At 42.5% G+C, this 71,943-nt stretch overlaps 2 protein-coding genes, 3 long non-coding RNA genes and 1 pseudogene across 8 annotated transcripts; 3 read left to right on the top strand and 3 right to left on the bottom strand.

Annotated features, from left to right (window-relative positions):
• Window positions 1-1,296: 1,296 nt before the first annotated feature.
• LOC133739272 (uncharacterized) lies at window positions 1,297-5,387 on the top strand. The gene is made up of 2 exons (XR_009860508.1): window positions 1,297-1,377; window positions 5,121-5,387. It is a non-coding gene; the product is annotated as an uncharacterized LOC133739272 (long non-coding RNA).
• Window positions 5,388-26,952: 21,565 nt separating this feature from the next.
• Window positions 26,953-29,545, bottom strand: LOC133737305 (uncharacterized). The gene is made up of 4 exons (XM_062164895.1): window positions 27,788-29,545; window positions 27,576-27,707; window positions 27,412-27,498; window positions 26,953-27,339 (listed from the first exon to the last, which is right to left on the bottom strand). The coding sequence occupies exons 1-4, from the start codon at window positions 29,444-29,446 to the stop codon at window positions 26,953-26,955; spliced, it is 2,265 nt and encodes a 754-aa protein (XP_062020879.1). The 5' UTR covers window positions 29,447-29,545.
• A 3,783-nt stretch (window positions 29,546-33,328) lies between these two features.
• Window positions 33,329-37,296, bottom strand: LOC133739269 (LEAF RUST 10 DISEASE-RESISTANCE LOCUS RECEPTOR-LIKE PROTEIN KINASE-like 2.1). Its single transcript, XM_062167014.1, has 3 exons — window positions 36,355-37,296; window positions 34,708-34,740; window positions 33,329-34,615 (listed from the first exon to the last, which is right to left on the bottom strand). The coding sequence occupies exons 1-3, from the start codon at window positions 37,148-37,150 to the stop codon at window positions 33,486-33,488; spliced, it is 1,959 nt and encodes a 652-aa protein (XP_062022998.1). The 5' UTR covers window positions 37,151-37,296; the 3' UTR covers window positions 33,329-33,485.
• Window positions 37,297-37,735: 439 nt separating this feature from the next.
• LOC133739271 (uncharacterized) lies at window positions 37,736-42,413 on the top strand. Its single transcript, XR_009860507.1, has 3 exons — window positions 37,736-38,080; window positions 39,756-39,866; window positions 40,727-42,413. It is a non-coding gene; the product is annotated as an uncharacterized LOC133739271 (long non-coding RNA).
• A 1,913-nt stretch (window positions 42,414-44,326) lies between these two features.
• On the bottom strand, window positions 44,327-46,789 carry LOC133737000 (uncharacterized). Of its 4 annotated transcripts, none has more exons than XR_009859785.1 (4): window positions 46,406-46,789; window positions 45,859-45,938; window positions 45,443-45,661; window positions 44,327-44,853 (listed from the first exon to the last, which is right to left on the bottom strand). It is a non-coding gene; the product is annotated as an uncharacterized LOC133737000 (long non-coding RNA). The 4 variants fall into 4 exon arrangements; XR_009859784.1 differs by having other exon boundaries at window positions 45,859-45,933; XR_009859786.1 differs by lacking the exon at window positions 45,859-45,938 and having other exon boundaries at window positions 44,332-44,853; window positions 45,443-45,666; window positions 46,406-46,773.
• A 1,211-nt stretch (window positions 46,790-48,000) lies between these two features.
• LOC133737303 (phosphoenolpyruvate carboxylase 4-like) lies at window positions 48,001-60,197 on the top strand (annotated as a pseudogene).
• Window positions 60,198-71,943: the final 11,746 nt, after the last annotated feature.

The raw sequence follows: 71,943 nt of genomic DNA, 5'->3' as shown, positions 1-71,943 counted from the left end.
GACGAGTTCGTGGAAATTTTAGGAGAATTTTCCGAGTAACCGAGTTATTTATAGCTATTTTCCGAAGTTGTGGAATTTTAGAAAATAAATTAGAGAAATAGAAAACAAGTGGAGCAATCTTAGCCATCCATTTTCCCCACCGCTCGATCATGGCCATCCATTGATTAATGGACAAATCTATATAGGCCTTTGATCCGTTGGAAGACCCAGAATGATCGAGAGAGAGTGAGAGAGAACCAGAGTTCTCTGACCCGGAATGCGACCCGCGACTGGGTCCGACGGAAAAAGGCTCCTCCGGCCGCCTCTCCGCGGCGGACCATGGGCAATAGCTTCGCCTCTCCATCGCCTACAACCCTGTAGCCTTGGATCGTCCATGCACTTGACGAGGTAGAAGAATCGACGGTGAGAAGGTCCAAGCTTTCTCCGGCGAGTTCTGTAATTTCCGGCGATTCCGGCCACCGTTTGGGCCATCTGTGGTATGAAACCTCACCTCCCCGTCATGCTCTACACCCCAGTATGATTAGTTTTCCAATTAGATCGAGTTTTGACATTTTGGTTTTTGGGTTGTTTCTGCCTCCGTCGCGGTTCCTCGCTGCCGGCGACTTCTCCTGCTTTCTGGGCTTCGTTTCTTGTTCAATTGCAGGTCTAGGCGAGGTATTGTGAAGCCATCTAGGCTGTAGCATGAGGAATCCTCGGTTCATCCCCTTTCCATTCTCGGCAGTGTGTTGAGCTCAGTATCAGTCGATTTTCGAAGGTATAATCTTGAACCTGAATCACGTTTTGCTCCTGTGTTAGTGATCAGGTGTGATGGAACCGAGCTTGGTTTGATATAGTGAAATTGAGAACTGTTTTCGAATGGGCATTGTGTTGCATGTTTGAAATTGTGGCTGTTGTAAAGAAATTGTGTATTGGTTGTGGAATAATCGAAAAGTGGTCAAGTTGTGAAGCTTGGGTGTGCATAGTAATTATATCAGAAGCTATCCAACCAAATTTGAGATAGAATTAAAGTGGAGTGTTGAAGTAATAACAAGTAAAGAAAAGAAATTAATGTGTATACATGTATTGGGTGGCCTTAGTAAATCGGGTGCACTCAATATATGTTTGGTCGATAACGTAACTTCAAGTGAATGTTTGATAATTAAGGTAATTATCGAACCTACCTCGGTTGGTCAAACGTGGTCAAACTGGTCAAAGTTGGTCAACTCTTGGTCAAACTAGGAATAGTTGGTTGTACGATTTGTTAATCGTCGAGATTTCAGTTATTAATTAAATGCGATATTAACTATCGAAATGTCGGAACTTAGGACTCCAGCTACCCGAGGAACGGAAGGTTCGTGATCTCCGAACAACATGAGATGGTAAAACTTCGAAATCCAGGTAGGGGACTCGGGACTCTCTATTGGCTAGTTATTTTCCGTGTTTGATTATATACGTGATGCATGATGAAAGTACATTGTTAGTTCAAATTTAAAATGTTTTTAAGTTAACGTGCGTATAAGATTGTTGATGGCGGTGTGTGAGAGCGGAAAGGTGGTCGATGACTTCCTTGGGGATTAGCCACCCCTAAACCTACGGAGGGTTAGCTACACCAGTCGGACGGTGCGTAATCGTAATGACGACCCGGTTCCGTGTGTGTAGCTAGTGTGTTAAGTTTGGCGCTCTGTGACTGTTTAGGTCAGATGTTGGTTCTACGGAACCAGGCCATCAGGTAAATCGCACGTAGTTTTCTAATCATGCATCGAGTTTTAAGATTAATGATATTGTGATGCCCCGGAAATTTGTATTTATTTTCCGAGGATTTTCCGGAATTTAATTAGTGGTTATTGGACGATTTCGTGGCTCGTGGATGGAGCGGAAGTGTTTCGGACGAATAAATATTCAGGAAGTGTCATTTTAGGGGGGGACGCAAGGGTTGACTTTTTATTCGTTGGGATTCTCTGAAAACTTCCTTCATGAAAGTCGTAGAGTGCGTCGATACGGGTTCGTGGATATGCGGAACGCGAAAATCGGAGTTCGTATGAAGAAGTTATGGCCATCGGAAAAAGTTTCCATTTTGGTATATATAGGATTTTTCCGGAAAAATTTCAGAAAAATCAGATTTTCCCTTTTTGGAAAGTTTTTCTCTCTCTTCTCTCCCGAGCCCAGATTTCTTCTTCTCTGGTTTTCCGGCCATATCTTCCTCATCCGGCCACCGATTGACGTGAAACAAAGTGGGCTTTTCTCGTCTCGACATCCTTTATGAGTTTGTAGAAGAAATCAAAGTGAAATACGAGCTGTAGGAGGCGCTACAAGGCCGAGAAGAAGCCTCGTCAGGGACGAAATCGCCTTCGTCGGAACTGGAGATTCCGGCCACCTTTGCCGGTGATTCTTGAGGGCTTTTGGAGCTCGGAGGACGTAGATGCTTCCCACAAGGTGGCTTGCATCGATTCAACTCGTGGAGGTTGAATTTTGGAATTGAAATTCTAGGGTTTCAATCGAGCTGTTTTGTTCTAAGAGTTATGGAAGTTTAAATTGGAGTTGAGACGAAGAACTTTGGTGTTAGGAGTTTTGTCAAATTCCGACTTTGGGCCGGCGGCAGCGCCGCCACTGTGGTGGTGTTTTCCGGCTGTTTCCGGCCACCTCAGGGATAGTTTCTGTTCCTGAGTTCGATCTACTCGTCGATACAAGCATTTCAATATATTGTTTGTAATTTTTGGAAATCGTATGAGTATGTTAGGGTTTTTACAGTTTCGGACCGTTCGATGATTCGATCCGTAAGGATCCGACTATCCGATCGACTTGTGGTTTTGGCATATCGGTCGTAGAAGTATTCCGGAGACATTGGGTGGTCTCGGATGTGGTTTCGCCTTAATTGGCGTCACTTTGGGGATTTTAGTTCAAAACAGGGGTTTCGGACTTAAATCGTTTGTGGATTGTTGCTAAGTTGAAACCGTATGTGACCAGGTACTTGACGAGGTATCCTTGGACGGTTGTTTTGTGGTGTGGCTGCCTTGTTATGTATTGAAGACGCAGCGGGAATTTCGAGATGAGTAAATCTCGCGATATGTGTTATGAGCCTAGTTACCATATTGTCTTGGAGTTATGAGATTAACTGTGACTATAGATGGTATTAGTGGCATTTCTGAATGGATGACTATGTGTGTATATATATATATATATTATGGGGTATATATATATACATATGTATTCATGTATTAGTGGCATTCCGAGTGGATGACTATGTGTGTATATATATATATTATGGGGTATATATATATACATATGTATTCATGTATTAGTGGCTTCGTGGTGAATCTTTGTGATGATTGTCATGTAAGGCTTGTGTAGGAGTATCTGTGTGATGAGTTGGATGATTGCTACCTGGATGATGACTGATGAAATTGTGTATTGAGTTGTGATTGTAGGATATCATGTGTTGAGATACCATGGGTCTAGTATGACCGTCTTAAGTGAGACTTAGGATATGGTAGCTTGTGTAGGAATATCTCTGTGATGAATCGATGACATCAATATGATGAATCTTTGTGATGATTGTAATGTAAAGCTTGTGTAGAAATATCTGTGTAGCTTGTGTAGGAATATTTGTGTGATGATTGCTATCTGTGTGATGACTAGCAATAAATCTAGGTGATGATCGCTATCTATGTGATGACCGGCAATATCTGTGTGATGAATATGTGTGAGGATCGCTATCTGTGTGATGACCGGCGATATCTGTGTGATGAATATGTGTGAGGATCGCTATCTGTGTGATGACTGACGATATCTGCGTGATGATTAGTTGGATGATCGCTATCTGTGTGATAATTAGTTGGATGATCGCTATCTGTGTGATGACTGGCGATATCTGTGTGATGATTACTTGGATGATCGCTATCTGTGTGATGATCAGTAGGATGATAGCTATCTGTGTGATGATTAGTGGGATGACAGCTCGGTAGCGGAGCTGAATTGTTATTAAGTTAACAATAATCGAGAAGACTGCTGTGATGGTCGGGGCTACCTACAGACGTCAGAGTGTGGGATTACAATGACTACTTTGACTTGAATTGCTTGACTTAATGTGACCTCCTGAACTAAATTATATGCAGGGGTTACTATGAATTGTTTTGCTTGTTTTGAATTGTGATTGCCTTGTTTTCTTCTTGATTTGATTGATTGTTGGTTTGATTTATCTTGAAGACCATAGTGGTGATGCATTGTGCTCTGTGTGAGGTTAGAAAGGTGATTCATTGTTTTCACCTTTGATGTCATGTTGATGACAAAGGCTCATAGTGGGGAGGGAATGAGCGTGGTTTGGGGTTCGCCGTAGGGCGTTAGAATGGCATCAAACATTGCTTGAGGAAGTCTTGTTTGATTGAATTTGTGTAATGAGACGCTAGATGAGAATCTAAGCATGAGGCTGTAGTCACCAGTTGACTTATGTAGGCATGATATGGAAGATTATGGAATCGATGGCTGTAGGTGTGAGCTATTTGTATATCATGTTTAGGTTGAGGCGACTTAAGAAATGTGTGTTGCTTTGTGGTTTTGAGTTTACTCATACGAGCTTCATAAGCTTACCGGGTTTGTTGTGTGGCAACCCGGTGCACTATTCAATGGAATTGTGTAGGGGTTAATCCTGCAGGTCAGGGTAATCGTGGCTGAAGCTAAGTTGGCGTGCTGGCAGCATTACGGGTAGGAAGCAAATTTTGTTGGCTTTGCCATTGTTATGACTTCCGCTATGTAACAAAACTCTGAGGAGCATTTACGTTTTATTTTGTGATGGCAATTTAATTCGTAAGCTTATGTAATATATGACTCTACGGAGCGGGTCAATATTGACATAGTAGGTTCAGTGCATCAATATGTGTGTAGTTAAAAGGAGAAAAAGTTCCAGGTATTTTGTATTGATGACTGAACGTTCACGCATGTATAATTATGAGGTTATATATCGATTTTTATTTGTGTTAAAAATCAGGGGCGTGATAGATATTTTAAGTTTGTCGTTCTTACATATATATTCGCTTTGTTTTCACACTGGGCCCAAATCCAAATAATTACAAAGTTGAGTTGATTTTCAAACTTAGCCGGAGTAGGTCCCATAGAGCAGCGAGGACGAAAGCTCACCCCTACAACAGTGTATGTGCAGGTACTGTGCACTGGTAACGGGATTGTAGCGGACGGAGCTGGGTGCGCGGAATTTGATAACCTTTCCGGACGGTAAACGAGTTTCTGATGTACTCTTGATCTTTATTTCTTGATCCACACCATTCTGAAACTTGTTGTTGAGTGTTCATTGTGTGGTTAAGTCTATTAGTCCTCGACTATTAGAAAATGACAAGTTCTAGACGAACAAAGTGAATTTTGTAATTTCAAGAAGCTTTCACCTCAAAAGTATTTCAAAATCTCCGCTGTGCGTTTTACGAAAAGTTTATCAACAAAAATGCCTTGCGGTTCTCTAGAATGTAAATCGAGCATTCGGTTTATGTTTTAGAGTCTCGCGGCACTGTGACGTGCTCAAGCTGGCGAGGTGCAGTTTGGGGCGTTACATTGTTGATGGAGTCAATAATGAGTTTGGAGTCTCCCTCAACAATAATTTTAGAGAAGTTATTCTCCAAACACTTGTATTGTGACATGACTAATAATTTAAAATGAAATAACAAGGATATAGTTTCCCGAATACGCCAAGGGGGATCACAAGACTTGTTGATGGAGTCAATAATGAGTTTGGAGTCTCTCTCAACAATAATTTTAGAGAAGTTTAGGGGTCAGAGTGACACTTGTATAGTGACATGACTAATAATTTAAAGGATTAATTTCAGTTTACCCCCCTGAGGTTTGGGGGTGTCATCATGTCACACCCTCTATTCTCAATTTTTAATTTTTACCCCCAAACTTTCCAATTTCAATCAGTCATGTCCAATTTCTATTATTCCGTCCAAATTAGACGTTAATTCTAACGATTGGACTCACTTTGAGGGTTAAAATGGTCATTTCAAGACAAAAAAAACTATAAAAAAAAAAATTCTATTTTTTCATTTTTTTTTTCTGTTTCTTCGTTTTTTTAAATAATTTAAATTATTTTTTAAATTATTTTGGGGGTTAAAATGGTCATTTCAAGACAAAAAAACTATATAAAAAAAAAATTTCTATTTTTTCATTTTTTTTTTCTGTTTCTTCGTTTTTTTATTTTATTTTGTCTTCAACCTATACACCACAAGTTATAATAGGTTTATAAAAACAAAAAGATACTCTAGGTGGTTGAAAGTCGCTCGCTGGTCTATGATATTTGTAATATATCTCCGATAAAGTGAAGAATTTTAGGATATATCCCCAATAAAGGAGAAATTTTAAATACACACCCCAAACTACTTAATACACATCCCTATTATTTTATATTTCAAATCAGATTTTATAGGTATTTTAAATGATCAAAATAGACATTGTAGATACCTCTACTAGCATGACTAAATTGCTATGTCACCAAGCATAAGTAACACCCTCTTTGGGACACCCATAAGGCATGGTGAGGCCCAACCGCTACTTGCATCTTGTAGCCCTATGTTCAAGCTACGCCACGGTATCCGGAAGTGGCAAATAAGTCGCCGGGAAGCCACCTTCCCTGCCTTGCCAAGTTGCCCTCACAACATGGTTTTCTAGACTAGAATAGTGATTATTACATCCCACATCTAAGAAAATGTAGAGGAGATGGCTTCCTTCACCTATAAAAGGAGTGTCTCCTCCCACAACTCAATCCATCCCATTACACACTTTGTAATCCTCTTTGGGCCGCAAGGCCCAAACACACTAGTTAAAGCTTTCAAGTGGACGTAGTTTCCCGCTAATGCGAGAAACGAACCACTATACTTCGCTTGTGTCGTTTTCTCTCTCTCTCTCATTCTTTATGCTAACTAGAGATCACACGGATCACTAACGTTAACATTGGCGCCGTCTGTGGGAAGCCAACACAAAGGCTTCGTCACGTACCATGAACTTCGGTAAAAACATCAAATTAGGGCTTGGTCAACGCCCATCAGGGTTGGTCAACGCCCATTGAGGCTGGTCAACGCCGGTCAAGGCTGATTAGGAGTGGTCAATGCTCGAACAAAGCTGGTCAACGCTGATCAATGTTGGTCAATGCTGACCCACAAAAAAAAAAAAAATTGTGCTAACTTACTCTGGACACCCAGAAAACTTTTCTGGGCACCCAAGCACAAGCTTCAATCATCAGCGCCTCCGCTGAGCAAAACCCCTCCGCCGTCCAAGGCCTCCGCTAGCCATTACGAGTCTCCGCCGAACTCTTGAGTCTCCCCCGAACTTCCAATTCCCGCTCACGAGCTCCAAGTGTCGAGCCTCCGCCGGACTGCACCACCGGGCAGCCTCCGCTGAACTTCACCACCGGACAGCCTCCGCCGGACTATACACCGCTGACCCCAGGCTCCTCGGTGATGGCAGCTGCAAAATGCCAGTCCGGTCCTCCGCCGACTCCCCGCTGCACACCAAGTCCGTCGCTAGCCACAAACACCGCTAGGAGACACCAGCGGCAAAACCTCCGCCCAGAAAGACACCGCCAGGCCTTGCACCTCCGCCAAGTCCGGCAGCACCTTCCGCCAAGCAAACACCTGCTGAGCACCACTGACCTCCTTTCGGTCATTTCTCCACCAACCACCTCCGCCGGCCAAACCTCCGCCGTCCAAAGGTCCGCTCCGCTGGACAAACCTCCGCTGGACAAATCTCAGTCTGCAATCATGGTTTCGAACTCCTACGGCGTTCAAAGCTTCCAATTCATAAACACATACGCACATAGCCATCAATGATCGCTGGGTCCTCTTTTGGGAAGGCTCTTGGGATGAATTGGAGCAAGATATCTGCAGAAACAGAATTTACAGCCATGCCATAATTACTATGGACACCCACGGCTGAATAACCTCACAGCCTTTCTGGGCATCCCAGCTATCCAAGGGCTGCTCATCACCACGAGTCTTCACTCCGACCTGCAGCACTTTGATAAAAAGCCAAGTCCCTTTCGTTTTCACATACAACTGTGCCCATGTTTTCAAGTCCGGCGTTAATCAAATATATATATATATGCTTGCTGCGTTCATACTTTCGATCTGTGCTTCACTGAATAGCTGAACACCCTATCGCCTACGCACACGCATGTACTCCATATCCATGATTTGATTACACGCGTACACTAAGTCGATTATGTGTACATACGTGATGTGTCAAACTGACAGCTACATGGTCTACTACGCTATTATTTATTGATACGCATGAACAAACATCATGTACTTGCCACGTACATATATCTGTTATGGCTTTGTTTATGCTCTGTGCATACTTTGACAGTGAGATTCACAGCAAATGGTTAACTGCAAATGTATGGTTGTTTATTAACTCCACCATAAACCAAGCTTGTCCTACTTGGCTTATTTTGCTTGCTTAAAGCTCATTTGCAATTGTGATTAAGCATCAGTACTCCTACATTTTGAGTATGCACTTTGATGTCTGGTGATGGATGATATTTTGAGGTTGCAATCAACCTATTTAGTTTTTATGCTAGCAGTAGACAATCACCCATCACAAACATACATCATGTATCTGTGTTAATATGGCTACCTATCTCATGATCACAGTAAATCAGCTTCGATTTTGCCTTCACATAGTTGAAATGGAATTCAAACTGGCATGTGCCACTTGCTCACAAGCACTAAACATCCTTGCAAATGAGATAGATGCTGAACTTGTCATATTTTCATTGAATACATGATCTGCCATGCCTTTATTCAATGCCACCTATCAATAGCATAATACACTTGTCTGTTAAGCTCTTCTTACCTCTTAAATTTATCTACTCATTGACATGTATACGAGGCTATGGACACCATGTGCCCAGTATTTTCTTATCAATGGCTTGTTAGACATGCTTTCGCATATCCTCATATGTATATATGTCTTTAAATTATGTACATGGTGTCATCAAGATTGATGTGCATTTCTAGCTTTTGTAGTCTGAAAGATACTCATGCTTCTAACCATATATTTTATGGCCTTGGGCATATGTATATACATATAAGCTGCTATATTTATGTTATCAGTATGGTATACATTCCAAAACATGCGCAGACTTTGTGCAGCAATACTGAGCCTGGGCATATATTTGACATAGAAGTATGCATATACATTTTGCCTAAATAATCTACGCTACACCACGGGCACTAACCATCTAGCTACTTAGCTACACATATATATTGCTCATTGCAAACTCTCATGTACGCATTTAATTGGTGCTTAATTGACTTGCCTCCATCATTATTAAAATTGGCATGCCTCAATTAGTCTGCTGCACAAGCAACGACTTGGCTCCTTATTCATATCATAGTCATAATTCACTACCATTGCTATCCGGTAAATACATTTTACAAGCATTTTAATATTATTACAAAATTATATGCTAATCATTTACTTCATCTTATATTAAGGATACATAATCACCGATCACCTCTCCAATTAGCGAAATCATCATCCTTCTACTAAGGAAACTTCGCCAAAACAACATGGGAGCGTCATGCTTGGACAACTCCAACATGATTTGGGTACCTATACCAATTTATCCTCCAACTCGCTCCAAATCGGCATAAGATAAGTAACTATATCTTCTCTTTTACGCTCTTTCAATTTGAGCTAGTGCCATGCCAATCACATGCTTTTACTACTTTAAGCATGCCTACAAATATATCACACTTGATATGCATTTACATGTCTTCATAATCTCTAAGCATGTTTACAACAATGCAAAAATATTATTAGCAACTTTACTATGAGTACATGCTATACACATATGCCATGCTTCTGTTTAATTGCAACCCAATTAAATAAAACATGTGACAATCAAACAAACTATGCCATGCCTATTTGTTGTTCACACAATTAGCAAGATTTACATGTACACTATATGTAAATATTTTGTCTAGCCTCTTGGCCACCATATTTTGTCAAACTTTCCCCACGGGAAAAAGACCTAAATGGGTCTAAGACTCCACGAGTCCATAGTCCACGACCAACCGCCAAGCGGTAAGGCAACGCCTCATAATGACAATGACCGCTACGCGGTATTGCAATCAAGCTTTTTTCCTCCGGAAAAGAGTAAATGGACCAGTTAACGCAGCCCACGGCAGCCATTGATCTGGCGGTTAACCCCCGACGCTTGGGTATCAAAGATTAGGTTCGCTACCTAACACCCACTGCTTATACGCAGCTCCCCTCATCAAACAATTTTCCGACCATACGGAGGTCTATAGCCAGGAGATGGGGACTCCTTGGAGGGCCTAGCAGGGGCCCACCCAAAAAGGCTTAAGCGTTCGCTCCGACCAATTCTAGATGGACGACGTACTTGCACCAATTATGGTCGATATACGGCACAAAGCCATGCTTTGATATCAACCCTGCAAGAACACCCTCCTTGACTGGGGACTTCGGGGACTTATACATACAGCCTTCGCGGCACCGCCGAGCCCTCACGCTCACGCCTTCGCGGCAACCCGAGCTTCCGCTCACGCCTTCGCGGCACCCCGATCTTCCCGTTCACGCCTTCGCGGCACCCCCGAGCTTCCTGCTCACGAGCTTACCGCTCACGCCCTCGCGGCACCCCGAGCTTCCGCTCACGCCTTCGCGGCACCCCCGAGCTTCCCGCTCACACCTTCGCGGCGCCCCGAGTTTCCGCTCACGCCTTCGCGGCGCCCCGAGCTTCCGCTCACGCCTTCGCGGCGCCCCGAGCTTCCGCTCACGCCTTCGTGGCGCCCCGAGCTTCCGCTCACGCCTTCGCGGCGCCCCGAGCTTCCGCTCACGCCTTCGCGGCACCCTGAGCTTCGCGCTCATGCCTTCAAGGCATCCACGTGCTTTCCGCTCATGCCTTCCCGGCACCCCCGAGCTTCTCGCTCACGAGCTCTCCGCTCATGCCTTCAAGGCATCCACGAGCTTTCCGCTCATGCCTTCCCGGCACCCCTGAGCTTCTCGCTCACGAGCTCTCCGCTCATGCCTTCCCGGCAACCCCGAGCTTCGCGCTCATGCCTTAAAGGCAACCACGAGCTTTCCGCTCACGCCTTCCCAGCAACCCCGAGCTTCGCTCTCATGCCTTCAAGGCATCCACGAGCTTTCCGCTCATGCCTTCTCGGCACCCCCGAGCTTTCCGCTCACGAGCTCTCCGCTCATGCCTTCCCGGCAACCACGAGCTTTCCGCTCATGCCTTCCCGGCAACCACGAGCTTTCCGCTCATGCCTTTCCGGCACCCCCGACCTTTCCGCTCATGCCTTCCCGGCACCCCCGAGCTTACCGCTCACGAGCTTTCCGCTCATGCCTTCCCGACACCCACGAGCTTACCACTGACGAGCTTTCCGCTCATGCCTTCTTGGCACCCCCGAGCTTCTCGCTCACGAGCTTTCCGCTCATGCCTTCCCGGCAACCCCTGAGCTTCCGCTCACGCCTTCCGGCACTCCCGAGCTTCCCGCTCACGAGCTCTAACGCTCACACCTCCCCGGCAATCCCGAGATTTGCACTCACGTCTCCTCGACATAGTGCATATTAATGGAACATTGAATTCTTCTACCATTTGTCGTTTGCAACAAATCCAATTCTTTTCGCGTTCCATTAATACGAGCGAAAACCAAACAAACACAAACGTTCGCGTATTCATCGTTCACGAAATTACAAACGCTTGCCTACATGGCACTCATGCAACTTACATTTCACGAGCGTAACCCCGTCAAATTCGATCTCGTTCGTTTCCTTGCGCGCGTCACACATTTTGCATATGCAATCCATATGCTAACACGACCATATGCGCTATCGATTCTATACGTCATAACCGATCGTACTCGGCGCCATCCACATGTATACATCAACATGTATCACGCACCTCGCACATTTGTAGATGCCAACGCATATCAATGCAACTCACATTTGTTGCCCAATACAACAAGTATTCTACAAGTGCGTGCTTTTGTCTTTGTTGTGCAGGTTAACGAGTCCGTTCTTGCTTACGGAGTTCGGGGACTTGTAGGGGCTGGGAGCCGCCCGGACATCACTTATGCTTGATGACTTTATGTTTATAACTCCCCAACCAAGAAGCTCCTCTTGCTTGCGGACTTCGGGGACTTGTAGATACCTCTACTAGCATGACTAAATTGCTATGTCACCAAGCATAAGTAACACCCTCTTTGGGACACCCACAAGGCATGGTGAGGCCCAACCGCTACCTGCATCTTGTAGCCCTATGTTCAAGTTACGCCACGGTATCCGGAAGTGGCAAATACGTCGCCGAGAAGCCACCTTCCCGGCCTTGCCAAGTTGCCCTCATAACATGGTTTTCTAGACTAGAATAGTGATTATTACATCCCACATCTAAGAAAATGTAGAGGAGATGACTTCCTTCACCTATAAAAGGAATGCCTCCTCCCACAACTCAATCCATCCCATTACACACTTTGTAATCCCCTTTGGGCCGCAAGGCCCAAACACACTAGTTAAACCTTTCAAGTGGACGTAGTTTCCCGCTAAGGCGGGAAACGAACCACTATACTTCGCTTGTGTCGTTCTCTCTCTCTCTCTCTCATTCTGTATGCTAACTAGAGATCCCACGGATCACTAACGTTAACAGACATCTATGTATTAGAAGAAAAATAATAATAATCATATATTCCTTATATTATTCTATAATTATAAATACAATGAACTTCTGTAAATGGCATCCTCATTTAAAACAAGAATAAAGTTAGAAACTATCTAATTTAAATTTTCCTTAAATAAATTGTAATTAAATGGGGTGAGAGACCTTATAATTTAGAATTTCAAAATTAATGGCATTAAGACTTTTTATAACATATCGCTTTACTCCCACTTTTTAGTTAATTTTTTTTTCCTAAAAGTTATTATTAGTCAATTTATTATCTAATATAAAACATCACAGGTATAAAATTTTGTAATTGTTAATTTGTTTGACCATCTAATGACAACTTCGTAGTTTTGCCATCGTGGAGAAACTACTGATACAGTTTTGATTGAATGTTCGACTCAAAATTTTATACTTGATCAATAGGGTGTTTCCGTGTTTGGTGAATGAGAACTCAAATAATACAAAACCTATTTCTAAGCATCTATTTGAATGGAACAATAATGAATCCTTATGGATTCCCCAATAACTAACACAAGTAATTAATATGGTCAATTATATATACTAATCAAATTAAATAGTAGCCTTAATGTAGTTAAATAATAGTGTATTTCATGATTTTTTAGTTTAAGGATATTTTAGGTAATTTGGGTTGTGTATTTAGTAAAATATTAGAATGAGAAATTAAATGGTATGTGTATTGAGTAAGAAGTGTGTATTAAGTAATTAGGGGTGTGTATTTAAAACTTCTCTCAATAAAGTGAAGAAATATCTGTAAAAAATGAAGAATTTTAGGATATATCCCCAATAAAGTGAAGAAATATCTGTGTAAAATCATTTTTTACAGATATTTATAGATAAAGTGTAAAATCGTTTTTTTACAGATATTTCTTCACTTTATTGGGGATATATCATAAAATTCTTCATTTTATCGGAGATATATCACAAATATCGTAGACCAGCGAGCGGCTTTCAACCACCTAGAGTATTTTTTTGTTTTTATAAACCTATTATAACTTGTGATGTATAGGTTGAAGACAAAATAAAAAATAAATAATAAATAAAAAACGAAGAAACAGAAAAAAAAAAAAAAAAAAAAAAACTAAAAAATAGAAAGATGTTTTTTTTTTTTTTTTTTATAGTTTTTGTCTTGAAATGACCATTTTAACCCTCAAAGTGGGTCCAATCGTCAGAGTTAACGTCCAATTTGGACGGAATAGTAGAAATTGGACACGGCTGATTGAAATTGGAAAGTTTGGGGGGTAAAAATTCAAAATTGAGAATAGAGGGGGTGACATGATGACACCCCCAAACCTCAGGGAGGTAAACTGAAATTAATCCTAATTTAAAATGAAATAACAAGGATATAGTTTCCCGAATACGCCAAGGGGGATCACAAGACTTGTTGATGGAGTCAATAATGAGTTTGGAGTCTCTCTCAACAATAATTTTAGAGAAGTTTAGGGGTCAGAGTGACACTTGTATAGTGACATGACTAATAATTTAAAATGAAATAACAAGGATATAGTTTCCCAAATACGCCAAGGGGGGATCACAAAACTTGTTGATAGAGTCAATAATGAGTTTGGAGTCTCTCTCAACAATAATTTTAGAGAAGTTTAGGGGTCAGAGTGACACTTGTATAGTGACATGACTAATAATTTAAAATGAAATAACAAGGATATAGTTTCCCAAATACGCCAAGGGGGGATCACAAAACTTGTTGATGGAGTCAATAATGAGTTTGGAGTCTCCCTTAACAATAATTTTAGAGAAGTTATTCTCCAACTTCCGCTGGAAAAAATTAGCTCAAGTAAAGGCGCCCGCCCACCACTCCCATTCTCCTTTAACAGCAGTTGGTTGTCCGAAGGGCTATCTAACCCGATCAACTGCGTAAGCCGTAGCGCGCTAGCACACCTATTTTATTTGAGATTTTAAGCCAATTCAATTCCTTTTCCCATTGATCCTCTTGCAGAAGAAAAGATAAACCCATCTAGCTCTAGTAGTAAGCGCATCGAGTGAGTGAGCAAACCCAATTGGAGTTCTAAGCTAAATAAACAGGAACTAGCTCAATTTGTAGGAAAGAAACAAGCTACCTTTGGAAAGATGCCTTAGTACAAGCGCTAAGCAAGTGAGTGAACTGCCTTAGATTCCCGGAGAACTAAACAAATTCATGGGTAGATAGCCTGTTGGAGAATGCGATTGTCAGAGAGTGGAGGTGATAAGGCTTGAATTAAGATCCTTTACAACACTACACTCCACAATAACAACATTGGAGTTACACAAACCACCCAGATTGATTTATGAATTCTGACAAAAAAAAATTATACAAATCAAAATTATTCAAAATTTAAAGACTAGCTAAGTCATAATTTTAAAATTTGTGCTGCCTTTAGGGGTCAGAGTGACACTTGTATAGTGACATGACAAATAATTTAAAAAGAAATAACAAGGATATAGTTTCCCGAATACACCAAGGGGGATCACAAGACTTGATGATGGAGTCAATGATGAGTTTGGAGTCTCTCTCAACAATAATTTTAGAGTAGTTATTCTCCAAGGCTTGAATTTAACCATTCTTTACAACACTACACTTCGCAATAACGACATTGGAGTTACTCAAACCACCTAGTTTGGTTTCGGAATACTGACAAAAAAAATTATACAAATCAAAATTAGTCAAAATTCACTGACCAGCTGGGTCGTAATTTTGAAATTTGTGCTGCCTTTAGGGGTCAGAGTGACACCTGTGTAGTGACATGACAAATAATTTAAAAAAAAATAAATAATAAGGATATAGTTTTGGGAAAAGTAAAAGAGCAAATTGATCATATCATATATATAAAATTGCAAAGCTGCTATAACTCTTTGGTAAAACCCTACTAGTCTGGCATTTTGGATAAGCTGCTATAACTCTCTGGTTTTTGCAAATGGCTGCTTCGGTTGTCGTTGGTCTTCTTTATCAGGGAGGTTTGCTGTTGGTTCTATATATCCATTCGGGCATGACTAGGAATGAAGTCCAGGAGATAAGACCTAATTTGTATCTTGCTAGGGTTGGTGATGCAGCGTCACTCAATCACATTCAAGGTGTTGCCACTGAGTTGCTTTCATTGCAACCCAACTCTATTGTGTTTTGTCAGCTTTAGAGACTGTAAATGAGTTGCTAGGAACTTGTGACTCATTGTTTTTGTTGGGCTGCCATATGTTTGTTATCAATGGAGATGGCAAAGTAACAACTCCTAAGCCCTGTAACTACGCAGCTGTTGGTGTCGGGGAGAAAACTGCCCTGGTTGTTCTCGGCTCCCGTTTTCTGCCTGGGATGAATGTTGATGATGCAAAGAGTGTTGTGATGCAGGCCATTTTCCGTGTCCTTGTTGAATCTAACAATGACTCGTTAAATGGGTTTGTTTTCATAGTGGGTTCAGATTACTTTCAACTTATGCACCTAGACTGAACTAAGACTATGAGGAAAAATGCTTAGTCTTGGTTCCACGTTTATTCAGTCAACTTTTCTTTTACATTCTATTTATTTTAGTTATATTAGCTCATGATTCTTTTTGCAAGTCAAGTATGCAACTTCCAACTGGAACACACATATATCCATTTAGCAACTAAGCTCGTTTTTTCCATTGGTTTTTCTTATCACTTTCACTCTTGATAGACATTTAGCTTTTACTCTATTAACCATATAGGATACTATAAAAGGATTTGATGGGTTGGTCTACTTTTTTACATAATCCCCAACACAACTTGTTAATAGGTTCCAATATAGGTGTGCAACTATATATCTTGATAAATATGAAAACCTGATGTTTGAGCCCAAAAGTAATTTTGGCAAGATCCTTTAGTGGATTTAGCGCAGCGGGCCGATACCTGCGGCCCAAAAATAAGCCTACTCGGGTTTGGGTTACAGCTTCACCCATTCCGTGATCCGTAAGGAAAACGAAACCTTATTGGAGTCGGGTAGCGAGGATTGAATAGGAAACTTCAACCAATAATCCTTCTATGGCAAGGAGCAGTCAAAACCCTAGGTATATATACCAGGTTTCAAGGACCAGCGAAGGACCTCTCTCAAATCAATCAATCCTAGCGATTACAAAGCCTCCCCGGAGCAAACCTTCAACCTCGTTGAAACTCGGTGACCGTGCGCCAGTCCTAGTCAGTAATTTTGGCAAGATCCTTTAGTGGATTAGCGCAGCGGGCCGATACCTGCGGCCCAAAAATAAGCCTACTCGGGTTTGGGTTACAGCTTCACCCATTCCGTGATCCGTAAGGAAAACGAAACCTTATTGGAGTCGGGTAGCGAGGATTGAATAGGAAACTTCAACCAATAATCCTTTATGGCAAGGAGCAGTCAAAACCCTAGGTATATATACCAGGTTTCAAGGACCAGCGAAGGACCTCTCTCAAATCAATCAATCCTAGCGATTACAAAGCCTCCCCGGAGCAAACCTTCAACCTCGTTGAAACTCGGTGACCGTGCGCCAGTCCTAGTCTCTCCAAGAGTCGACTGTTAGCATCACCAACCCAACCCGGCGACCGCACTTCCTAGTCTCTCCAAGAGCCGACTGCCAGCGCTACTGCCACCGTTACTACCAGCGAAGCAAGGGTAACGCCCTCGCAACCCAGCGAAGCTAAAGTCACGCTTTAGCACAAGCTCGTGCTTTCTCCCAAACTTCCCAGTGATTGCTCTGCTTAGTCTATATTACTAAGTATCGATTCGGTGACGCAAAGAGATCACACCCAAAGTCCTTATCCGTAAGGCAATAAGTCCTTTTCCGGAAGGCTAGAGAAGAACCTTGTGGCGAGGTTGGTGCTCTCCTCGTCCACAACGCTTGAAGAAGAAGTCAGGTCAAGGGACTCCCCCCGGCGACTGCACCCCACGGTGCTGGCACGCCTGCGCACACGCTCAAAAGAGACAGTTTGCAAGCCAACTGGTTTTTGCGCCAAACATTTTGGCACGCCCAGTGGGACCAACTAGTGTCTCTTCGTGAACGTTAGCCATTGGGAAGTCAAGCGAAAACCCTCACCAGAAGGGCTACGCTAACTGCTCAATGCATAAGACCTCCAATTACAAACCGCATTCTCGTGCGGAGTGTCGTGGTCTTTCTAAAGAACAAGTTATTCAAACATTCTCTCTTCATTCCAAATCCTCCGATATGCCAACTGAACAGGGAGAGAATCACCAGACCGCTACTGAGGGTCAAACTGTCACTACTAATCAGGCCAGTGAGCCTGTCACTACCACTATCTACAATACAGTGGGGAGTGAAGAAAGAGAGGCCTTTGTTGCAAAGCCTATCCCAGAGGGAGCGACCTCCGAGGTCGCGTTCGCGATCATCCTGGAGAACATTGAAAATCATAGCAAGAAGATAGCCGCTGATTTTGAAAGGGAAAACGCAAAGACAGACCAGATCATACGCGAAATAAACCAGCGTATTTCCTGACAGGCGGAGGAGACTAAGCAACAAATCTCACAAACAGAGAGTGCATTAAGGGCTCATGCTACAGGTATCGCAGAGGACCAGAATCAGCGCGAGAAGGGAATAATAGAGGTTATTGCGAACCATACGAAGCAGACGGCGTCTGATATGGCAGGTCTTCGTAAAGACGGAGCGAATCTCGCAACCGAGGTGGCCATGCAAAGAGCCGAGTTGAACCAAGCTAGAGAAGTGTTGAATAAAACGTTAGGAGATCCTAACGTTATCCTTGGTTCCCTTGGCCAACCGTCTGGTTCAGGCAAGTACGTGCCGCCGAATCAGCGAGAGAAGGTTAGCAGCAGTACCGCTACACCTTCCACAACAGCTGCTGCTACGCCACTGAAAAATAAAGAACAAGCACTTGTTATTGGCTGTAGCAAAGAAAAGGCTACTTCGTCAGGCGGGCAGACCGCCAGACAGAAGCAGCAGGCATCAAAAGGTGGCGAAGCTTCGTCCGACTCCACCGTGTTCGTTCAATACGACAGCGACGGGGCAGAAAACATATATCAAGAACTGCCAGGAAGCTATTACGGGATTGACCAAGCTGGTAACCCGGTCAAGATAACAGCTTTGGCAAAAGAGATGCCTACGCCAGCAGTGACTCTTCAACAGCCAGCTACAACCCGCGTTGGCCATATAGGAGAAGGGGCAGCAACTGTAAACCAAGCAATACCTTTACAGGCTGCTCGCCACACTATGGCAATACCTCCTCCAGGCCCAGAATATGTTAGACGAGACGAGGTAGAGGAGATGATCAGGCTGGCTAACCCTAGGGCCCAACTGGATGGAGTCTATGAGGGACCTTTCCCGCCACACATAATGCTCGCGCCATTTCCCAGGGGATATAAAAATATCATAATTTCTACTTTTTCAGGGGAAGACACCGAGAATGCAGTCACTCACCTGGCCAGGTTCAGGGTGTAATGCGGCCTGTACCAGAATGATGACATCCTCAAGTGCAGGATCTTTGGCACTTCTCTTTCGGGAGCGGCCTTTAGGTGGTTTTCCAAACTCCGACCAGGAACAGTGGCAGATTGGCCCGCAATGGAAAAGCTCTTTCGAGAAACTTTTGGAGCCATTGAGCCTGAGGTTGATTTGGCTTCTCTCACTCAGATGGCTCAGCAGCCTACTGAGTCCGCTGTTGCATACCTTCAACGCTTCCAGATTCAGAAGACCAAACTGAACGTGATCCTGCCTGAGAAAGAGTTGATCAAGTTGGCGATCAAGGGTTTAGAACCTCGCCAGCGAAAGAAGCAGCATGGCAGCATGATCCAGTCAATGGGAGAACTCATCACAGAGGTGGGCAGCTTTGAACATCTCCTCAGAGAAACTGATGCAAGGAAGAATGCGTCCAAGGGGACATATGTACCAGGAAAACATCGCACCGTAGCGGCCCTGAGCTACCAACCGGCTACTTATGACCCTTACTACCATCATCACAGTGAAGAGGTGGTTCAGGACGACGAAGAGGAAGAGGATAATGACATCGCTGCTTATGAACTGACAGGGAGAAAGAACCCAGCCTTGAAACAATTGAAAATCTCCAAAGAACCTGTCAAGCTCAAATCAATGGCCTTCACCAAACCGGAATTCGCGGCATATACATATGATTCCAATAAGGCACATGAAATTCTAGATGAGATGATCACCGCGAAGATGGTGAAGACCGACTTTGGACCTTTTCCTCGACCAGATCAGCTGAAAGGGAAGAAGTACTGCAAATTTCACAACCTGTGGAATCATAATACAGCAGACTATGTGAAACTCAAAGACCAGATTCAGGTATGGCTTAATAATGGCAGTTTGCAGGTAGAAGCTCCAGTAACAGCGGCAACGCTCGTAGACCTGAACCCTTTTCCTGACACTGGGATCAACATGGTCGACGTGAACTGGGCTAAGCAGAGCCGAAGGAAACCAACCCTGGATTTGAATGCAAAGGGGCAAGGAGACAAATATGACAAGGATGAGGCTCCTGCAAAGAAGAAGGCTGAGCCAATAGGTCAAGCCTCATCCGTGGTCCTATGCTCGCGATGCAAAGAAGAGTGTGGCATCCAAGTGTCACACGAAGAGGCCGAGCAGACATTTCGTTTTGGCTCTCTCCCGCCCATCAAGTGGGCCTCGCCATCTCGAAACTATCAACCTTCCAGCCCAAGAGAAAAAGAGAAATTGGAGTCACCACCATCCGCAAAGGATTCCAATCTATTCCAGAAGCTGAAAGCGGCCGCGGTTGATCAGAAATCAGCGGAGAAGGCTACGATCAAGCGCAAAGATATTCTGACCAAGCCCTATATCCCTCCTGCTTCAGCCGCCACTATCAAGGAAGGTAAGTGGTACACAAGGGAAAAGGGGAAGGCAGTGGAAATAAGTCCTTCCAAGAAGAGAAAACTGCAGCGCAGGTTTGGAGAATCCAAACGCGCGCTAGAGGCTCTGGACCAGGGCCTGATCAAACCTTCGCAGTTGGTCAAATCACCTGAGCAGTATCAGAAAGAGATGGAGATACTAGCTGCTAAGCCGTTAATGACTCCCCGCAGCTTCCAGAAGCAAGCGAGCTCAGCAACAGGGGCATCTAAGCCCAGTGTTTTTTGCAGGATCACCGACGAAAGGAGACCTCCGCCAACTCGAAAGGAGAGTTCGCCGACTAGGCGACCACATGTCAGGCGCAAGTTGTTTCGCGACGACTTAGAGGCCAAATCCTCAGTTTTTGAGAGACTGGGGGGCAAGGACAGGATTACCGATACTTTACAGTGGAAACCTAAAAAGGTCCAGAGTGTAGTAGTCGCCCCTTTTGAGGTGAACGTAGCAAGGGAACCAAAATCCAGCTCGCCTAAGCGGGCTATCGGGGTACAGGAGCATGAGCAATGTGAGGTGAAAGGCCTTACGAAGGAATCATTAGTAGAGCGGCTGGCTAAGCAATTCAACACTGACACCCCTGTCCACGAACCCAAGCTGAACCTGCAAGAGGACATGGATGAAACAGTTATGACCGATACGTCCTGCAACATGGTTTATGTACTCCCCGTGAGGTATGCACTACCAGTCGCCGCGCAGGATTGTGTAGAAGCTGAGGAAAATAGTGCACAACCCTTGCAGATTACATCAGCAATCACAGCACCTGTGGAGGAGGCTGTCTTTCTTGAAACAGAAGATGCTAACAACAAAGAATTCTTCATGAGCTTCACTAGGCCAACACCTGCTATGGTCCAACACATGCGACCTTTGTACATCACAGCAGAGATTGGCGGTACCAAAGTTAGCAAGATCATGGTTGATACCGGAGCTGCTGTGAACGTCATCACTACCAGGACCATGCACTTGCTCGGGATAAAGAAAGAGAAAATCCAGTCTACATCCCTTACACTCAAGAACTTCGCAGGGACTGTGACAAAGACCCTGGGATTACTTTTCTTGCTTATCAAGGTTGGCCCTGCAGAGGGGGTTTATGCTTTCTTTGTGACAGATTGTTATGCAGCCTATAGCGCTATTCTGGGCAGGGACTGGATCCACCGGAGTTATTGTGTTCCATCAACTCTCCATCAGGAACTCATTATGTGGAACAGGGAGACAGATAAGGCTGAGGTGATCAAAGCGGACCCTCGTCCATTTCCAGTTTCCGCGAATTATGTAGATGCCAGGTACTACTTGGAGCCTATTACTCCATTGCAAGTCAGTGGCATCGATAACAAGGGCCGCCCCACAGGGGTGACGGCCTCTGATCTGGCACAGTGGGGGCTCACGCTCGCAAAGGAAAGCTTGGACAGGCCTGGTCACGCTGTGCCCAAACCCTTACACGATTAATGGATTACGACCTTCCAGAGGAAGGGATAGAGGCCCTCCACTCGCTGTATGAACGGCTATCTTCGTACTTAGTGGAAAAAGAGGCCTATGATCGAGTCGCAACCTTAGAAACCGTCAATGAAGAGCTCTCTGATCAGGAACGAGAAGAGGAGGTAGAAATTCAGCTAGCTCCGGCAGCGCTGGACGATACACCCCTTAAGGTCAGAGATCCTACCGAAAAGGTCAATCTTGGAACAACAGATGAGCCTATGGAAGTGGCTATCAGTGCTTACTTAGAGCCTAGTGAAAAACAGAGGCTTATTGAGCTGTTACTGGAATTCAAAGACTGCTTTGCAGAGAAATATGAAGATATGCCCGGCCTGTCACCGGACTTGGTTTGCCATCAGCTGCCAACACTCCCTGACAAGAGGCCTGTGAAACAAGAACCGCGAAGAATGAATTCAGAAACCCAAGTCCTTGTCAAAGAGGAAGTTGAAAAAATGTATAAATCAGGCATTATCAGGGTGGCCAAATACAATCAGTGGCTTTCCAATATAGTGCCAGTTCGCAAGAAGAATGGTAAGATGAGGGTCTGCGTGGACTACAGAGACCTCAATATCGCTACACCTAAAGATGTTTACCCCATGCCGGTAGCGGATATGTTGGTAGACGCCGTAGCAGGACATGAATTGCTGTCCTTTATGGATGGCACCACAGGGTATCACCAAATTCCGGTCGCAGAGGAGGACAGACATAAAACAGCATTCAGATGTCCTGGGTTCGCGGGTGTCTTCGAGTATGTGGTTATGCCTTTTGGACTGAAGAATGCTGGAGCTACTTATCAGAGAGCCATGAACTTGATCTTCCACGATATCCTGGGAAAGATTTTAGAGGTTTATATCGATGATGTAGTGGTTAAATCGAAGAAGAAAGGGAACCACATCATAGATCTCAGAAAAGTCTTCGAGCGCATGCGACAACATAAGCTGAAGATGAACCCCGCCAAATGCGTGTTCGGAGTTCAAGCAGGAGACTTCCTGGGCTTCATTGTACATCAAAGGGGAATTGAGGTCCCTGAAGATAAAGTAAGCGCGGTCATCAACGCGTCCCCTCCGCGAACGAAGAAGGAGCTACAACGCTTGCTGGGTAAAATCAACTTCCTGCGACGTTTTATTTCTAACTCTGCAGGTAAGATCCAGCCCTTTTCTCCATTGCTGAAGTTGCAAGGACAGAATGAGTTTGTATGGGAATCTCAGCATCAAGAGGCCTTCGACAAAATCAAGGCCTATTTAACGAGTCCACCAGTGCTTGTTCCCCCGCGAGCTGGATTTCCATTAAAGCTATATATTTCAGCGGCTGAGGCTTCCATTGGTAGCTTACTCGCCCAAGACGATGAGGGAGGGGTCGAGCATGCCATTTTCTACCTCAGTAGGACACTTACAGATTGTGAGACAAGGTATACTTCTATGGAAAAATTGTGTCTCACATTGTACTTCTCCGCTTGCAAGTTGCGACACTACATGTTATCCTTTACTACAAGCATCATTGCTCAAACCGACCTGGTTAAGTACATGTTGTCGCGACCTATTCTAAGGGGTCGCATTGGCAAGTGGGTATTGGCTCTATCCGAATTCTCGCTACAATACGTTCCACAGAAAGCAGTGAAGGGACAGGCTATCGCAGACTTTCTGGCACATCACCCTATGTTGGATATTCCCCCAGTTAAGGAATTAGAGATAGCGACCGCCACCACAACTCGACCAGATTTGGCGCGCATTCCAGAGTACGCGATATGGTATCAAGCCACCGTCTCACTGCAACCCTGGGTATTATTTTTCGATGGCTCAAGAACAGAAACATTAGCAGGAGCAGGGATTGTTCTGGAAAACCCAGCGGGCGATCGTTTCTCTTATTCTTTCCAATTGGAGTTTAAATGCACTAATAACCAAGCAGAGTATGAGGCCCTTATTATTGGCCTGGAAGTCTTACTGGAATTGGGAGTAAGGGACGTTCAGGTACGCGGTGACTCTCTGCTTGTGATAAATCAGCTCCAAGAGAAGTACAGGTGTGTAAGCTGTTTGCTCGTGCCATATCTGACTCGCGCCATTGAGCTTCTGGATCAGTTTGATGACGCAGATTTGGAATACATACCCCCCGAGCGCAATTTCGCGGCCAATGAGCTTGCTCAATTGGCTACAGGCATTACATTGAAGTATGTGGTTCGCGAGCGCATTCTGAAAGTTGAGCGCCGCACGCTGCCTTCATGGCTCGCGCGGCCAGACCCGTCTGACGATCCGATCGTCGCAGTCCTAGAACCTATTGACGTCGATTGGCGAATTCCGTTGATCGATTACCTCAAGCATCCAGATCCTACAGCAGACAGGAAGATTCGTTTTCTTGCCTTAAACTACTTCCTCAGGGGCGACGAGCTGCGACGACGTGGGGAAGATGGCATGGACTTCCGATGTGTCTATGGCAGCGAAGCAAAGAGATTAATGCGCGAAGCCCATACAGGAGTATGTGGAGCCCATCAAGCGGGCCCTAAGATGCGTTGGCTTATCAGACGACATGGTTATTATTGGCCTGGCATTTTGAAGGACTGTATCACGTTCGCGAAGGGATGCCAAGATTGCCAGGCACACGGTCCAGTGCAGCACATCCCCAACATTCCCATGCAGCCTATTATTAAGCCTTGGCCTGCACGCGGTTGGGCATTGGACTTGATTGGGATGATTCACCCTCATTCCTCCCTCCAACACAAGTTCATTATTGTGGCCACGGATTTCTTCACTAAATGGGTCGAAGCTGAACCTTTGAAAGAGGCTTCCGGTGCCACCATTCGCCAATTCATTTTTCAGCACATCATCTGCAGGTTTGGTATCCCTGAAGTGCTCGTTTCCGATAGGGGGGCAGCGTTCATGGGCGGTGAAGTAGAGAAACTTGTCAACGAATTGGGCATCCAGTTCATCCACAGCACTCCGTATTATGCTCAGTCCAACGGTCAAGCGGAGGCCAGTAACAAGATTATTATCACCCTTCTCAAGAAGATGCTTGTTGAAAACCCTCGCCAGTGGCACAGCACGTTGTATGAAACACTATGGGCTTATCGCACCTCCAAGAGGAATCCCACTGCTACAACACCCTATGCACTCATGTTTGGTCATGACGCAGTTTTACCCTTAGAACTCAACGTTCATTCCTTGCGCGTCCAAGATCAGCATCACTTGATCGGCGAAGATTATGTCCAAGCGATGTGGCAAGAGCACGAAGACCTGAGCGAGCAGCGCCTAGCGGCTTTGGATAATTTAGTAATGGAAAAGCAGCGTATCGCCCGCGCCTATGATAAGAGGACGCGTGGCCGTAGTTACAAAGAGGGTGACCTTGTTTGGAAGGCTGTTCTGCCCTTTGGTGAGAAATTGACCGGTCGCGGTAAATGGACCCCGCGATGGGAAGGACCCTTTGTTGTTCACCGCATTCTGGAGCGTGGGGCCTTTCACCTCAAAGATTTGGACGGTGACATCCATCGCAATCCCATCAACGGGCGATTCCTCAAGAAATACTACCCTAGTGTTTGGGAATTCGAGGATCCCCCAGATCCACCTTCTCAGACGGGGAGGCAACCATAGTCTTCGTCAGTTCCCAACATCCATTCTTACTCAAGCCCTTCCTGTGGCCTTAGTCTCCTGTCTTCACTTCACTTACGAACACTAGGGGGGCAACATTCTATACATCCAGGCCTTCGCAGAGGCTTTATTTTGTAGCAATTTTATTTTAAATTCCTTGACAATATGTGTTAAGAATATATGTAATGGCCTATGCATGAGGCCTTATTTTATAATAGTTTCTTTTGCAAAAATACTCAGAAACTTTCATTCATAAAGTGGCTTTGCGGCCAGAAGCAGTACAAATCGAAACAATTACATTTGCGGTTTACAAGGTCAAAAGTGGCTTAAAAATCATAAGAGTTGCGGATTTGCTTAGAAGTCTTGGATCTTGTGGCGACAAGGGGGCTTTGCTATGATCATGTGTACTCTCCCTCTCTTCACCCACATGCCTTATCTGATCTGAGTCGCAGCTGCTCTCATTTGTACTGGAGATGGAGGGAAGGAAATAATCCATCCCAACCCTTCTAGTGGATTATCCTCCGGGATGGAGATGGTCTGCAGGGAGAGCGCGACTCACAACCACATCTACCTCCAGGGGAAAAACAGAAGTCTGACAGTCTGCCCCCGGAGGTAGGCTGCGGAAGAAGAACAGTCGGCCTCGAGTGGCCTTCCGCCCTTCTCCCTCCTGCTCCACGCGAGAAATCTGAGGAGAGGGATCCCTCAGAATCTGGTTCTGCCACGTTAGGAGCGCCGCGTGTTCTTCAGCCTAACTGAAACCGGAGATTCCCATCCGGATTTCCAGAGACCAAAGACATGCGGATGGACCTGAGATTAGGCCATAAGACGCACCCAGGCATTGAGATTAAGCCATAAGACCTAAGGATTTGGGTTTGAGGCTGAGATCGTGAGGAGAAGATTTCAGAAACAGAAGGAAGAGAAGTAGGGTTTGTGAAACTATTATTGGGAAAGCCATATTTGCTTGAGTTTTTCTTCTCGCAAGCACAGGTACTTATAGGACCTCTCGTTAAGCCCTTGCGGGAGGTCTTGCAACAATTGGTCAACCTCTTGAAATTGATCTTCAGTGACAGCGCCCTCGCGAAGAAGCACCCTCAGGTACTCCAAAACTCTCGCAGGCGCGCCAGGAATCAGTATATCGGGACCCAAGAAGCGACGAAGGCCTTCTCTGGCATCATCTACGACCCCAGGTGGGGTCACTTCGAGCACGCGAGCTAATCGTTCTAAAGTGGACGGAGTAGGTTGCTCAGCGACAGGGGCCTCAAGAGGCTCCGCAACAGGTATAGCTTCAGGCACTGGTTCAGGAAGTTCGATCTCCTGGTTCTCCGGCTTCAATGACTTGGGGGGCATGGGGAGCAGGCTCCTGGCCAACCACATTAAGAGCAGGTTCAGCAGGATCCTCGGCTACTACTTCCGCGTTTGGACCCTAAAAAGATACATCTTCAGAATGACCAAGCCAAGGGTAAAGATAAACATTTTTTGTTAAGAGAGTTACCTCTTCAACAGGTAGCTCGCGGAAACTTGCTGTTGGCACTAGGGCAGTCTCACCAAAGGTTGGACCCGAGTCAGGCACTGTCGATGCCAGAAGGGGAATTGGTTCCTCGCGGAAGGTAGGAAGAAGTGACATCCTTTCTTCAACCTCAGGCGAGCTGTCATCTATAACTTGTTCTGGGACTACAACCAACTGCATGTTGTCTGCCGCATTGATCGCAGAGGGAGGGTCACCATTGGTTTCTTGGGCTTTTGTACCAGATACACCCTCGCCGGCAGCAGAGGATCCTTCCCCAACTTGCCTTGAAAGCCTGCGACAAACCTGAAGCAGAGAAACGTTATAAACCATACATAACAAAACAAGGCATCAATGCTTACTTTAGAGGGGTGTTACCAGTCGATCAGCGGCTGGTTCATCTTCTGCCCATGGATCAGTCCTGAGCTCAGCGCGACTGCGTTTGCGTGCTAGAACAGCGGCAATCTGTCAAGATTTAAACAAAGTCAAATTAGACTTCGAGAAGGCTGCTAAAATAAACGTTCTAAAGAGAGAATCCTTACAGTTTGAGGATCATCATCGTCAGAGGAAGTGTCCTCTACTTCAGGCTTGGTCAGTATTGCTTTCTGTTTAGCGGCTAGACCAGTGGCCGGAGAAACACCCACTGCGCGATTGCCTGAAGGTGGTGCGCATCCCTGCTATAGACTTCGAGTTAGGGGACAAAGTTGGAGGTGGAAGTGATAAAGGAAACAAAGAAACATGTTAAGGCAATTACCTCTGGAGGTTGCTCGCGAATAACAATTCCAGCTTGAACCAAGCGCGGGGCTCGCGCGGGTCGCGGAGCCGGTTCGGGTGGTGGAGGTCTTTCTTCATCTTCATGGAAGCGAGCGAGTGCTTCAGTATCAGCGTCGTAAGGATATCTCAATTCTTCGAAGATGGCCGCAAAGAGTTCGTCATCCCTTTGCCTCCAGCAGTTAACAGAGACTTCCTTCCACCATTGATCATAATCTTCAGCGGTCCCATCCACGGGGAAGATATTATTAGCCCAGTCAGGGAGATCGACTAGTACAAGCATGCTTTGCTCCGGTGGAGGTCCATCTGAGGGACCAATTCGGCGCCAAGAGGTATTGTAATTCCAGGCATCATAGAGGGGAAATGGCACCAGTTGAATAAGACCAAACTGGCGAGCAAAATGGTTGGGAGCATAAAGCTCATAACTAAGTTCGTCGGCAGCGAGCCTAATGTCTGAACAAGAGATCGCGCGGCGAAAAGCCAAGCGCGCGCGATCACTATAATTAGGAGCCCCAGGAAGGAACCCATTTTCAAGAGGAGCGGGGTATCTCCTACTGAGTATTAGATCGCAGTAGGGCATTTCGTGCAGGAGGTACAAATATGAGAAACACTCAGAATAGGGTGGAGATATGTACCTCGCATCGCGACAAAACCAGTGACCAAGAAGGGCATTAGCCGGTGGTAGTAGTGGAATGTCGTCGCGGCAGAAGAATGAAAAATAAGTTTGAATCCAGAAATCAAGGATCCAAAAAGGACCGGAAATGCTAGTCTCAAAAGGATGCATCGTGGCCTGATATAGAGTACGGTAGAGGGCACCCAACACTGGTTGTCCTAACCCCATGCGGCGGCCATTGTAGAGGGCAGTTACTAGAAGAGTCCAAGCACCAGTGGGCTTACAGGAGGAAGTGCAAAATATGAACTTACAAAGCCAATACTCCAGAAAAGCAATGCCACCAGTCGCATTGCGCTCTTTGCGATAGTAAGCCAACCACCGCGGGTAAGAGCCGCTATGAGCACCGCGACCAGTTTGGTCCATGGTTGATGTGAAGGTGTCAGAATCGAATTGGCCATGCAGGTAGGGCTCGCCATCGATGGGCAATCCAGTAATGGTGAGGATATCCAACAAGGTTATGCTCATTTGACCAAATCGAAAATCAAAAGTATTGGTAGCAGTATGCCAAAAGCAAAGGAAGGCAGCGAGTGGTGAGCGATTCCCACCGTGAGGAAGGCGAAAGCATAAATCAACAGTGTGGGTAATACCTGCCATGTTCCAGCGAGCCAAATCTCGTGATCTTACTTCACGGTACCAGGAAAGCTCATCTTCGCTAATTTTGGACGGCCAATGCCCTATTTTTGCTCGATGATTATGCGCACCCCAACTGCTGAAATCCGCAGGGGTCCTCCGGAGGACTTGAATGGGTCGACGAATGGGCAGGCTATAGAGAGTGAGAGCGTCAGCAGGAATTGAATCTTGCGGTGCCGAACTCAGGCCAGCGTGATGGTTTGGAAGCCAGAGAAGCAGAGTCCTCTGGACGGAGGTATGGATACGACAGCGGCCGCAGATGTTGGCTCCCCAAGTGCGAGCGACGTTCTCAGTGAGCTCTTCTTCTTGATCGATGATCACCTTCTTTGGAGGAGCCATTTCTGGGTTTCTGCAAAGTGAGTATGGAGCGAGAGGTTTCTGGGTTTAGGAGACTGGAAGGGTTTCTGATGTGACAGGTCTCTAGTTGGCTGCGGTATTTAAATAAAAGATTTTGTGAGGGAAACGATGCGACGAAAGGACGTTTTGCCAAACGAATAGACGCAACCTTCATTAATGACATCGTTTCGATCACCGGACATGTTATACTTAGCGGGCCTGATATCGGGGCCTGGGGGGCAATGTTTGAGCCCAAAAGTAATTTTGGCATGATCCTTTAGTGGATTTAGCGCAGCGGGCCGATTCCTGCGGCCCAAAAATAAGCCTACTCGGGTTTGGGTTACAGCTTCACCCATTCTGTGATCCGTAAGGAAAACGAAACCTTCTTGGAGTCGGGTAGCGAGGATTGAATAGGAAACTTCAACCAATAATCCTTCTATGGCAAGGAGCAGTCAAAACCCTAGGTATATATACCAGGTTTCAAGGACCAGCGAAGGACCTCTCTCAAATCAATCAATCCTAGCGATTACAAAGCCTCCCCGGAGCAAACCTTCAACCTCGTTGAAACTCGGTGATCGTGCGCCAGTCCTAGTCTCTCCAAGAGCCGACTGTTAGCATCACCAACCCAACCCGGCGACCGCACTTCCAGTCCTAGTCTTTCCAAGAGCCGACTGCCAGCGCTACTGCCACCGTTACTACCAGCGAAGCAAGGGTAACGCCCTCGCAACCCAGCGAAGCTAAAGTCACGCTTTAGCACAAGCCCGTGCTTTCTCCCAAACTTCCCAGTGATTGCTTTGCTTAGTCTATATTACTAAATATCGATTCAGTGACGCGAAGAGATCACACCCAAAGTCCTTATCCGTAAGGCAATAAGTCCTTTTCCGGAAGGCTAGAGAAGAACCTTGTGGCGAGGTTGGTGCTCTCCTCGTCCACAACGCTTGAAGAAGAAGTCAGGTCAAGGGACTCCCCCCGACGACTGCACCCCACGGTGCTGGCACGCCTGCGCACACGCTCAAAAGAGACAGTTTGCAAGCCAACTGGTTTTTGCGCCAAACACCTGAAACATTCGTAGAGATAGATGAGAGAGACTAACACGTACACTACTACAGAAATTGAATCAGATGACTGCTAAAAACTGTCGTCTGATAGGGAGGCTGACTGTCGTATATCTCGGTGTCGTCTGATGAAGGCCGATTTAGGGAACTATCGTCTGAAGGCATCAGCATATCTGCCGACAGCATCAACTGCCATGTGAACTTTATTCAGACAACGGGCAATTTGTGCACCTGTTGTATGACTGCGATTAAGAAATCGTTTTTCTTTATAAGCGTTGTGTGACTTTTATTCGGACAATAGTTTTTAAAAGCATCCGTGATCTGTTTTGAATTCAGACGATAGTTTTTATTTTGTGGCCATTGTGAATATTGTATACGTACATATATATGACAGGTTTTTGTATGGTTATTGTTGTCCTAATAAAATGATTCAATCCATTATATATGCTGGAATTGGAATAAAAAATGACCAAATTAACAGTAACTGATCAATATATAGAAGAAATTGTTATAATCCACATCATGCACCAAAATGGATTGTGCAAAGGTAATCTTTTATCCACAAAAGAAGTACATCTAATAGTACTCTCCTAGCAATCTACATCCAGAAATTTACATAAAAGAGTAGCTTTGCTGCTCTCATGGCCTCATTGGAGTCTAGCTTTTGAAGCTTCCAAGCACTAATTTTGTAAGAGTTTTTTGCTTTCTTTCTGTAGGACCTTTTTGCACTTGCTTTCATTTACTTTGCTCTTTGTGCCATGAGAATCTATAATATCAACACAGAAAAACCAAAGTTAACTTAATAAGCTAATATCCAGTATGCAAGATAGATAAGAAATTGCACATATAGTCAACAGAACATGCAACGTCGGAACAAGGCCGGGTGGCGGCAACTTTGGCTATTTCACAGATCCGGATCTATCCAACACATTTTCGAGGCTACTTCACTGATTGACTGATCGATCCAGGCGATGGTTTTGATGTCGGTTATGGCCAGGTTGGCAATGGTGGTGGTGCTGGCGAGAGGGTTGCTAGCGACGATGAAGATGTTGACGAAGGGCTATAGGCTGCTGGTAGCTTGTCTCCATGATGGCTAGGGTTTCGTAATAAGCCCTAGCTTCGTCTTGGGCTTGGGAGTGGGTGCTGAGTCGATTAATTTAATTTTCTTTATTTTATTTTTGGGATCAAAAGTGAGAGCCTAAACCCATTAGTTTAGTTTTTAGCTTTGTTTTAATAATGTTTTACAGAATAATAGTAGGGGATTTGTTTTTTGAGTAATGGTCGTGTCCGGTGTTACCTTGCTTATTGTTTAGTATACATGGACTCTAGGAGTTTGGAGTGATTGTAACTAGTTAGGGCCTTGTTTTTCTAAACCGTGGTTGGCTTCTTGTAACGTATGCTACTTATTGTACTTGAGTTCGAGTAATAGAAGTGTTCTCGTTTCTCCTTAAAAAAAAAAAAAAAGGTACATTATCAATAACCAAAAAGTCTGCAAATATCATCGTAGGTTAAAAACCTTCCCTCTCTCTCTTAGGCTGTCGCTTAGGGTTTTCAGGAAAATTTCCTCTTGTTCCGTCCGGCGGCGCGTCCGTTGACTCTGTCGTCGGACGGGCTTTGTTCCGTGATGGGTGATCTTCCTTGGTGTTTTCTTCTGGATCGCCGAGAGCTGTGGGAGTTGTTTGGGGAGTTGCGGTGGCCGAGTGATGGTTCAGTGCCTATGAGTCAGGTTTATGGAACGGACAGGGGTCAGGGTTGCCGACTCGGGGATCGACTCAGATGCTGTAGTTGGGTCGGGATCGGAGGAGATTGCACTGGTGTCTGGTTTCTTCTCCCAGTCGATTGGTGGCGAGATCGGGATCTCCAAACCTTTGGATAGGCGGAATAGATCTCTGGTTTTGAACTGATGGTCTGCTGCTTTCAGCGTTTCTGTTTTTGCTTTCCTCGTGCTAGTACGAGGGGGGCGGTAGGACAATCGTGGAGGTGGTCCGACTGCGAGGGTGGTGTGGCAGGGGCGGTGGTTCTGTGGTGGTGGCTCGGCATGAACTAGATTGGGGGCTGGCGAGCCCTCCTTGCTGTCTTCCTTAATAATTGGGCCTGGGCTCCCATGTTGGGTCATGCTTGGGCTCTTTCTAGTATTTTATAAATTTGTGTTTCTGTTTTAGTAAAATTAAATCCCTATTATTTTTTGACAGAGAGAGTCGGGCTTAATGTCTTGGTGTGGGTGTGCACTCAAAGTGCCTTGTCTGTCCTAGAGAGGTGGCGAGTCATTATCAAATAGACGCAACCCCCTAGTGGCAGGATGAAACGAAGTGTCGCGGAAGGTTGTTCTGGTCGATAGCACAGTGGAAAAGCTGGTTTTATTGCTCTATGGCTTTATATGAGCTTTATTTGTCCGATATGTCATTGTTGTAAGCAAATGCTATTGCCCAGATATCTGGTATGTCAACCCTTGCTAGTTGGTGCATGGTTGAATACATAGGATTAGTAGGAGCTCTTGTTATTATTTAGGAAGTTCTCTAGTTACTAATTGTTCAGGCTTTACGTCCCCCCCCCCCCCCCCCCCCCCCCTTTTGTATTAAGCAGTTTTATTAATGAAGGCAGCCGCACCAGCCCTTATTTTCAACCCAAAAAAAAGGTACATTAGAGACCACATCATAGAGTAATACATAATATAGCCAAGGACTATCAATGACCCAAATATGAAAATTGGGAAATATACATGCATTCCTTGCTATAAGGTGCGCGCAAATTGCAATTGCGTGTATATTGCAAAGTGTGCCAAGAAAGGTGTTAGTTTTCGCAATTGCAAGTTCGAGTTACAAATCAACAATTATGACCAAATTCAGGGAATATATTGGCAATTAAACCAAACAAAAAGTGCATAGTGGTTTACCAGCTCACTTGTAATAACAAACTGTTCCATTGCAACACAAGTTCAGCTTGAAGTTCCTAGTTATAGATAACATCCAATACAAGTAATTGGCTTATTAGCCTGTTTCAGATGGTTGGGACATGGGTGCAGATTCTTCTTCAGAAAATAAGAAAGGCTTTGGTGGAATTGGCAAGGAATGAAGGGGTCCTTCCAACATCTCTACCACTTTGCTCATTGATGGTCGATCAGATGGAAGGGTCTGAATGCACCCAAGACTTATCAATATCATCTTTCTTGCTATTTTGCTCTCACCCTCTGTTATTTCCCCAAATATAATCTCGTTCTTCTCCAGCTCTAGATCTTTATATATGTAATGTGGGAACATTTCACTGGTATGAGACACTTCTGAAACCAAATTCTTTCTTGCACCAACCATGTCAAGAACTAGCATCCCATAGCTATAAACATCAGACTTATGAGATACTCCTCCAAAGTTCCGACTAAACACTTCTGGTGCAATGTATCCTGCAGTTCCTCTTGTCCCTAGCATTGATACAATACTTTCCTTCGTCATGCATAGTTTGGCAAGGCCGAAATCAGATATCTTGGGGCAAAAATCTTTATCCAGAAGAATGTTTTGTGGCTTTATGTCAAAATGTAAAATTCTTGTGTTACAACCACGGTGCAAGTATTCTAGTCCACGAGCAATGCCAACTGCAATTTCAGATAATGTTTTCCATTCCAAGTGGCAACTTTCATCTGAAGAGCCTTGCTTATAATGTATGAATTTATCCAACGATCCATTAGGCATGTACTCGTATATGAGAGCTCTTTTCTCCCCTTCATAGCAAAATCCCACAAGAGTGACTATATTGACATGAGAAGTTCTACCAATGCTAGCAACTTCATTGATAAAGTCTTCTCCATTACCCTTCGATTCACTTAGGACTTTCACTGCCACCACAAGGTCATTGGGTAGCTTTCCTTTGTATACTGTGCCATATCCACCTTTTCCAATCTGATCTTTGAATGAGTTTGTCATTTTCTTCAAATCTGAATAATGGTACCGCTTTGGACTCAGGGATCCATGATTTCTTATGAATGCCTCGATATCAAATTCATCCCTTTCATCTTTCTTGAAGCAGACCAGTATTCTTTTTCTCGATATGCATATATCTCTATTCCTTGGTATGCATATGCAGCGAGCAATGAATATGATGGTCCCAAAAGCCCCCGCCGAGATGCCTGTAAGTGATGTATTTAATTCATTTGTGCAGGAATGAAAGAAACATCATAATAAACCACTAACTATTCACAGGAACCTATGGATTATGTACCTATTATCCAACCGAGTGATATTGAACTTGAACCTGCAAGTGCAACCAAAATGGTTATACGATCATAATGAGTCATATTAATTTTTTTAACCAATAATTATAACAGTTAATCAGTAGTTCTGTACATATTTAAAACTGTATAAAAGCAAATTTGCAATATTGTCTAGGCATTAGGAGCATAAACGTTCCTCCATTCCATTGTTTGTTATCACCAAAATCAAACACATTTGCCAACAAATTAGATGAAGTAGTAAAGCTTTAACCAAAGAAAGTGGTTGAGATTCAAATTTCTAAATCCCTATGTTGCGTTTAGACCTCGTTTGTTAGAGAATTTGAGGCTTAGAAAAAAATTCAATCATTTCCTATCCTTGGTAAGACTCTGTGTGTGTGTGTATTTATATATAGATAAGGATGTGAACAAGTTTCCTTTGGGAATCGAAACAATTGGGGAGATGGATAATTCCCATACCCCAAGGGCTTCATTTCTATCCCCTGTTTTCGGTTTTAATTATGAATGTTCTGGTCACTTTCCCACCATAACCAAAGATTGGAATTGGAAACCTTGGGATTTCAAGAACTGAGAAGACACGTATAAAACTATCATATTTTGGGCACTATAATAACAGAAAATGATGCTTAAAAGATGTGACAGATTAGTAATTTAGTTGGCGCACACCTCCACAGTTAGAAGGATTAGGTCCATCCTTTCAGTGCGTAGCAGCTGAATTCAAGTGAAGATATGTTATATCCGCACCGACCCCCAGAGCCTTGACATCGTTCACACAGGTTATTACTTGCATCCCACTTCAGCCCATACCCAGAATCCAGCGCAGCTCCTAGATTTTCCTTCGATGAATTCACAGCCAAATTTGAAGCTGCCGATGGAGAAAGTCGGACGGTGACAGCTGTGGTACACTTTCCAAAGGTGCTACTAATGTCGGAGATCCCGAAATCGGTGAGATCTTCTGTCACATAATAGTTGATGGAATCAGTAGTAGAGTTTAAGGTGCATGAATTGGCTGGTAAGCTGAGGCGGGAGAGGAATGTTTAGTGGGGGACATGCGTAGACAGTTGTTGAACGTCTGAAGCATATTCAAGAACACTGTCTATGGTGGTGGTATTGGTAAGGGACACCGGACAAACGTTGTTCCAGTAAGAATTTTGGTACCCCAAGAATTTGAGGTATCGCTCATCATCAACCCCCAAGAATTTTGGTACCCCAGATAAGAATACTAGTATTATTATTAAGAGCTGCAGGAGGAGAATATAGGGGGATGCATTTCTAGAGATAGAGATAGAGACTCTGTGTGGTGTAGTTCGATATAGATGCAACATTGTCATTTTTCGGCCAAAAAATATATTCTCAGCACTAAAAAACAAAAACGAAAAACAACTAAAAAGGAAACGAGCTGGGAGAGAGGTGGTCTGGTGCTGGGTTTTGGGTTTTGGGGTGTGGTGAAGTTATTAAACCAGTAACACTAACATAGCTAACATAGCTATGTTAGTGTACCGCAACGTGATCACCGATGGATCAATATGACTATATGAGTGTTGCTCAATCATCAATCTTGCTAAATAAATGGCTAATAGACCAAAAGAATTCATAATAAAAGACAGATAAATCAGTTTGTTTGGTAATATTCATACCTCTACAATCAGAGGGATTAGGTCCATCCTTGCAATAACAGGTGAATTCAGATGAAGGTGTATTGTAGCCGCACTGACCCCCAGAGCCTTGACATTGTTTGCACAAGGTATTGCTTGCATCCCATGCCAAATTAAACCCGGAATCAAGCGCAGCGCCTAGATTTTCCTTGGATGCATTCAATGCTAAATTGGAAGCTGCCGATTGAGAAACTCGGACGCTGACAGCTGTGCGACACGTTCCAAAGGTGCTACTGATGTTGGAGAGCCCGAAAATGTCGAGATCTTTCGTCACATAGTAGTTGATGGAATCAGAGCAGTTGAATTGGCTGGTAAGCTGAAGTGGGAGAGGAATATTAAGTGGGGGGCATGAATAGAAGAGCAAGAGTTGTTGAACATCCGAAGCAAATTCAAGAACACGGGATGATGAATTATCTATGGTGGTGGTATTGGTACGGGACACCGGACAAACGGTGTTCCAGTAATCGGCTCTAGCAACTGTGAATCTACTTTGACTCTGATTGACAGAAAGGACTCGAAATTCTTGTTCATGGATCAAGATGGACGGGGCGTCGCCGCTGCAATTCAACTTGAACTCAGGGAAGCCACAGTAATCGGGTCGGTTTGATCCCCAGAAAGGGTAACCGATGCTCCCGATACTTGCACACTCAAACGATTGGCTGCAGTTGAGGTACCGCTCATCATCAACGCTCAGAGAGTATGGAACATGAAATAAGAATATGGTCAAGGTTATGAGGAGGAGGGATGAAGAAATGTTTGGGAGAAGGTAGAGACACATATTACTGGAGGGAGGGAGGGAGGGAGTTGTAAAGGGTGCAGAGGATGAACTTCAGAACTCAGAAGTGATCAGGGGCAGAGTCAAAGTCCACCCTTGTTTCTCTCAGTGAAATAACTCAGAAAGTGATCTCCTAGGGGGGAGAGTTCTGGAATACGCATGCTGCAACTTGTTGGGAAAATTAATAGAATGGAAATAATAACTCCAACCACAAAAGAATAATATGCAAAGAAATAAAACGAGTAAAAGAAAGTGAACACCGGATATAACGTGGTTCAGCAAAATCCCACTTTCTTTTTTCTTTGTCTCCTGCGCAGAAAACATGCCTCCATGTTTTCTTTTGCTTTTTCCTTTTGCAGCTGGCCCATCACAACTTACAGCCGGTCAAACCAGTGTACTTGGAGCGCCACAATCCACAGCTTTTCAATCCTTGGGGCATGGACGCATGGTGTAATTTCACAGTAACGGAACGTTAATCGTGAAATTTTGAACCGTTACGGTAAAAGATGGGAGCTGCAAAGAGGGGAGATTGTAGACAATTCACAGACTAATCCACTCTTGTTGAATAAGGCACCACGTATCACAAAACGAACACCAACAGCAACACCCAAACAAGGAATTTGATGAAGACAATGGAGCAAAGCGAAAGGGAAACACAAAATGGAAGAACAGAATTGAAAAAATAAGGCCAAGAAGCCTCAGAAACAGGGCATCGCCTGAGCAGAAGCGCGAAATGCGGAGTTTCTCTCCACCGGCTCTCACGAGAGGAAGGGGAATAACGGAGCCCCCTGTTTCATTATAGCCTTTGCAGAAACGATATCAAAATTCAATAGTCCAAGGCATAGCCGTTGCAGAAACCATACCAATATCGATGGTGTAGGGGTTGAGGAGATGCTGTAAGATCTCCGGTTAGATTTCCCCTCATCTTGGCCGGTAAGTGCTTGTTAAAATTTCAATTATTTTTTATATCTGATATTGCTGTGAATTTTTTTTGTTTTTGTTTTGGACGGTTATCGAGTTTGGTCTCTAATTGAAACTTGAAAGACATCGGGTTGAACTGGTATATGGTAATCAACCAGGTTTCTATGAGTAGAGTATGCATCAATATTTGTGTATTTAAGATGTTATACTCTTGCTGTGTTAGTCTGGGGCATGGAAAGTTGTGTGTTTTTGCCTTCATTGTTGCTTTTCTTCACTCTTCTGTTTGATTTTGATATTGGTTTAGCTGGGTTATAATATATCATAAAAAATTTCTTGTATTGTGGTAATGCTAGTTTTGCTAGAATTTGGAGCTTCTTTTGTTGTGCTGTTGTTGTAAATTGTAGTTGATTTTGGCTTTTTTGGTTTAATTGTGTAATTCTTGCCTAAGAAGGAATTCTAACTGATGGCTTTTGCTTTTCTTTTGTCCATTTTGTAGAACTTAGGGCTTCTGTTGCCAATGATTCTGTTAGCATATCAATCTGTCAAAACTGGTCTATATCATCCTATAAATTAACTTCTAAATGTTAGTATATTCTCCAAAGGATGAGTTTATCATAGTTTGTTGCTCTTGTAGAAATTTTTGACTTTTGTTATTGGCTTATACCAGATGAGTAATATGAATAATCTACGTCTTTAACTGAAGGCACTACCAGAATTTTTTTTTTTTTTTTTTTTTTTTTGGATATTTGAGGACTCAGAAGAACATTGCAGCTCAATTTTAGTCATTGCTGATTTTTCAAGCTATGCTAAGATTTTAAAATCGCGTACATCGATCTTCGTTCACAGTTTCCTTAAAACTATTAGTAGCATATCAGATGTGAGATTGGCATGAGTCCCAACTAATTAGAAATATCATGAATAATAAATATATGGCATCACTTCTTTGATTTGTAGACATGAAAATGAAAGAGATGTCAAATTATTGGTGAAGGTGAAGGTGAAGGAGGCGTGCAAATTTCCAAAATATTGATGATCGAGATTTGATAGTCTGACATTGTCCATTTTATAGAACAGGACAATGTGGTTTTTGGTAAAAGTTAATTACAATGTGGTTTTAGAATTTGTTACTAACGATGCAATCATATGTACATGTTTATGCTCTCTTGCAGTTTCTTTTTTGGCTTGACTCTTGTTTTCCCTAAGCAACTATTATGTAATCGGTTCTGATGAGACTGATGAACTCTATAATATATATCCATCTGCACTTTTTTGTATTGTATGATCTATTGTCTGGAAGATGTAACTATCTTCTATTTTCCAAAAATCCTTAAACTTCTGTTAATTTCGTACCCCACAAGATTGTAAAATAAAGTACTAATGTGACTGTGACTAAATTTTATAACTTTGAACATTGGTTTCCGTCTGATGTGAAATCCTATCTACCAAATTTCTTCATTTATACACAACAGTTTGATTTCTGTGGTTCAAGAAAGCATTTAAATTTGGGTCTTTGTATATGTTGAAACTGTCTGTTGTGTTGTTTGCTGCCTAAATCTGTCATAGTTTCATGTGTGCGATGTATGCAGAAGTTACATTTCATGTTTCTCTGTATGTGTGTGTGTGTGTGTGTCTATATATATATATATATATATATATGATGTATAATGGTCATTAACTTTTCTTTCAGATCATCACCAAGGCAACAGCTGATAGCACACTTCAGTGACTTTACAGACGAGCTTGGCTGGGATACTGAGCCTCTTTTTCCCCTCCCAAATGAAGATGCTACAAAAATAGAGTACTTCCTCTCTCTCTCCCTCTTCCTCTCTGCATCTCTCTCTCTCTCTCTCTGGGGTTGTACGTTCATAATAGATATTTCTGGGGATTGCTGATCTTCTATTTTAATGTCCATATTTCTTCTCCTGTATCTTGAGTGTGTAATATTATTTGAAGACTCATTGTATTAACATATAGGTTATCCAATCAAATGAAACACAAACTTATTTCACTGAGCTTCTTTAGTAGATTTTTTTTTCTTAGTGTCTTAGCGGTGATCAATTTTATTTCTGGGCTGTCATCTATCTCTTTGTTAGAGTTTTATTACTTGATATGATAAGTACAAAATGTGATCTGTTCAGCACTCATAACGATAGAATTTGGCCTTGAGCAATAGGAAAAGGCTAAAATACACTTTACTGACTTTACACATGTAGGCAAACACCTTTTTTTTTTTTCTTTTTTTTTTTGAGAATGCCATTAATGGTTCTTTTAATGGAATGTCTTAACAGAATTGAGATTTTGTAGATGGGATATATTTGAAATGATCCAAAGTTCGGGTTTTTTTTTTTTTTTTTTTTTTCAGTTTTCCCTTACATGATCTATGCTTAGTTTTGGGGACATTTCCATTTTACCTTTAATCCGTCTAGCTTTAACAATGTCGTACCTCCCATGATATGTGTGATATACCTTATGCAAACCCCATCTTGCTGAAACCACAACCATAAAGTTTGTACTGCTGCAACATGTTCTATCCATTTGCTGTTGGCATATTATTGCTGTAAATTATTTCGGATATTGTAGCAGCAAAATTGCACTTTTTTTACAGCAGCAAATTACACTGTTATTATTGATTTGAAACTGAAATGACCTTGAATGCAGGTTAATATGGAGAACAACGAAGCAGGTCTACGCTACACTGACCATCTGTACCACAGCTCGTTACCATCAGACGAAGAAGTATCTGATGATGATTGCTTATTACGAATTGGGGAAGATAAGGAAGGGCTATTTTGTGATGGAGGAGAGAAAGGGCTTGGTCAAACATCTGAAATTGGTAATGATAAATGTTATATGATGGATATGGAGTTGTTAGAAGGAACGAATGTAGGTGAGTGTGTAGACTTAAATGGCAAGGATTACAGTAATTTGAATATGGATGACATGAAGGATGTTGTGTTCAGCAGCGTATGTGAAGCTGAAAAGTTCTATCATTTATACTCTCGTGTTATTGGATTCAGCACAAGGAGGGACAGGAAGGTTAGAGCATATCGTTCCGAATTTGTCATAAGAAGGGAGTGGGTATGTTGATGTTCGAAACAGGGCAAAGCAACAATTAAGGTCAAGAAACAGGGAGTGAAAGAAAAGGGGAAGAGTCTGATCCAAGCTGAGAAGAAGAAGATGAAGAGGAATCAATGCCCAAGGGGGTAAAAGATATAGCCGAGTTGGATGCATGGCCGCATTTGGAATTCGATACTGCAAGGAAAGGAAGAAGTTCGTATCAAAGTTCATAACCAATCACAATCATGATGTTGCTGTTTCGGAAGAGGTTCAGTTCCTTCGTTCTCACCAAGGAGTGAATGACAGCGTCATTGCCCAGGTTGAGGCTCTATAGAAAGCACAAGTGCACATAAGCCGGATATATGAACTCCTTGTTGAGCAAGCAGGTGGGCAACAATTTCTGCCGTTCACCCTCAAAGATTTGTACAATGAACTTGATAAGAGGAAGAAAGCAGCGGGCTTAGATGGGGATGCTCATTCTGCCATCACTTGGATGCAAATCAGGGCATTGGAGGAAAAACAATTCTACTGCAAGTATACAATAGATAAAGAGGGAAAGTTGGCAAACTTGTTTTGGCGGGACCGGCAATCTCTGTTGGACTACAATGCATATGGTGATGTACTAATTATGGACAGTACTTACAAAACCAATATATATGGAAAGCCTCTGGTTGTCTTTGTCGGGTGCAATAACCACTGAGCCACTGTTGTTTATGGGTTTTCCCTTATAGGCGATGAGAAGGAGGACACTTATAGTTGGGTATTTCAAAATTTTTTGGCAGCAATGAACCAAAAGCACCCGATATCCGTTTTAACAGATGGGGACGAGGCAATAAGGAATGTTGTGGAAAATTTAATGCCAACAGCCAGACATAGATTATGTGCGTGGCACATTGGGCGAAATATTGGTCAAAATGTGAAGGTTGAGGAAGTGCAGGTGAGCATTGGGAAGCTGATTTATGCTTCTTTAACGGTTCAAGAGTGGGAGGCTGCTTGGCACACACTTGTTCAGACACACGGACTTGCAAACAATGCATGGGTAACTTCTTTGTATAACAAGCGGGAACGGGGATACCTCTCTTGGTGCCCCAAGTTCCTCTTTATATTGATGAATCCTTGGCCAATTAAGGATAGCATCATGTGCATTGATACGGGGATACCTAAACCAATTACCTTAATAGACCTTTTTCTGGAACCCCGAGAACCCTAGCTGATTTACCATACCAAAACTCTTGTTTGCCAAGTTAATTATGATTTTATGAGACAAACATAAACACGGATTTCTCAATCTTCCTCCTCACGAGATAAACAAGCTCACAGATCTAGAGCTTGTACATTAAACCATTGTTATGTTTATCTGTAGCACCATTCAATTGTCGATATTTAACTCAAAATATACATCACACGAGATGAGGCCGTCGCGACTTTGACGGTCGCGTGATGAGGCTGCCGGCGGTGGATGGCAGTGATCTTCTTGGGTTTTCATCGGAATTGGGTCCAGAATCGATTGGCGGTGGCGGTGTTGCGAATTGGTGGCGGGAAATGTGGTCTCCGACGATGGCAGAGAGAAGTGGAAAGGAGAGAGGAGGAGAATTAGGTGCGCAGCCGAAAGAGAGATTGTGTTAAAGAGTTTCTAGGGTTAGTTTCTATAAATACTAGGGGACATAGAGGTAAAATTTGTCCGGTGGAGGGAAAGAATGAAAATTGAAAAACGCGCCGCCTTTTTTTTTTTTTTGGAGAAATTCATATTATTTTTTAATTCATTAATTATTGTTAAATAATACACGGTTTGCGTCCACAGTCAAATAGAAATTAGTGGTATACTAATGTAACTTCTAAAAATGCATTGTTGGATGTTGTCCGCATACTAATGTATGGTAGTGGTAGAAATTTCAGCGATTTCCACCTTCAGTTGGGTATCTATCTACCCGGTCAACTCAATACCTTAAATAGAACATAACACAAATATGCTCGTAACGGTCCTTGGCAATTCAATTTTTTCGATCTTTTAGCTCCCACCCTCTCGTGGGTAGGAGTTCTACTTACGGATGTAAAAATTCCGGGATGTTTGTCCTCGCATGGTGTCGCTCCCCTTAAGGATGTTTGCTTGTACAAAGCGTTGACCGCTCCGATGGATGTCTTATTCACGGCAAATCGGCCTAATTTTTTGACACAATACCTACCACTGTTGTATAAACATATGGGAATTTTCGGATTGATCAGCTTCTATTTCAAAAATTTTGGATCGCACATTTCCATATATACCTAGTAATGTAGTATAACTTGTTTATTAGGTTTGTTACCCTCCATGAGCAAAATGGGGAACGAAATGGAATTTTTTAAATTTATGTTGTCCGCATATGAATATATGGTAGTGGTAGAAATTTCAGCGATTTTTGCCTTTGGTTGGGCCTCGATCTACCTGGTCAACTCCATACCCTAAATAGAACATAAAACGAATATTCTCGTAACTGGTTCTTGGCAATTCAATATTTTTTTCAATATTTCCACTCCCACCCTCTCGTGGGTAGGGGGTCTACTTACGGATGTAAAAATTCCGGAACGTTTGTCCTCGCATGGTGCCGCTCCCCTTAGGGGAGTTTGCTCGTGCAAAACATTGACTGCTCCGTTGGGTGCCTTATTCACAGCGGATCGGCATAATTTTTTCACACAATATCTATCATTGTTGTATAAACATATGGAAATTTTCGGATTGATCGATTTCTATTTCGGAATTTTTGGATCGCACATAATCCATATATGCCTAGTAATGTAGTATAACTTGTTTATTAGGGATGTTACCCTCCAAATGGGGAACGAAATGGAATTTTTAAAATTTCACCGTTGGATGTTGTCCACATACGAATATATGGTAGTGGTAAAAATTTCAGCAATTTCCACCTTTGGTTGGGTCTCGATCTACCCGGTTAACTCGATACCCTAAAAAGAACATAAAACAAATATGATCATAATGGGTCCTTGGTAATTCACTTTTTTCAATATTTCAGCTCTCACACTCTCGTAGGTAGGGGGTCTACCAACCGCTGTAAATATTCCTGAATGTTTGTCCGCGTATGGTGCCTCTCTCCTTAGGGTAGTTTGCTTTTACAAACCGTCGACTCAATAGTAAAAATATTAATGGCTTTCGACTTCATTTCAAAATCGATCCACTCAATCAACCATAATAACTTCAATGTAACTAACAATAAAACACAAGTTTCCAATCTATCTGGACCTTGTTCATGACCATCTCGCATAAGCTCTAGCTTTGACTTATATACAAAATCTGGAAAAAAATTATTCCTACAACGGTTCAATGTCCACTTAGAGAGCTTAATTTCATAATTTTTCCATTTTTTTTTGTCATGGACAAATTTGAGATAACAAAGTGTAGTTTATTAAAATAAATTATCACAAAACCATTCATAAAAAAAAAAAAAAAAAATTCAAAATAAGTAAAAACAAAAAAACCCAAGCCGATGGCAAACGCCCAGGCCCAAGTACCACCAAGTCCAGGCCCATTTCGAGTTTGCGTCCTTGCAGGAACCACCGAAACTGATGATGGCCACCAATCCTTGACCCAACCACCACCTTCATCCAACTCCGATCCGAGCTTCACCTCACCGCAAGTATCTGGATACCGTTAACCACGAAACATTGCCCACGAACAATATCACATATTATACAAGTATTAGGGCTATCAAGGCACCAACTGTACAAACCGAAGCCTGCAACAACAATCACAACGTTTGTGATCAGTGATAAGGGTGATGGGGAGCACAATCTTCATCACTACAAAGTAGTTTAGGTACATGTACATATGTACATAGTTCAATACGTAAGAGATATTTCACTAATGCACAACAAGGTTATCAGCAAAAAAGGAAGCATAAGAATAAGGCCACTCCCTAAGACAGTGAGTGATGCTACATGGTGCTTCAGCTAATTAAAGTATGCCAGCCTCACACACTGAAGATGTGAATTACTGAAGGGTCTCTACATCTCTTATGATCATGGATGTAGAAACATACGCAAGGGAAGCCAAGTTGGATCGCACTCAAATGCAAAACTAACCAAAATATTGTAGACAAAAGGAAGAATTGAGAAGGGAGGTTACAACAGAACAGTTATAACTGTTAAATCCATAACAGAATGCAACTTAATTTTGGGTTCTATTTTCAGAATACAACACATACAAACCAAAATCAAACACACACCTCTTTCCCTGCTAAAAGCTATGTCAAAAGTTAGCAGCATATAATGTTTCAGAATTTTCGTACAACTAGTACAGATATAGCAAGAGTCTACGATGAGAACCTTGTAATAAGGACTTCTGGAAATCACTGGCGGTGACTTGACAAATAGAAGTCCCCCGGTTTGTCCAAGTTGTTCCTTCCAAAGCAATTCCACATACAGAAATCGCATCACTCTATTGCATTTAGTACGCATTTTATATGAACTTCGAAGGCACAATTTTGGAACCCTTCCAGTGAAACTAGTCTAGTGGATCGAATGGGATGCTAGAAGATCAAGACTCTGTACTTCAGAAGCAAGTATTAGAGTGAATGTGCAAATTTCTCAAATGATGTACTAATGTTCATTGTCCTTTGACAGGAAAAGTCAAAATACTATAAGCAAGAATTTGAAATTCCACGACCTCCATCCGTTCACTAATCGTCTTTGGATTTTGATGTGAAACCATACATGTTTTTAGGTGCAGAAGATAAAGATACCTCTCTGAGTCCATTCTTTACTCTCATTAAACTTCATACAGTTGCTTCAAAATCCCCGAATGTGAGTAGACATATCTAACCTTAAAAGCAACAATGAGAAATCCAAAATAATACTAATACCTTTGAAGAAAAAGCATTACATGGAATATTTTCTCTTTACTAATTTGTGAATACCTTTCATTTCTCCATAGGAAAGGCTAATCTCAATACAAGTGATTATCCAGAGAGAAGAATTATACAGGAATTTACCTATTACTTATACACCGTATAACAAGAGACTCCATCCCCCAAACTCGATCTAAATCTTCGGAAACAAACCCAAACTCTTCCCCCGAAGTCCACCACCACAATCTTGAATCCCTCCTCTTCTCTTTCCCACCCCCAGCAACCTACAATTTGCCCACGAACAAATTTTTCCAGATATCCCTAATCCTATATCAACTAATCTTGTTTACCATTGCAACTCAAAAACCCAATTGACCCAATTCGAAAACCAATCAAAGAACTCAAATTCAAGGTAAAAAGCAATCAAATTTAAGATGGGTACCTCAGTTTTTGTGACAGTGTGAACAGATTTCTGCTTGGAATCAGCTCCAGGCTTGGTTGATGACCTCCCAATCTTGTGTTTTTGTGAATCCAATCTTGGTTTTTCGGCGGAGGCGAGAATAGGATTACTCCCTCGTTTCTACCTCAATGATAAAGCTGAATTTTCGGCTTTGGGGACCTTGGTTATCAAGTCCAGTGGCGACAGGAGAGAGAAGTGATTTTGGGTCTGAGAAGAGGGGTTTGGAGAGGAAAGGATGGAATGAACTTCAATTCGATTGGGATGGATGACGAGGAGGGCTGTAAAACATTTTCACCCTAACGGCACCGTCAACTGTGAAATTACGTTGAACCCCTAGGTTGATTGATTAAGTGGCTCTCCTCGCGCCACGTCAACCTCCGCCAGTGGCTTTAAGAGCAAGTTCACCCCGTTGGGTCACCGGGTCACCTACTATTCACTATTTTTTAGTGTATATTTTCATTCTCTGGGTTACGAAATACACTGTGCCCGTGACCCAGGGCACAAAATACACTGTGCAGGTCACCATGGTGACCCAGGGCATGAAATACACTGTGTTCGTGACCCAGAGGGTGAAATTAACACTAAAAAGCAGTGAATAGTAGGTGACCTGGTGACCCAACGGGTGAACTTGCTCTAAGTTACAGCCAGCGTATTCCAGCCTCCTCCCTATTCGTAGGGAAATAACTCAGAAGGTGATCTTTTAGTGAAAGAACCCAGAAGGGGGTCAAAAGAGAGTCAATAAAGTGTACCTCGTTTCTCTTTAAAATGAGGAATAGCATAGGGGCTTTTAGGGGAGAAGGAGAAAGGCACCTCCATCGAGAAAAGGAGATAAGGTTCCAAGACAAAATAGTAGTCTCCGTTTTAAGTATTACAATGATTCTTTTCTCAGCTTTACCCAATTGTTTTTCGTTTTAAGTATTACAATGATTTACGTTCATCTATATTTCGCTTTTCGAATTCAATTCTGCGCATAGCTTGTGGGTGATTGATTATATTTGGTTTTTTGGTTTCCCTATCGAATTCCATTCCAGGGATTTATTCTAGTTGCATAGACTAGTTAACCTCTATTCAGAATATTTCAGATGCACACATAAACCAAGGCTTAATATTATTATTCATCCCCCATTTATGCTACATAGTTTGCCTTTCAACACAATTTCAGCCAATTGTTTGCACCATACAATTAGATTTCCCTTGGATGCTATAATCTAGCAATAACAAAGAGGCTTTTCAGGAAATCCAACACACCTACAAATCGAGTTTTCAGGAACTGAATTGAACACAGATTTTCCCGGAGCATAAGCCAATTAGACTACAATGAGAAACCAAATGTAACACTGTTCTAGGTAGCCTGCATTTCAATCAAGTTCCCTGTCAGTGAAATTCTGAGCATATTTTACCAATCCACACATTGTGTTGGTTCAGATGGTGTTCGTGTTGTCATCTTAGCTTTACAATAATGGGTGTTCTGCATAAGAGAATAGGTTCCCTCTTCTTCTTCTTCTTCTTTCACGCTTTTGCACCTTCTCGTTTGCTTTTGATTTCGTCTTGTTTCCCGATACCTTGTTTGGTTGCCGATGAGGAAAATTGAAACAGGGCATTTTTGTGTTCATAGTGCTTGGAGTTTGAGGCTGGCAGGGATGGAGGACACGGCGGAGCTGCTGGAGAAGAAGCCAGCGTCGGAAATTTTGAAAATGAGCTTAGTGGAGGCACTCACTCTTGCTCGTGCTTTCAGCCATTACCTCAATTTGATGGGCATTGCTGAAGTTCATCACAGGTCACTCAACGACTTGATCTCTTTGTTTTATATTTTTTTTATACTTGTTGTAGAGAAACTGAAATTGAGAGGAATTTGCTGTGTATTCTCATTGATAATAGGGGCCTCTTTATATAGAGGATTACAATGCATAGAATCTCAATCGTACAAGGAAAGTAATCGTACATTGAATAGGAATCTAGATCCTTCTAATTTAACCCTATTACCACTAGGTCAAGTAACCTAGAGTTTGGGCCAAACACAAATAAAGATATCCTTAAACACTCCCCCTTGTGTTGTCCAAACGTGGTGCTTCTCTCGTTGCCTCGTTAAAAACCTTGCCGAGTAACAAAAACCTAGTGGGACAAAAATAACCTCGGTCGAAGGGGAAAAAGAGCACAACACACCCTTCACATTTCGAGGTGAACATGTAGACATCTCCCCCTGATGTCTGCGCCTCCCCCTGATGACTACGATCATGGGAGTTCAGATAATTTCCGCAAGCCAATTCTTGCCACATGTTTCTCGAACGTGGATTTGGGCAATGACTTAGTAAACAAGTCTGCCTCATTGTCCTCAGATCGAACCTGGTTCACTTTGATCTTGAGGAGCTTCTATTGTTGCTGATTGTAGAAGAATTTGAGCGATATATGCTTGGTGTTGTCGCCTTTGATGTAGCCTTGCTTCATTTGTTCAATGCAAGCAGCATTATCGTCATAAATGCTCGTTGGCTCATCTGTGGTAGACTTCAAACTACAATTGCTTCGAATATGCGTAACTATGGATCGAAGCCATATACATTCACGAACTGCTTCGTGAAGAGCAATAATCTCTGCATGATTCGAAGAGGTAGCGACTAAGGTCTGCTTTGTAGACCTCCAAGATATCGCGGTCTTTCCCATGGTGAAAACATAACCAGTTTGGGAGCGACCTTTGTGTGGGTCAGAGACGTACCCAGCATCAGCAAAACCTTCCAAAACACTTATATCGTTTTGGGATGGGGAGAGGGAACGCAGTCCACCATGTGTGGCGTCCTTGGCACTTGATGGGTCCGAATCCATCTTCTCTCTGTAGGGATAGAACAAGCCCATATCGATCGTACCACTTAGGTATCGAAAGATATCTTTAACACCAGTCCAATGGCGTCGTGTAGGCGCAGAGCTATATCTAGCTAGCAAGTTCACAGCGAATGAGATATCCGGTCTTGTGCATTGTGCTAAGTACAATAATGCGCCTATTGCACTTAGGTAGGGCACTTCTGCCTCTAGCACTTCTTCATCGTCATCTTTTGGACGAAATTGATCCTTCTTTGGATCAAGACTACGGACGACCATTGGGGTGCTTGAAGGCTTAATCTTATCAGTGTTGAAACGCCTAAGCATCTTTTGGGTATAAGCTGATTGATGAATCAGGATACCATCTCTACGGTGCTCAAGTTCTAAACCGAGGCAAACCCGTGTTTTCCCAAGATCTTTCATCTCAAACTCGGATTTCAAGTGTTCAGCGGTTTCCCTTAACTCTTTAAGGGTGCCAATTATGTTCATGTCATTGACATAAACCGCTACTATTGCAAATCCGGAACTTGTCCTTTTTATGAACACACATGGGCATAGTTCATTGTTGACATATCCCTTTCCAATCAAGTAGTCACTTAGACAGTTATACCACATCCGTCCGGATTGTTTCAATCCATATAGTGAGCGTTTCAATCTAATCGCAAACGCGCTCCGTGGTTTAGAGCCACTTGATTTGGGTAACTGAATTCCGTCTGGAATCTTCATGTATATATATCTCTGTATCTAGATCCCCATATAGATACGCAGTAACCACATCCATAAGCTGCATGTTCAGTTTTTCGGAAACTACCAAACTGACAAGGTAGCGGAACGTTATGACGTCCATTACGGGAGAATAGGTCTCCTCGTAGTCGATTCCAGGGCGTTGTGAGAAACCCTGCGCCACAAGGCGAGCTTTGTACCTTACAATCTCGTTTTTCTCATTACGCTTTCTAACGAATACCTATTTGTGACCAACTGGTTTGGTGTTGGGCGGTATTGGCACAACTGGTCCGAATACCTTTCTTTTCGCTAGAGAATCAAGTTCTGCCTGGATCGCATCTTTTCACTTTGGCCAATCAGCTCTACGTTGGCATTCATCAACGGAGCGTGGTTCGATGTCATCGGTCTCAATAATCTCACGCGCCACTGAATACGCGAATACATCATCAATGATGATGGAGTTTCTTTCCCACGTCCCATGTACACTAGTGTAATTAACAGAGATCTCTACGTTCTCAGAGATAGGTTCTGACATTGAGGCGTCCCCCAATGATGTCTCTTGGACATAACCATAAATCTGGAACATTCTCATGGGATGGATTTTGAGTATCGATGATCAAAGGATTTGTTTGTGCCTCATTCGCTCTCTTTCTAGGGCGAGTATCCTTCGAACCAATCGGTCTACCACGCTTTCTTGCGGAACCTGCGGCCATAGATGCCACATCATTGCCATGTTGGGCAATGGCGCCATCTCCTGGTGTCACAGGAGAGGCGTGATGTCCAGTATTTGGGACATCGATCCTTGCAGGCAAGTTTGCAGCAGGTATGTGTGATCTCGTCACTTTGGCACAGTCAGAAAACGCATCAGGCAGAGTGTCTGCTACGTTCTGGAGCTCGATTATTCTTCACACTTCAAGTTCGTACTGTGCGGTACGGGGATCGAGATGAGACATAGTGGGGACAGACCACGACAATTCCTGTCGTTCCTGTTGAACATGTGTGTTCTTATCTCCCCCTAACAATGGGAAGACTGTCTCATCAAAGTGACAATCCGCAAATCTAGCGGTAAAGAGATCGCCTGTCAAGGGTTCAAGGTAGCGGACGATCGTTGGAGATTCATATCCAACATAAATGCCCATTCGTCGTTGTGGACCCATCTTAGTACGCTGTGGCGGCGTAATAGGCACATAAATGGCACACCCAAAAATGTGTAAGTGCGAGATATCAGGCTCGTACCCAGTCACTAGCTGTAACGCAGAGTAAGATTGGGTGGCAGTGGGTCGTAGACGAATTAGCGTCGTTGCATGCAATATTGCATATCCCCAAGCAGAAACAGGGAGATTGGTGCGCATAACCAATGTCCGTGCTATCATCTGTAGTCGTTTGATAGCGGCTTCTGCGAGACCATTTTGGGTATGAACATGGGGAACTGGATGCTCTACATCAATCCCCAGTGACATGCAATAGTCATCGAACGTTTTCGATGTAAACTCCCCAGCATTATCAAGTCGAATGGACTTAATAGGATGGTCAGGGTAGTGAGCCCGTAGACGGATAATCTGGGCGCGGAGTTTAGCATAAGCAGCATTTCGAGTGGACAGCAGCGCGACATGTGACCAGCGTGTCGACGCATCAACCAATACCATAAAGTATTTAAAAGGTCCGCATGGTGGTTGAATTGGTCCACAGATATCCCCTTGGATTCTCTGTAAGAACGGAATGAGGATTTTGGGATCCTTTGCGTAGGACGGTCTCGGTCCTAATTTCCCGAAGGAACAGGCTTTGCAGAAAGAGCGAGGGGCCTTAGAAGCAACCAATGAGGATTTTGGTTGGGCCTGAGCGTCTGTAGCTCTATTAGAAGCAAAGTGTGTGACTACATCTCCCATTATGGCGTTAGAGCCATGGAAATTGGTGTGTGTGGCGTCATGGCCACTAGGAGGAACAACCATGGCGTCATGCTCATGGTTGGCGCCATTAATGGCGTCACCACATGGGACTTGGGCGGCCCTATGGCGCCCCAAGACGGCTGCAGCTCTAGATGCTGCAATCGTTGCGGTCTTGCTAAGTCCTGGAATCAATTTTCGATTCTTGCTTCTTCTCACTCTGAAGAATGGATGTCCGTGTGAAGTCTTTAGTATACGGAGCATCATATCACGACCAAGATGTCCTAGTCGGTCATGCCAAAGCCAATATGTGTCTGAATCCAAGAGATCTTCTCTTATGATATTATTAGATTCAATAGGTCGAATTGTAGTGACATAAAGTCCACTAGATTGACACATAAGCTTCTCTAAGATGCTCTTTCTTCCGCAATCATTAGAGGTAATGCAAAGGAATTCTATTCCGTTCTCACTATGCGTTTCCGCATGGAATCCGTTGGCTCTAACATCTTTAAAGCTCAATAAGGTTCGATTTGCCTTAGGAGCGTAGAGAGTTTCAGTGACTTTAATCAAGGTGCCATTAGGCAAAAGGAACTGGGCCATTCCATGTCCTTGAACTAAACCTGATGGCCCAGCCATCGTAGTCACAGATGAATATGTAGGCAACATCTCCAAGAATAATTGCCTATGTCGTAGAATGGTGTGCGTAGTCGCACTATCCGCAAGACATTGAAGTTCATCCATTCCTAAAAGAAAAGCTCGTAATTAAAAAAAGGAGTCATAAAGAAAAGAACTCAACTTTTATTAATAAGCCAAACGGAATTACATCATCGTTTCTTTAACCAAAGGAAATCTAATCCAATAAACTAGTTAATGCAAAACAATGGTAGTCGTCTAACTCCTTTCGGTAATTCCAATGTAAATGTGACCAGGTGAGTAGAGAGATGTCGGTGGAGCGAGGCTCACTTAAGTACCACTTATCTCAAAACCTTCCTAGACATCACACTTACATTGAGTACGCCTACTTTGAAGAAAGACTAATAGCATTGGCATCTACTACAAAAATAATATGGCAATTGCCTACATCTCTTGGAAATAAAAAGACTTAATCAAAATCGCCAGTTTCTGGGTCTTGATCCTTGTAGTCTTCCACCCTTAGATCGAGATCTCCATCTTGATCTTCTTGTTCCATGTAATTTGCCTCCCTTGCTTCAAGATACATCTTGTATGCGTTTGCAACGTTCTGGGATGCAGTACACTTCTTTGCCCAATGTCCACTTGATCCACATCTGAGACAAGCATCATTATGGTCAGGTTCCCTTGATCGAGGCGCTCTGGGAGCGTTTTGTAGACGGTTATTGCCTTTGGTGGCGTTACCACCATAACCGGAGGCTTGGCCTCTCTCTCTCTTCACACGTTTACCTCCACGGTTCCGTGCACGCCTATCTTGGCGATTTCCTTCCTCTTTAGGGTGAGAATATGGACCAGAACGTCCAGAATTATCCCTACTCTTAGGGTTTCGCTCCTTGCGTCCTCCCTTGGAGGCGCGACTATAATTAGACTCCGAATTTGGCTTGGTTCCCACGGGTCTGGAGTTATAGTTCTTCACAAGTATGTTATCGTGCTTTTCAGCTACGTTCAAGGCACCAATTAGCTCATGAAATCTTGTGATGCGTCTAGCATTGACATCAATCCGATAGTTTTTGGCTATCATCAATGCAGAGACGGGGAAGGTGGAGAGAGTCTTCTCTATCAACATCGTATCAGTGATGTTCTGTCCACAGAATTCCATCATAGACTTGATACGAAGTGCTTCTGAATTGTAGTCAAGTACAGACTTGAAATCACAGAAGCGGAGGCTATGCCATCTCACTTCTAAGTCTGGAAGCAGGGAATCACGGACGTTGCCAAAACGCTGCTCGAGTTTTACCCATAGTCTTCTTGGGTCTTCCTCATTGAGGTACTCATTTTGGAGCGCGTCATTCATGTGCCTTGTCATGAGAATGATGGCTTTGGCTTCATTCGCCTCTCTCGTAGCTCTATTTGCTTCAAAAGCAGCAGCTTGTTGAGGAGTACGCACGTCCTGACTTGGCTCTTGGATCGTACTCAGGATCCCATCAGCCTTAAGATGCTGGCGCACAACACGGACCCACTTGTGGTATCCTGCGCCTGTTGTCTCTAGTGGAGCGAAGCTCAACTTGTTCAGGTTACACATCCTGAAAAACAACAAGAAAATAGGGTTAGTTTCGGAGCGAAAAAGGCTACCACGAAAAACTATAAAATTTCTGAGCGTAGTCGCTTCTAAGAAATTAGGGATTTTCTGAGCGTAGTCGCTTCCAAGAAAATCCGATTCCAAGAGGGGTTTTTGGATTAGATCGAAACGACGATGTATGTGGTCGATCGTTTTCTTCTCAACAAACTCTAAGTTTGGAGGACTCTACAAGCTCTAAGCTCGGAGTGAGCACGAACCCCCACAGTTCGGCTTTTGGTCTCCCCTATGAAGAAGAAAGGGGGGTAGAAGAAGGGATGTTGGAAGTCCCCGAGAAAAGAAGAAGAAATTGAAAAACTTCAAAAACGGGAACTTTTAGAAAAGTTTACCTTGAAAAGATGCCAGAATTCTTGACCGGAAAAGATGACGGAGATGGCCGGAAAAAGGTTGCCGGAGGTCGCCTGAAAAGTGGTCGGAGATTGGTGGCCGGAACTAGGCAGGGCGGTGCAGGGCTGTTGCAGGGCTTGTGCGGGGCTGCTGCAGGTGACTTGCAGGGGCTGTGCAAAAGCTATGAGGAGGCTATGCAGAGCTCGTGCAGGGGCTGTTGCAGGGCTGCTGCAGGGCTTGTGCGGGGCTGCTGCAGGTGACTTGCAGGGGCTGTGCAGAAGCTATGCGGAGGCTATGCAGAGCTCGTGCAGGGGCTGTCGGCAGGCTGTCGGCAGGTCTCGGTAGGACTCGGCAGGGCTCGGCAGGGGCCTGTGCGGGGCTGTCGGCAGGTCTCGGCAGGGCTCGGCAGGGGCTTGTGCGGGGCTGTCGGCAGGTCTCGGCAGGACTCGGCAGGGCTCGGCAGGGGCCTGTGCGGGGCTGTCGACAGCAGTCGGCAGAAGCAGGCACACGGGTGCGCAGTACCCGGCAGATGCGCGCGGGGCTTCTCGGCAGATGTCGACAGCACTCGGCAGATCTCGGCAGGGCTGTCAGCAAGTGCAGGCACAGGGGTGCGCAGCGACTCGGCAGATGAGCAGAGGGTAGGCTCAGGGCAGGCACAAGGCAGGGGCCGGTCCGAATTTTCCGATGGCCGGTTCAGGGGTTTTCCGGTCAGTTCCGGTGGTTCCGCCGCCGGTTCTGGGCTCCTTGGGAATAGGGCTTCGATATGTGGGGCGGTGGTTGCAGGATTTTGAAGGTTACGAAATTAGGGTTTTCAGGGTTAGGGCTTCGTGCTGATAACGTGTTGTAGAGAAACTGAAATTGAGAGGAATTTGCTGTGTATTCTCATTGATAATAGGGGCCTCTTTATATAGAGGATTACAATGCATAGAATCTCAATCGTACAAGGAAAGTAATCGTACATTGAATAGGAATCTAGATCATTCTAATTTAACCCTATTACCACTAGGTCAAGTAACCTAGAGTTTGGGCCAAACACAAATAGAGATATCCTTAAACAATACTAATTTTTTTGTTTTTTTTTTGAAAAAAAAAAGGGTTAAATGTCAGATATGTGCCTCTGTGTGTTTATACTTGTTTGGAAATGAAATATGAAGCACCAGAGCTTCAGGAAATAGTAGTGTCTATCAAGGATTGACTTCTAACTTTGGTTTTACGGTTAAAATTGTGACATTCTTAGCTTCCGAAAAGATAACATGAAAAAAAAATGAAAATTGGTTGAAATTCTTTCAGCTGTGAATTTTATAAGCATTTTGGTGAAGAGAAAGTTGTTGATTTGTGCAGGGTTCGTAGACAAAAGAATGTGCATCCCTATCAAAATCTTGTGATGATATTTTTAATCAGCTTCTGCAGCGTGGTGTTTCCCCAGACCAGCTTTACGATACCGTTTGCAAGCAGGTTGGTTCTTTTCCTTCTATCCTTTGTCTTGATTTGTATGCCTAGACAGAAAATAGTGGGGAAAATATATCACTCATGTTGTTTAGGTTTCTGGAAAAGATAAAAATCAACCAATTAAATGATCTTGTTTTAATGAGCTCAAGTTGTTGCTTCATTGATGTTGCCTCATTTTATCAGCACACGGTTGAACATAAGATGTGTGTGTGTGTGTGTGTGTTTCTACTGTTGTTGAGTCATTTAGATGTCTTGTTCTCAACCTTAAGTTCTTCTTGATGCAGGAAGTCGAGATTGTTCTTCACATCCTACACAAATTAATCGCAGAACCTTACAATACAAACATATCAGACTTTCTGTGAGTGGCTAGTGACTTTGCTCAATTTTTAGGATGTTGAACATTATGATTAAAAGACATGTTGAAAATTTGTTTTGACTAATAATATCAAGTTACTTGCAGCATCTCTTAAATTTAAGAGACCGACCTGATCTTACTAGTGAAGACAGATATGGTGATTGAAGATCTGGTATTGTTTTTCCAACCTTATTCTCTTATTCCAAAACCACGTTGCTGGGCGAGGGGGATTGCATCTTAATGACGTTGATATAGTTGATATTCTCTAACTTTCCTTGTGTTTTATATTTTACTCTTGCTTTTATAGGTGCGAGAGATAACTTCTGTATGGCAAACAGATGAGCTTAAGCACCATAAACCCACACCATTTGATGAAGCTAGGGCAGGTAAACCACTTCAACATTAGATCCATTGATATTCACATGCTTTGGCTCTTTGAAATGGTGTGTATCTCTTACAGACAAAATAAAATTGTATATATTGTTTACCACAGGTTTGAACATTGTGGAGCAGTCCCTTTGGAAAGCTGTACCTCATTATTTACGTCGTCTCAGCAATGCTTTAAAGAAGGTTTCTCTTCAAATTCGTTTCTGATATTGATCTGTTTCTAGTTCTTTATATGCAGATACTACCTTCTGTCTTTCTATACTTCCTGTCATAATCTTTTCTTAATTTATTTATCAGGACACTGGAAAACCACTTCCATTGAAATGCACACCAATCAGGTTTGGGTCTTGGATGGGGGGTGATAGAGATGGAAATCCCAATGTGACAGCAAAGGTACTCGTGGGTCTTATTGATATTTTATTCGTAAATCTTCTCCTAATGGTATTATTTACTCTCTTAAATCTAGGAGAGGCCTTTCATGTCAACAAAAGACCTGAAGCATGAACTAATCATAACTTTGGCATATATTAGTTCTCTGTTATACATAACTTAGTTTACTGTATTGGTAATGGTGTTGGTAATTCATGGGGCAGGGGCAGTAAATCATGTTTTGAGGGGAATAAAGCAAGCCCTGGTACTTAGAATCAATTACTTAACTGTACGGACATTGATGGATAAGCATGACTTAGTTGTGTAAAGTTTTAGACCATCAGTTTAACCTTCATTTCTGCTATCCCTTCCCTGTTCTTTTCTTTGGGGTATGAGAGAGGAGGTTTCAGTTTTAAGGATTCAATTTTGCTGCCAGATTTCATGATTAGATTGCAAACTTAAGATTATTGTTTATGTAGAATTTATAATGTTGTCAGACTGTCTAGCTCTTCTACACAATTATATCAACTTGCCTCTTTCTATTGCTTCAGGTCACAAAAGATGTCTCGCTTTGATCTAGGTGGATGATTATTGATCTCTATATTAGAGAAGTGGATAGCCTGAAATTTGAACTATCCATGAATTGGTGCAGCGATAGCTTGTCAAAACCGGCACAAGAGATTCTAGAGCACGGTATGACATATTGCAGTTATTTTTAGTGGTCATTAATATTGGCTGCTTGGTATCATGTGGAGATTACCAAAGCATAGCTTCCATTGTTTTTCTTTGACGATTTCCTTAACAGGTTACTCCTATGTTTCTGATTTTTTTTTTATTGCTTGAACTTTAGTTTGAGGGGCTGGGATTATGTTATTCTGTGACTCGAATCTTATTAATAGAACAATTTAAATCTCTAGATCACTTCTATGTATACAGAATAAAAAATGTTGAAAGACAGATGAACACTCTTACTTTATGTTCTGCCAGGCACGATAGACCAGATGGTTAATTAGTGAAAGTAATTGAGTGAAAAAACTGGAGTCATAGTTTACAAAATTCTTTGTGTTTTATGGACCTATGGGAATTGACTTCTCTTACCCCAACTCTTCTATGCGTAAGTACACACTGGTCATCCCTCCTGATTTCTTAAGGTTTCAATTTATTTTTAATAAATGATGAATATACTTATGAATCAATTTATAATGTTAACGTAATTGAAATTCTCTCTTCATAATCTGCATCTGAGGATCACCAGAGTTGAGATCATCAGTGTTATAATAGGAATCAGGTAAAGCAACAACCTGCAGCACTTCCAACAAAACTTCCAGCTAGAGCTGATCAACCCCCTTGCATTGGTGAACATCCGATTATCCTCTTAAAACTACTTTTTTAAGAAAAAAAATTATAGAAAAATTGAGGATCTCAGAAGTTGTGTTACTTTTATATTATTTTTATATGCTGCCATCCCTTATTGCATAAATGAGAACTTGCTCAAGTATGTTACAAAGAGAACTGACATCAGTTCCAAAAAAGGCAATGTGTATCACATGAGCCCTTGTAGTTATTTCCTTTTCAAATATGGAGGGAATCAATTTTCATAAATAAAATCTTAATTTAGTTCTACAAGAGTGAGCTAGAGCTTTCTTTCCACCTAGAATCTCTATTAGCAGTTACTCATGGTTTCTCAGTTCTTTTAAACTTGCCTCTTCATGAAGAATGCAATGTTGGTCATTCTCACTATCCTAGAATTGAAATGTTGGTCATTTTAACTGAAGATTGCATTGGGGCAGGAATCTGGTAGACATGCTGAAACACTTGATGCGATTACCAAATATTTGGATATGGGCACATACAGTGAGTGGGATGAAGAAAAGAAACTGGATTTTCTAACAAGAGAGCTCAAAGGAAAAAGACCGCTAGTCCCACCTAGCATGGAGGTAAAGTAGTAGTGTTAGGACTTAGGATTACTATGCTCCAAAGTTCAGAATAAGTTACTTCTACCCGAATTTTTTGAAAAAAAATATCTGACAAGAATTCCTTGCTATATATCTAATATGTCTCTTCATTACAACAATTAAATGAAATTATGGTAGTCATTATTTACCTACAGGGAATGAACTTTAAATAAGCACAAGTTGATCTAGCATGATGATGGAGTTGTTTACTATTCCCAAAAGTTTAAGCTGTTTGGATTAAGGTCAACAATTTGTTTTATACTCTCAAACTCACTTCATAGCATGCGTTCAACTTAATTGGGAGGTTTTGCAATTGCAAGAATTCCAACTCAGGATCTTCTTTTCTGATAGGAAGAGAAAGTCTTGGTTTACCACTATTGGCCAAAATCTTAAACTATGAAGGTGTTTTCAACAACTGTTTATACCTAGCAAATTCAAAGAGAAATGTAGATTTGAAAATAGAATTTGTAAAGTAATTGGTCTAAAAATTTGGAAATATAGTTCTGCCGAACCCAAATCCATTTTTCATAGATGGATGGCTTAATTTTGGAATTTACTCCTAAAATGGATATTAGGTCAGTTTTAAGGTGTTATTTTCAAGAATAAAAAAATCCAAGTTTTCTGCTCAACGACCTAAATGTATAGTGCTTGTAAAATCTTTCAGGGTACTCTACGATCAATTGAGCAAGAAGAAATGGTACAGTCAAAATTTGGGCTAACACAGATTGCTGTCAGACAGCTAGAGATATACACAACAGCTGTGCTGCTTGCAACGTTGCATCCACCACACCCTCCTCGAGAACAGAAGTAGCGTAACCTCATGGAGGAGATCTCAAAGATCAGTTGTCAGAATTACTGGAGCGTAGTCTACGAAAATCTAGAATTCCTTACTTACTTCCAGGAGGTGAGCTTGGCTTCGTCAACATAGGAAGCCACCCCTCAAGAAGAAAGAGCTCTACTGTAATTGGACATCTTCGGGCAATTCCATGGGTGTTTGTATGGACTCGAACCAGATTTGTTCTTCCAGCTTGGGTTGGAGTTGAACCAGGTTTAAGGGGGGGGGGGGTTTGTGAGAAGGGTTTTATTCGAAACCTTCTGTTAGAATCATTAGTATTCAGATCTTTGGTTGATGCCGTACTGACCCAGAATGTTGATGGGAATTTACATTTTTGACTGCTAGTATCATCTGTGGAGCATAATTGTTTGCTGTTGTATCAGATGAATTCAATTCACCATGCCCTACCGGAGAGATTTCGATCTGCTTAAAGTTTTCATTTGGTAGAAGCAAAACTAGTATATCTGGAATGGGATTAGCAGAGTCTAATTAAACACACAACTCCTAGTGCTTGCTCAAAAGCTGGCTGAGAAAAGACAACCAATTAAACACACAACTCCTAAAAATTGGGTGAACGAATAGTATTTTACTGGAGATAGAAATCAAGATGAAGTGATTACCTGACCAGGATGGCTAGAAGACTCGGCTCTGATCACCATCCAATAGGATAAGGAGGCCAAAGCCTTATTTGACAAATTTATGCAAGTTCAGGCCGTCTTTAAACATGTCATATGTCAATCTCTTGCCTATCAGCATCTCAAATAGCAGGATTTCATAGCTATAGATGTCGCCACTTGTTGACACCTCCATTCCTATGCCATACTCTGAACTTCATTTCCAAATGTACAAAAGAATAAGCATACAGCCTATAATTCTTATAGCACTACCAACTCAATAATCAAACTAATAATCTTCAAGCAACATAAGAAATAATAGTAAAACCAATGGACTTGCATAATAAACTCAAACTAACAATCAAAAGGGTTCGCTACATTTTCTTCTCTCTTCTTGTCCTGCTTCAATTTCCCAGCAACCAAACATGAGATTTCAAGAAGAGCATCGAAACCCAATAATAATCAAACATAACCAAAACCAGAATCCCATAAATCCCCAACATAATTCACCAAAACTAATACTTGTTCAAGAAAACAACCCATAAAAAGCAACAGGCAAAAAAGCTAACCAAAACGATACCGATTTCCAAATCAATCGAAATTCATATTGATGCGACAGGAATCTGCAAAGGAAACTCATTGTCAACTATCATCAGAACTCGGCTATGACTATTTATAACAAAATGTAGATTCGCATTAAGCAAAAGCCTGAGATGAAAAATACATACCGCGTAGGAAATAACTCCAACTACTAAAAGTGTGTCTTCACTTTTTTTTTTGGGTTTTTTGCACCAACAGTGTCTAGAGACTTGGGTGACTGACAATATGATACCCGAACTTATCAACGTTGTACCTACGTGTACATACCTCCAATAATATAGAGTATTTACTACGTCACCAAGCATAAGTAACACCCACTTTGGGACATCCACAAGACACGGCAAGGCCCAACCAAGACTTTCATCTTGTAGCCTTATGTTCAGGCTACGCGGCGGTATCCGGAAGTCGCAAATCCGACGTCGGGAAGCCACCTTTCCGCCCTTGTCAACATGCCCACACAAATAGGCTTTCTACATGTTAAATAGACTAGAATAGTAACTTAACTTGTCCCACATCGAAGAATAAGTAGAGGAGATGGCTTCCTTGATCTATAAAGGGAATGCCTCCTCCCACAACTCAAGACATTCATTACATCCTTTGTAATCTTGTTTGGCCGCAAGGCTCGACACACTAGTATAGCTTTCAAGTGGACGTAGTCTCCCGCTCATGCGGAGGCGAACCACTATACATCTTGTGTCAATCTCTCTCTCTCTCTTTACTTATCGTTAATTCGATCCCCAACGGATCAAAGCATTAACACTACGTCAATTTTCCGTCACAACGCCGTCAATCCTGACCACGTGTGACGCACGTGAGTCACAAATTGAGGGCAAAAAAGTCTTTTTCACTCCATCAAACCCTAAATGAATAAATTCAAAATTGAAAATAAAAATTGAATAAATTATTATATTAAAAATAAAACTGAATAATTTTTTTACTTTGTTCTTTGGTTAGATCCCAATCCAATACATTCTCTATTCTCAAAAAAAAAAAAAAATCCAATACATTCTAAAAAAAAAACTATACATTTTATCCATTAACCACTAAACCTCCAGCAAAACCCCTCTTCCTTTTTGAACACGAAAAATGCTCTCAGTGCCCACAAATGGCGATTTCAGCTAATACCTCTCAAATTCGTCATAGCCAACACCTTCCAAATCCTTAATTCCCCAAAACCCACAATCTCGAAACCTTAAGCTTCTCCCCCTTAAGCTACAAAGTCCCCATATTTCTTCTAGAAAAACCCAAGAAATAACTGTCTGCAGGACCTCCTTCGTCACCACCACCAACACCCAGAACCCCAACTCCGACCTAACCGAGTAGAAGAGAACACACGAAGATGGAGCTCGTGTGTACAGGTATATATCGAATTCGATGACCCTTTTGAGCGTTAGGCTTGGTACGTAATGCGTTGTTGAGCATGTTTATGAGGTTTGGCAATTTGGTTGATGCTTGGTGATGGCTATTGGATCGGACACCACTATCGGATTCCTTCCCAGATCGAAACCAATTCCAACCCAGATCGCGCCACCACTAGCACTCCAGATCGGACACCACCAAGATCGGGTCAACCCCTGCCGCCGGTCCAAATCTAGCCACGTCGCTAAGCCACGCCACCACCACCGAGAGGCGGAAGGAAGACCTCTCTTATTTCTTCAGTCGCATGGAATCGCGTTCCACCGAGCCCTCTCTCTATTTTTATAAATATCAAGAGGATGATGAATAAGAGAGAAAAAATTTAACAAATTAAGGGCAAATCAGACTTTTTCACCTCATTTAACGAGTCACGTGAGTCGCACGTGGTTAAATTGACGGCGTCGGAAAATTGACGTAGGTACAACGTTGATAAGAAAAAATGAGTCCAGGTACTACTTTGATAACTTTGTAAGTTCGGGTATCATATTGTCAGTCACCCAAGTCTTCAGACACTGTTCATGCAAAAAACCCTTTTTTTTTTTCACACTTTGTCCATGCTTTCACCTTATATAATAGGAAATAACTCCAACTACTAAAAGTGAAATATTGACTTTCACAAAGCCAATATGTTAGCTGGTCTATATATGTTATTGGGCACTAAAATTGTGTCTTGGGCTTTCATTTAAGTCTCACTTAGTGAAGCCCAAGTCCACACTAAAAACCCGACAATCGTTTAAGCCCAATAGGTTCGGTTTTACCCAAAAATCCTAATTATGTCCAAATAATAAATCTAATTAATTATTTGATCATAACCAACTCTTGTTTAACCTTCTTCATATACAATATCAAGGATCCACTTATATGGTGTGTGATCTCTTAGGTTCTAATTAACAAGGCAGTGAAGTTTGTAGAACCATTCTATTTCGTTTACGAATCAAAAGTCCATTTTGATTCTCCCATCATAAATGTTTATCAATCCTTGGGGACTTCACAAGTCATGAGTGACGTCTTGCAACATATCATGACTACCCTAGTTAATATAGAATTACAAATAACCTATTCCATTAGAATTACAATACAATACGGTTCTTCTCTAACACGATGTTCTAAATCACATCATTGGGGTATGGAATTGATATGTCAATCCTCTAATGTGATTTCCATTCTTATGTGATTCTTAGAATGTGATTAGAAACTCATTTTTAATCTCATTCAATGCTTTGGCCAAAGACTTATTGAATGACATCTTTGAACATACACCTTATTTACTTAAGGATGAGATTTTTTATTGTACACTCACATGTCTCTATATATGACCGAATTGATTATACCAATGAATGCATCAATCATATCCATTAAGGGACATATTATTATTGCATCATCAAGAGTTAATCCACTCACTCATAAGACAACCATGGTGTCTCAGGTCAAAGGACTAATTTGTATTATTGCAATTTAGAGTTCAAGTTTGACATGTAAGTAAAACTCCATACAAGAACTCTAATGATCGCGTTCAGTGTACTCTTTAAGATAAGAGCACCCACATACTTGTATTAGTGTCTCTACACGAATGACAAGAGACATATCATCCTCCATATTGAGCATACATAGTATAAGCATGCTAGTCTTTCCGGATCATCAATGTCCAAATAATAATCCTATGACTAGGAACCTTTTAGGATAAGAGTGTAAAAGAGTTAAGGTCTCATACATCTAACTCTTTAGATTACTTTCTCTTTAACTCATATTCCTTGGACCTTGTTCAATCAAATATTAAATATAAACAATGAACAATAAACTTGCCCTTTTGATTAATAATAATTACAATAATAATTACATGAAAATGATTGTTTTAGAACACAATTCCTTGAGTGACACATTTGTGTCTGCATAGAGAGATATTACTAAAGAGTCATGGCATGTCATCAACTGTTCTATAAGTTCATCTGATGTGTCATAATCCTCCGATAGATTAAAATCGCAAGGAAGATCCTCTAGAAGAAGCTCTAATCGTCTTTGTGTCTTCGTAAGGTGTACCCACAGAACATACGCATGCATATGTAACTTAACAAAAACAAATGACTGTATAATCATTCCCTTTCAATCAATCTTCTAAACAAGCAAACATTGTCAGAATAAACAAGCTGTTCCAGAAAAAGGGTGGTATCATCCCAAACCAGCATCACAAAAATATAAATCAATCAAGCTTAGCTATGTATCCACTAACAACTTGCTTCACATATTCAAAGCAAATAAACATACCTTGTCTTTTATATTACCAAGAACAATTCTATAAGGAGTAATTGCAGATCTCTGAGTGGGCTTTGGCTCCAAAAGCTTCTGGAAACTGGACCTTCCAACTTGGGACTGAGTAAAATTTTCCTTTTGGCAACGAGACTAGCATTACGAAGAGAGTTTTGGGATGGAGAATTTGCTTTTGGAGATTTCGGACCATCCTAGCAAATGAGATAGTATAAAGATGACAACATATTGAGTTACTACTACCTATTGTGGAAACTTGGATGTTAAACCACAGAAGAATAAAAAACTTTGATCGACTTGCTTCGCTACACAGATTTGAGTTTATTAGCTCCGAAATCGTATTCGTAATCGCAATCCCAAGAATACAACATTTGAAATCAACACTAACTAATTCTAGATAAATTGATTGATGAATCAATACAATCCTCTAGGAAAGGAATTTGGAGAATATGGGGACGAAACAGTATCGACGAAATTGCTCTCTGGTGGTGAGGTGAGGTTTTCGAAGTGTCCATTGCCGCCTACAAATTGCCGTCATTGACTTACCAACACAGCTGCCAAACCATGTATCTTCTCTTCTCCAGCCAAAATCAAACTGAATAATCAGAATCCATCTGGATAACAAGAATTAGAGAGCCAGAGTCAGAGGTAATTAGGCTGATTGATGCCGGGATTGGTTTGCTCTCTCTGCTTTTAATCAGCTGTAAGGGGAAGAGATATCAAGAAAGGCAGATGAGGCAGCTGACTTCAATGAAGCTGGGTATGGAGATATTTTCACAGCGAAAATACCATTAGCCCCCTCTTGTTTCACCATGACGCCAAAACAATTACAGTTAACATTCAATTCACGGTCGACAAAAAGTAAGCAATTCTTGAGGATGTTAATTGGCCACGTTAGTAGGGCCCTTTTGGTCTACAATTCAGTTGGTTCATTGCAGCCTACTCCTTATTAAAATGATTACTTTTTAATAATTGAGTTGTTGAGAGCTTTACTACAAAATGGGGTTTACTACAAAATGGTGTGTTTTGAACCAAAAGGCACTACTGATCGGTGGGATGGAGCAATACCATTTTTTACAATGATATTTTTGGCCTCCGTGACAAATACTCAAGATTCTTAGCAAGCTTGGTTCAATCAACCCTCTTGATCTAGCTTGAGGGGGAGTATTGAAGATTTGTTTTTTTTTTTTTTTTGAAGAATAGATAATTTCATTACTTATCCATGGCCAGAAGGCACGTATATCATATGTTGTCTTACACCAAAAGTCTAGATAGCACAAGCTGCCATGTAAATGACAAGTTACCCTCATTGTAAACAAAATGCGCACAATTATTAAGCCTAACCATATGAACACAAGTCCAAACTACCTAAATCCTTGTAATAGCATCCCTAGTCGCCTAGAGACCTTAATTGGTGTACAACTAGAGAAACTAAGAATTAAGCCGATAAATACCTGAAATCCATTTGATAGGCTAAAAAACTAGAGAAACCTAGAAATAGGCCGAAGCAACTAAGACCACTAGAAAAGCTAGACAAGAAAACTAGCTAATACCATATGTCCAACCCACATGACCAATAGACCTGGCCCAAAGACATAGCCCAAATGCCTAGCCCCAACCACCAGGATCAACCCTAAAGCATTGGTGACAAGCAGGTACGGCCCGCATCACGACCCAAAACGCCATCGCTGCCGCAACTGACAGCCATCGAAATCGCTGATGCCACTGACATCCAACGAAGCCGCCATCACCGTAGCACACTGGTTGATCACCTCACCAACACACCAAAGCCAACGACCCTACTGAACGAGTCTATGAGATCTCCACCAGAATGGATTATGTAAAATTCGTCCTCCCGCCGCCATATCCAGCCTCGCAACCATCCCATCTGCATTTGAGCCACATCCTCTTCCAAATCTAGAGGTTGCAGCAGATTGCACCCCGCCACCAGTTTTTGTCAGCCAGCAGTAGCCGCCAAATGCTTCTGATCCCACTACCAGGCTGTAACCAAATCAGAATCAATCTGGTCACCAACCCGATTCAGGTCTCCTTCACACTTGCAACCTCGCCGCTCAACCAAAAGCATCCATAAAACTAGTCCCGTTCGACCACCCACAGCTAACGCCGGCAAGGCCCGAGGCCCGCCCAGCATGGCGGCACAGTCGGACGAGTGAAACAGCCCTGAAGAAGGGAGTAAGTCGCAGAGAAGCGTACTAGGGTTTTTCTCTCGTAGTAGGTCTAATTGTATCCACAAGGACAATTGATATATAAGCTTTTGATGGGAGTATTGAAGATTTGGTGAAGATATGATTAACTTGCAAGATTTAGTGATGTTCGCCCAAAAATCGTCTCGGCCACGTGTCACTGGGTCGAGGGCTTCTTTGGCTTACACGTGTCCTTCTGGAGTGGTGACGTGTGCGCGGGCGTGCCAACTCGCTGCCGGGAGGCCAAGCGAGGTTTTGTACTGTTTATAGATCTTGCGCCGATCTGACTTCTGATCAGCTGATTGTGTGCCGAGGAAGGATCGATCTCGGCCGCGTGGTTCTCTCTGCCTTGAATACAAGGACTTTAGCACGGATCGGCTTTACCTAGCTGCAGTCTTCGTGTTGTGTAACTCGGTGATTGAGGTGAAAGTGAAGTGATGATGATTTTTTTTTGTGATTTTATATAAAGTAAATGACGTAAAGTAAACAACAACAAATAAATAACATAAACGAAAGTACAGGTAAAGAAAGTGCAGGAATGTAAAAGTGCAGCAAATAAAATCCAGGAAGATAAAGAACAAGAATGTAAATGGCGGGAAATAAAGTGCAGCAAAGTAACAAGCAAAAAGATAAATTGCTCGAGTGTAAAGAACGACAATGTAAAGTGCATGAAAGATAAATACCGGTAAAGAAAACGATACATAAACATGTAAAGATTGATAATTGTTGCTGAAATGTTGAAATATATTGAGATAAAATTTGAGTAATTGCGTAGAGTGTTTAGTCGAGGACCTCTAACAATGAACCCTATGGTCCTTTTTATAGTGAAGCTAAACTACTTAATGAAGGAAAAGAAACAATCTCAGCCTTTACAACTAAGACCTCATTGATTACAAATAAAACAGTTTTCACGCTTCTGATATTTTTGACATTATCAATGATCGATGCTTTCATGAGCAATTAATCCGGTCTTGTAACTGATGATTGGTAATAAACCCGTTAATGCTCATTCAAGTCGATTAATCCAAGCTTTGGTAACGTTTCCCTTAACTCATTATCTCTTGCCATGAAACTGACAATCAAGCTCTTTGATGTGCCGCGACTAATCAGCCGCGGTCATTCATTACGCCTTATGGCTCATTTGGCCTTGTGGCTCATTTGATCTCTTCAGATTTAGTAACGGTTCTCTGAACACTTTATCTTCTGCCATAAATTTGAGAATCAACTTTGTAAATCTTTAATGTGACCCCGGCTAATTTCATTACCCCTTGTGGGTTGGGCCCACCTATCTGCCACTTGGGCCTTGCCAAATATAGGTTCAAACAGGTGAAGATGTGGTTAACTTGCAATTTACTTTTGTGCATGCATGTGGTGAATCCTCTATTATTGCAAAGCAAGCATGGTGGTGCTACTGCAGCATGGTACAAATAGTCCTTTCTCATTCAATCAAGTCTAAAGCATGGTAAAGCATGGTGAAGCATGAAGTATTTCAAATTATAATCAGTTTAGGTAGGATTCAAATAATGTGAATCCGATATCACATGAACTCTTCTACTAGAGATACTATCTCTACATTAAGAACACGTGAAATCGTCAGAAACACTAAAGGGGTTTGAGAGAACGCCGCCCTCATGGGTGGCCGTTTCTGCAATTTTCTCCATCTCCGATGGAGATCAATGTCGGCACATCCCTTGCTATCGTATACCTCAAGTGCGGTGCATACCGTCTCTTCTTTTCTTCCGGTTTGCTTTTCAAAGGAGTGGTCTGCGACTCCTCTTGCGGCGGCGGATCGTGATGTGTTCCCTTTCTCTTGGGTCTCTACAATCTGGGATTCAAGGCTGCGCTCGATTTGGGCAAGTGGTCGGCGACCCTTCGCTGAGACATCGAGTTTGTTGGGTCAGATCCGGATCTGGGATCCAGGGACTATGAAGTCTTCTTGGCATTCTGGCCGTGCGGTTGGGTGGCGGGGGCATCTGGTCGCTCACCTCACTTATGAGGATCAACATCTCCGGCGGCGGTCCTGGTTGCAATGGATTCTGTGATCGGGATCTTGGGAGACAGAAGGTTGGAGCGCTTGGGTCCACGGATTGCGATGGGTGTCTAGCTCCTTCCAAGGTCGGCCTTGCCTTGTCGACGATGCAACGGTGCGGCTCAGTTGGGCGGCAGTGCAGATCGGGAAGGGTGGCTGGACGTCGGGCTGAAGCATGGGTGCCCAGATCAGTTTCAGATGGGCCTGGGCCTTTGTCAAGTTTGACCCGTCCGATTTGACTTTGGATTTGGGCCGGATTTGGATCCGTATTTGGGACCCGGGTCGCATTCAACTCCGGATCTTGGATCCGAGACAGTTGCTCATATTGATATGGTATTTGTTCTGGTTCTTGGGAGTTCGTTTGCTAATTTTCGAGTTTTTGACACCCTCGGTTACTTTCGAACTCCCGGTGAGCGAATCACCTCTCCTAGGTGATCATATCACCGGTTACAGTTACGGTTACGGTTACGGTTACTCCTATATTTACACTGCTCTCGTGACATATGCAGTGCAGCGATGTCGTCCGACATCAAGTCACATGGTTACCTTTAATTTTAGATGCGTCTGCGCGTCTTGCTATCCTTTATTATTTTCCTACGTTATAGATGCGTTTGTGCATCTTGTTATGCTTTATTGTTTTTCTTTCGATGCTTTTGCATCGCTCCATGTACTTCTCAGTTTCACTTAATATAGTTTATCATCTTTCCCTTCAAAAAAAAAAAAAATGTGAATCCTCTTAGTCTTCTTTCTCTTTCCTTTGTCTGTATCTATACTCATTCTGTAAAGGTTTAATACAATTCAATACAAAAGAAAATTGCATCATCGGTTTATGTTTTTCTACATCATCATATTCTTATCCGGAGACTCCGGAGCGTTCATATGGATTTGGTCAAAGTGTTTTGAACAACTATACAACGTTCCAAGAAATGGACAGGCAACAACTGGCGATCATGACCAACTGAAGGAAGGAAAGAAAGAAAAACAACCGAAGTCCTTGATCATAGCTTGTTCCCATACTGGTAAGGGAACAATGTGAAATTCAGTCGTTTATTCACTCAAAACTTTTATCGGTGTAATTAGTAATAAAAGAACTGTGGCTTAACTTAATGTACAGTTGACTGAAGTTGAAAAACAAAAGTAGTGGCATATGAAAACAGAAACAAACTAAAATTGTATCAAGAGGCCTCAAGTGAAGGAGACCAGATTTAATGGGGCTGGCTAAATTTTTCCTCGCTGAATTTTTGCTGAGCTTATTTATGTCTTCTGAGTTCTGACTACCTGCTTGCAGCCCTTCATTGCCTTCCAAAATGACCTTATTCAGTTGCTTGACTTTGTGAGATATTGATTCAGTGTCTACCAATGACAGAACATATTCATCTTCCTCCCTGCTTCTCTTTTCTTTGTCTTCTTCCACTTCTTTCTCCTCTCCTTTGTCTCCAGTCCTATTCCATTTGTTTAATCATTAACTGCTTGCAGCCTGTATTTCTAAACCTGCCAACTATACAGTTAATTGAGAAGCAGAATATTTACTACAAAAATAAAATTTAATTTGTACAGTTAAAATTTTAATATAAATAAATAAAAGGGTGATTGTACAGCGAGGGGGACATAGATCGTAGAAAGTAAGACTGAATAGCACATGGAGATACACCTTACAGTCTTCCACAATACCACCTACCTCGGAGAAGTCCTCCATACACCCATTCAGAGCTGTAATCACCACATTACAAACAGACTCAATGTCAACATCTATCATACCTTGATGAGTAATAAGGAGTCCAGCACGCATAGCCTCCACCTCCATTTGGAACGCGGCATGGGAAAAGCGACGTGCAATAGCTGCTAGATACAGTTATATGTAGTTTTTTTTTTTTCTCTTTTTTCTTAACACCTAAAAGTCCTGGCCGGTGGAATCTATATCAATGATTGAGGCCTTGAGACCTCAGAATCGTTTACATATTGAGGTAAGAATGTTTGGTGGGAGCACACAATTAAGTTGGCTCCTAATCTCTTTCAGTACTGTAGGTACATTCAAAAAACAAGTGTAGCCTTTCATTTCTTTTTCTAGCTACTACTTGTTTTTCCCTTTTTGATGATTATTATGCTTTGGCTGAATCATGTTATATAGTTTCATAAGAGATAGCATTCTCACTCTTTTTACTTGATTTCTCTCACCAAGTGTTCAGATTTCAACTAAGATATAACTCTAGCATTCACATTTAGACAATTGGATATTGATAAATGATAATTCATAACTTTCAGCTCTACTTGCAGGAGTGAACAATATTGCGGAGAACTTTGAGGCATTTATAGAAACTCTTTGGTGTCTAATACAATCATATATAAGCTCCATTAATGGAGATCTCCGAAGCCACAACTGTCAAGTTAGTTTCTTCAACTCTAAGATCATTTCTGAGTTTTTCAGTTTATCCAAGGGATGCATGGGACTTGTAACATCTCTGCATAAACTCTCCAAAATAATTTCATTAAATATAGAGGTATACATATTCCTGATTTTATTGATAAAAAATAAAAAATAAAAAAATAAAAAAAGATTTAGACAGATGCATCAATGTGCAGAAGATGAGAAAGCCAAGTTGGGCTTTCCTCATCCATCCAATACATAAATTGTGTGTTGCTTGGTTTGAAGTCCTATATCAAGTTCATTTTCATTTAATTGTTTACTGAAGATATATCATACATTGGACTGTAAGTTGAGTGAATACAAGCTAGAGTATATGGACACAACAGCGCTAAGCCGCTAACTATACGTGCCATAGCTTCTATATATGCCTCTTTTCAACTTTTAACTTCCTTCCTTCCGATGCATGCAACTTGTTTGTTGTGTCTTATGCAGCATTGCAGAATGGGATACGGTTAGAGGATTTGCAACGGGAGAACGATCATATAGATCAGGTGGTTCTCCATCATCAATTGAGAGGTAAAGTCAACCAATCTCCTTGACAAAATACTGTATCCAGAATCCTTCTATCCTTCAAAATTTTCATTGAGGTCGCTGATGAATAGTCAACTAA

This window comes from Rosa rugosa, chromosome 3, assembly GCF_958449725.1.
Source record: "Rosa rugosa chromosome 3, drRosRugo1.1, whole genome shotgun sequence".
Taxonomy (NCBI): Eukaryota; Viridiplantae; Streptophyta; class Magnoliopsida; order Rosales; family Rosaceae; genus Rosa; species Rosa rugosa.
Note: the sequence above shows the minus strand (reverse complement) of the source record. Positions and strands in the feature narration are given on the sequence as shown.

What these genes read in the sequence shown, in the direction of transcription:
- LOC133739269 (XM_062167014.1), bottom strand. Translation starts at nt 37,150, where the DNA reads ATGTGTCTCTACCTTCTCCCAAACATTTCTTCATCCCTCCTCCTCATA. An exon ending in TAATCCCTCTGATTGTAGAG is followed by an intron (nt 34,741 to 36,354) that starts GTATGAATATTA and finishes TTGCACTTGCAG; the next exon opens with GTTCAAGTTCAATATCACTC. An exon ending in ATCACTCGGTTGGATAATAG is followed by an intron (nt 34,616 to 34,707) that starts GTACATAATCCA and finishes CATCACTTACAG; the next exon opens with GCATCTCGGCGGGGGCTTTT.
- LOC133737305 (XM_062164895.1), bottom strand. Translation starts at nt 29,446, where the DNA reads ATGGCTCCTCCAAAGAAGGTGATCATCGATCAAGAAGAAGAGCTCACT. An exon ending in ACGATGATGATCCTCAAACT is followed by an intron (nt 27,499 to 27,575) that starts GTAAGGATTCTC and finishes AAATCTTGACAG; the next exon opens with ATTGCCGCTGTTCTAGCACG. An exon ending in AACCAGCCGCTGATCGACTG is followed by an intron (nt 27,340 to 27,411) that starts GTAACACCCCTC and finishes TCTCTGCTTCAG; the next exon opens with GTTTGTCGCAGGCTTTCAAG.